Consider the following 72,089-nt stretch of genomic DNA (forward strand, 5'->3'; position numbering starts at 1 on the left):
GCATGGCCCCTCATTTTTTTCAATAATTCAAAAATTATGAGTGAATGAGTGAATGAAATGAATCATCATATAATTATATATATATATATATATAAGAGTGGTTTTTGATTTTTTTGATTTAAATTTTTTTATAGCTCCCATTTATTACGGTAGGTTGCATCCTAACTGAATTTGTCACTATTTACTTCTATTCATAAATGGTTTGCCTAATAACAACACTCCTAGATCTAACTATAGTTTAATTCAACTCTGGATCCCACCAAAACTTGATAATTCTTACTTCTAATTAACTTCATTTAAAAGGCTTTTTCTTTTTTCTCTCTCTTTTTTCTTTAAGATTTTTTTTCATAATTACAACATGTCGCGGTCTGGTAGGCCTAGCTGACTTGCGTGTCTTCATGAGCTCCATAGTATCTACTAATAAGTTGAAAAATTAAAGGCTTTTGTTTGGTAACATTTTCGTTTTATATTTTTCGTTTTTTGTTTTTTAATTTTAGATATTAAGAATAAAAAATTGGCTATATTGTTTTTGTTTTTGATAAAAATGCAATCGGTTTCAAAATTTCCAAAACTTTTGAAATAAAGAAGGTGTATTTTGTTATTTTCAAAAATAACTTTTCATTCCAATGAAATTTTTTATTTTTATTTTTTATTATCGCCTCTTTCAACCACAAACCACCACCTCTAGCCACCTTACCACTAATGACCTCTAGCCACCTTTGGAGATCTCTATCCATGTTTTCATAAACTACGGCCACCTCCCGTCATTGGTCACTATCTTCGGCCACCCTTTACCGCTAGCCATGCCCTTAATAACTCACCAAATATATCTTTATTTATTTTTATTTTTATGTTTTCAAAACATTTATGTGTATCAAACAAGTTTTATATTTTTGTTTCTACCAAAACAATAAAAACATGTTTCTTATTTTCTGTAAATGGAAATTAGAAAATTGACAACACTATAATCACAATTATTTAGGAATCATTTGATAATGTTGTTTTTTTTTCCTTATAAAAAAATAAAATAAAACTTGTTTGTAGGTAGGAATGGCAATGGGGGGCAATGGGGTGGATATTAATTCCCCATCCCCATTCCCCTATAATAAATTTTCCCCATTCCCCATTCCCCATTCCCCATGGGTATCACCCTCCCCATGTTTTAATGGGTATGGATTTTCCCCAACCCACTTTAATCCACATTTTTATTTTTTATATTTAATGTTAACAACCACTTTTTTTTTTTTTTTTTTTTTTTTTTTTTTTTTTTTTTTTTAAGATTCACAACAAAAACTAAATATACCTTCAATCTTTTTTCTTTCTTTTTAAATATATTTAATGTTAACAATTTATTTATTTATTTATTTTTTTAAGGTTCACAACAAAAGTTAAATATACCTTCAATCTTTTCTCTTTTTTTTTAAATATATTTAATGTTAACAATTTTTATTTATTTATTTATTTATTTTTTATTTATTTATTTATTTTTTTAATGTTCACAACAAAAGTTAAATATACCTTCAATCTTTTTTCTTTCTTTTTTAATATATTTAATGTTAACAATTTTTTTTATTTTTATTTTTATTTTTTTATTTAAGGTTCACAACAAAAGTTAAATATACCTTCAATCTTTTTTCTTTCTTTTTTAATATATTTAATGTTAACAACCTTTTTGTTTTTCTTTTGTCTTTTTTTTATAAAGGTTTTAGCTAAATATACCTTCAATCTTTTTTCTTTCTTTTTTAATATATTTAATGTTAACAACTTATTTTTTTATTTTATTTTTTATTTTTTTAAGGTTCACAACAAAAGCTAAATATACATTCAATCTTATTTTATTTTGTTTGGTTCAACAACAAAATCAAATACACATTAATTAATTAATTAAAAAGTTTGTTTTATAATAATCAAATATATAATTTTGAGAAAATCAAAAAGCTTGTTTGAAGAAAGTGTTATAAGACTCATATTAAATTGCATCAGGGCATAAACAAGGAATTGTTAGCCACGGACAATTTAGACATTAAACCATCTTTCTCTTAACAAATTTGAACAATTCATTTTAATTTATCCAAAATCTAATTATACCTTTAACAAATCTGAACCACTCATTTTAAGATATTTATGCATTACCACACCCAATCCATCCTCCATCTTCTTCCTTTAGTCCCCCACGAATTTTGTTGTTTGTTACTTTTAAAAAACAAAAAATATTTTTTCAATTAAATTTTTACTAATTTCACAACACCATCACCACTATTCTTACTTTCACTGTCACACTACCATCACCATAGCCACTACTATCATCACTGCCGCCATCACCCCACCACTATGTAACAATTTCTACTTTCACCTTCGTTCCATCACCACCACCACCAAATATAAAAAAATATATTTTGAATTCTTTTTATAAAAAATATTTTTCATTAAAAAATATTTTCTATCTAAATAAATGAAGCATAACATTGGGAAACAAACTGATTTCAGTTAAATCTGTTCATAACTAAGAAAAATTCTTTTAATTTAAAAAAAAATTATTTAGTATGACTTTGTATCCCCTTTTTGTTTTTCTAGCAAATAAATCTATGTACCCATCATTTCTAACCAATCACAACTCATGCTTGTTTTGATTCTCTACAATTTCCTTATTTTCAAATACATTCATATATATATATATATATATATGTTGTATAAATTATGTGATAACATAAAACAAATAGATTCATACTCGTTAATTGAAATTTCAGAACAAGCAAACCATTCTGAAAATTACAATACACAACAAAATAAAATAACATAGAAAAGCAAACCGAAACCTACACTAGACAATGTCCTTAATTTTTTTTAAATAAATTTAAAAAATTCTAGATATGCATAAAATTTGACAAGAATAATGTGACAATGTTAATTAATGTGTATTTGATTTTATTGTTGAGCCAAATAAAATAAAATAAGATTGAATGTATAGCTTTGGTTGTGAATCTTAAAAAAAAAAAAAAAAAAAAAAATGGTTGTGAACCTTAAAAAAAAAAATTTAAAAAAAGAAAAAAAAAATTAAATATATATTTAGCTTTGGTTGTGAATCTTAAAAAAAAAAAAGAAAATGGTTGTGAACCTTAAAAAAAATTAAAAAAAGGAAAAAAATTAAATGTATATTTAGCTTTTGTTGTGAATCTTAAAATTTTAAAAAAAAATGGTTGTGAACCTTAAAAATAAAATAAAAAAAGATTGGAGGTATATTTAGCTTTGGTTGTGGATCTTAAAAAAAAAAAAAAAAAAAAATGGTTGTGAACCTTAAAAAAAAAAAATTAAAAAAAGAAAAAAAAAATTAAATATATATTTAGCTTTGGTTGTGAATCTTAAAAAAAAAAAAGAAAATGGTTGTGAACCTTAAAAAAAATTAAAAAAAGGAAAAAAATTAAATGTATATTTAGCTTTTGTTGTGAATCTTAAAATTTTAAAAAAAAATGGTTGTGAACCTTAAAAATAAAATAAAAAAAGATTGGAGGTATATTTAGCTTTGGTTGTGGATCTTAAAAAAAAAAAAAAAAAAAAAAAAAAAAAAAAAATTGGTTGTGAACCTGAAAAAATAAATAAATAAAAAAAAGAAAAAAGATTGAATGTATATTTAGTTTTAGTTGTGAATCTTAAAAAAAAAAAAAAAAAAAAAAAAAAAAAAAAAAAAAAAAAAAGACATATGGGGAAATTAGTGGGTACCCATCCCCAACCCATCCCCTGTGGATATTTAAAGAATATCATCTACCCTACCCAATGGATAAGAAAAAGAGGAGAAAACCCATGTATTTGGGTTGGGTCTCCATGGATACCCACAGGGTAGGGTATCCATTGCCATCCCTATTTGTAGGAATGGCAATGGGGGGCAATGGGGTGGATATTAATTCCCCATCCCCATTCCCCTATAATAAATTTTCCCCATTCCCCATTCCCCATTCCCCATGGGTACCACCCTCCCCATTTTTTAATGGGTATGGATTTTCCCCAACCCACTTTAATCCCCATTTTTATTTTTTATATTTAATGTTAACAACCACTTTTTTTTTTTTTTTTTTTTTTTTTTTTTTTTTTTTTTTAAGGTTCACAACAAAAACTAAATATACCTTCAATCTTTTTTCTTTCTTTTTAAATATATTTAATGTTAACAATTTTTTTTTTATTTTTTTTTATTTTTTTATTTTTTTATTTTTTAAGGTTCACAACAAAAGTTAAATATACCTTCAATCTTTTTTCTTTCTTTTTTAATATATTTAATGTTAACATTTTTTATTTATTTATTTATTTATTTATTATTTATTTATTTATTTTTTTAAGGTTCACAACAAAAGTTAAATATACCTTCAATCTTTTTTCTTTCTTTTTTAATATATTTAATGTTAACAATTTTTTTTTTTTTTTTTTTTATTTAAGGTTCACAACAAAAGTTAAATATACCTTCAATCTTTTTTCTTTCTTTTTAAATATATTTAATGTTAACAACCTTCTTGTTTTTCTTTTGTCTTTTTTTTATAAAGGTTTTAGCTAAATATACCTTCAATCTTTTTTCTTTCTTTTTTAATATATTTAATGTTAACAACTTATTTTTTTATTTTATTTTTTATTTTTTTAAGGTTCACAACAAAAGCTAAATATACATTCAATCTTATTTTATTTTATTTGGTTCAACAACAAAATCAAATGCACATTAATTAATTAATTAAAAAGTTTGTTTTATAATAATCAAATATATAATTTTGAGAAAATCAAAAAGTTTGTTTGAAGAAAGTGTTATAAGACTCATATTAAATTGCATCAGGGCATAAACAAGGAATTGTTAGCCACGGACAATTTAGACATTAAACCATCTTTCTCTTAGCAAATTTGAACAATTCATTTTAATTTATCGAAAATCTAATTATACCTTTAACAAATCTGAACCACTCATTTTAAGATATCTATGCATTACCACACCCAATCCATCCTCCATCTTTTTCCTTTAGTCCCCCCACGAATTTTGTTATGAATCTTAAAAATTAAAAAAAAAAATGGTTGTGAACCTTAAAAATAAAATAAAAAAAGATTAGAGGTATATTTAGCTTTGGTTGTGAATCTAAAAAAAAAAAAAAATGGTTGTGAACCTGAAAAAATAAATAAATAAAAAAAAGAAAAAAGATTGAATGTATATTTAGTTTTAGTTGTGAATCTTAAAAAAAAAAAAAAAAAAATGGTTGTGAACCTGAAAAAATAAATAAATAAAAAAAGAAAAAAGATTGAATGTATATTTAGTTTTAGTTGTGAATCTTAAAAAAAAAAAAAAAAAAAAAAAAAAAAAAAAAAAAAAACATATGGGGAAATTAGTGGGTACCCATCCCCAACCCATCCCCTGTGGGTATTTAAAGAATATCACCTACCCTACCCAATGGATAAGAAAAAGAGGGGAAAACCCATGTATTTGGGTTGGGTCTCCATGGATACCCACAGGGTAGGTTATCCATTGCCATCCCTACTTGTTTGGTGTATTGAAAAAATGTTGTGTGAGTTATTGAGGTGGTGGGTGGTGGTGGAGAGTGAACGGATGTAGCTAATTGAAAGGTCACAGAAAGGTGGTCAGGAGTCATGGATGGTGACCAAATTGGTCATCGTGGTGGCCAAAGCTCATTTGAGCTCGGCAATGATAGGCTAGAAGGTGGTTGTAATTGGTTCAAGGTTGTGATTGATTGGCTGGAGGTTGGTGGTGGGTAGTGGTGATAGGTGGTAGAGGGGAGAGAAAAAAATTGAAAATTTATTTTGAAAATAAGAAAAGAATTATCATTTTCCATTTCTAATTTTTTAAAAAAAATTTAGAATCAATTTCAATTTTTCAAAATAGAAAATAATATACTGAATAAGTTTACATTATATATTTAAAAAAAAATAAAAATAAAAAAGAAAACAATAAACAAAAAAATAAAAGCGTTACCAGACAATGTCCTAATTTTTGAGCCAATGTATTTTGAAAAAGGGTAAAACAACCATTAAAAAAAAAAAAAAAATAGAAAAGGAAATCACACCCCAATGGAATTTTTAAAAAATAATTATTATTTTATGAAAAAATTTATAAAAATTTTCATTAACCTGAAATTACTTTTACAAGTCTCTATTGATTTGTTACTTCCTCCCCCCCCCCCCCCCAAAAAAAAAAAAAAAAAACTCCACTGCAGATCAAAGATCAGCTGATGATCTGATAAAAAAATCAGAGAGGTAAAGCTTTTTAATGATGAAAGGTCAATGGGTGGAAAACATGTTAGGGGCTAAGAAAGTCATTTAGCCTTCGTTTGAGAAGTGGGTTGGCTTTTTGACTATATTAGCCTGGGATTAAAAAGTCTGATTTAAAAAAGATTTTTTGACTTTTTTGACTTTTTTTGTGAGAGAGGAGTAATAGTTATGGGTTGGATTTGATGTTTTGTCTTTTTGTAGCTATTTTAGCCCCTAACCCACCAAAACTAACTTTCCAATATATATAAATGAATAATGTTAGAAATTTTAAAAATTTTATCAAAATTTTTATTAAATGTCTCATATGAATGTGTGATTTACATCATGTAAATCTCATACCTATGTAAAATATTTAATAAAACTTTTTAAATCTCTAATATTTTTGTATACAAATACAATAAATCTAACTCCACCACCCCCTCTCACACACACACAAATACATGAGTAATTATTCAGTAATCTCATAGTATGAATACGTGATATTTTATAATATTATAATTGATAGAGAAAATAAATAAATGAGAAATCATATTTAGTAATTAAAAAATATAAAGAGGCATATTAAATAATAATTAATTAAAAAATACAAACGTAATATTTGGAAAATATTGAATAATTTTCCCAAACACACAAGGTGTAGGCAGGCAACAAGAGCCTCCCACTGAAATCCAAAACTCTCAAAAAGCAAAGCTGACCTACATGGGCCGACTTTTAACTATATTTAGCTGGACAGACAAAAACCAACTTATTATCACCATCGTCGCTATCTGCACCTGTTCCTCCCCCTCCTACTGATCATTTTCCCATTACTCTCTCTCTCTATACCCCTCTCTCTGTCTACACCAAATTTTCTTTTTCCTTTTTTTTTTATTATATATATTTATTTATATGTTTTTTATCTTTCCGATCAGTTTTTATTCTTTACTGAGACAACCCAAGTGATCCTTCTGGTGTTCTTTAAAAAAGAGAGAGAGAGAGAGACAGAGAAAAATAAAAAAGAAAAAAAAAGGAGAGACTGGAGATTCCACAGCTATAAAAAGAAAAGAATTGTTTGTTTTTCTTTTGAATTTTTATTTTGAGGAGAGGAGGTGAGATTGACAGGCAGATCCCACCGAAATAAATAAATAATTTCACCACACACCCATCTCCATAAAACCCCCAGAATTCACCATCATTTCCATATATTTATTTTATTTTATTTTATTTTATTTTTCGGCTGTAAGTAATTGCACAGAGAGAGATACAGAGAGACGCGCGCGATGCTGGGCGTTTCAGGAATCTTGGGAAACTCCGGTGGTGATGCTCCCCAACCTCACGAAAGTTCCGCCGCCACCACCAGCGGCGGTGAAGTGGGTGTTGCTGGGTCAAGCACGGCAGGTTTGAGTGAAGAAGAAAAGTTGAGAATTGAAGAAGGAGATCGGAATTCGGGTGGAAATCGGTGGCCTCGTCAGGAAACGTTGGCTCTGTTGAAGATAAGGTCCGATATGGACGTTGCGTTTCGTGACTCCAGTCTTAAAGGCCCATTATGGGAACAAGTTTCCAGGTGATTTGATTAATTTTATATAGATTCGGTTTGATTTAATATTTCTATTTCAATCACTACTTATTAATTCAAGTTGGGTTTTCGATTTAGATACATCTTTGAGATCTGCAGATCGAATTTGCAACTCAGTTTTGATTTTCAGTTCAAAGTTCTTCACAGAATTCTAAAGTTTTGTGGTGTTTGGTGTTCGGGTTTACTTTCTTTTCTCTCATTTTCTTCCCAATTCTAGCAGGAAAATTTATGATTTTTCGCTTTCACAATTCACGATTTTTTTTTTTCAATTTGTGTCCGTCTTTTAATCTCCTCACTTATAATTCAGTACAATTCAGCTCAGACGAGAACAAGATGTTGAGAGGACGAAGAAAATAATTTTTGAATCTTAAATTTTATGTTTGTTTCCGTAGAAAAAAATGTGATTGAAGCTGCTTGATATTTCTCACCCATCTTTTTCTGGGTATTTTACCTTTCCTTTTCTACTTTTTTTCACCCAATTTTTTCTTGTTTTAATTATTGTTTTGATTATCATGCTTATTTCATGTGGAAATCCTATTAGATTTTGTTTTAATGATAGATTTTAAGATTTATTGAATAATTAAGAACAGAAATGGAGTTTTCGTTTTGTACTGTTTGTTTTCAGGAAACTAGCCGACCTTGGTTTTCACCGAAGCGCCAAGAAATGCAAAGAAAAATTCGAGAACGTTTACAAGTACCACAAGAGAACCAAAGAAGGCCGATCAACAAAACCCGATGGCAAGACCTATCGGTTTTTCGATCAACTAGAGGCCCTCGAAAGCCAGCCACCACTTTCGTTGCTTCCACCACCGCCAAGATCTCAAACCCATCAGGCAGCACAATCACCGAATCCGGTGGCGGTCGCAATGCCAATGTCAATGGCAATGCCGGCGAGTGCTAATCTTCCAATCGTCTCACAAGTCACTGTTCCATCAACAGCAAACCCTATTAGTGTATCACTCAATATAAACCCTACAAATCCTTTTCCATCAAACCCATTTCCACCACCACCACCACCACAGCCGGTGCCCGCAACAACCACCACAATTCCAAACCCTATAAATCTTTCTCAAAGTACTCCAATTCCATCGTCTCATCCGAATATGTCTTCAAGTTTTGCATCTATTTCGTCGTCTTCTTCAACTTCATCAGACGAAGAGCCCGAGAGGCGGGGCAAGAGGAAGAGGAAATGGGAGAGCTTTTTCCAGAGGCTAATGCAGGAGGTGATTGAGAAGCAAGAGGAGATGCAGAAGCAATTTCTGGAGACATTGGAAAGCCGCGAACGAGATCGATTGGCGAGAGAAGAGGCTTGGAAGGTACAAGAAATGGCTAGAATGAATAGAGAGCATGATCTTTTAGTCCAAGAAAGATCCATTGCGGCTGCGAAAGAAGCTGCTGTGATTGCATTCTTGCAGAAAGTGTCTGAACAACAAATCCCGAATGTGCCCCAAATTCAAATGCAGATGCAAGTACACACCCAAGAAAATCCCATCCCACCACCAGCAGCAGCAGTACAACAACCACCACCACAACCACAACCACAACAACCAGCAGCAGTACAACCACCTCCACCAATAGTACAACCAACACCACAGCCGCCACTCCAACTACAACCACCAATACAATCGTCTGCAAAAAGTCTTGTTAATCCCAAAACTGATAATGGAGGTGAGAATTTAGCCTCGCCGAGCTCTTCTAGATGGCCAAAAGCAGAAGTTGAAGCTTTGATTAGTCTTCGAACAAATCTGGATCTCAAGTACCAAGAAAACGGACCCAAAGGGCCTCTGTGGGAAGAAATATCAAATGCAATGTGCAAAATCGGATACAACAGGAACCCAAAGAGATGCAAAGAGAAATGGGAGAACATAAACAAGTACTTCAAGAAGGTAAAAGAGAGCAACAAGAAGAGACCCGAGGACTCAAAGACTTGTCCATATTTTCACCAGCTTGATGCTCTATACAAAGAGAAAGCAAAGATTGATAATAGTACGAATTGTTTCAATCCTGGTGGTGGGTTTGCTGGTATAAAGCCTGAAAATCCAATGGTGCCAATAATGGTTCAACCAGAACAACAATGGCCACTTCAACAAGAACAACAACACCGGCCCGAGGAAGATCGCGATAGCGAAAATATTGATCAAAACAATGACGATGATGATGATGGAGACGAAGATGATGATGAAGATGAAGCGAGTGGTTATGAGATTGTAACAAACAAGCCATCTTCGGTGGGGATGGTTGAGTGAGTAAGTGAGTGAGTGAATGAGAAAGAGAAGAGAAATGAGAAGGTCTCTCAATCGCAAGAGTTTCAAAAATGTGGGAGTGTGTGGGGGTGGGGGTTGGGAAAGTGATCTGAGCTGAGCTTATCTGTGGGTCAGATTGCAGAAGTTGTCGGCGGGAGGGGCGGGTATGTGGGTCAGATTCCGGATGCAAGGAGATGCGAGGGTGAGGGGGTGAGGATGGGGGTGGTGAAAATTTGACATACATACGCGGAAGAAACACATGGGGGTTGTAACTTGTAAGCTATTTTATGTTTATTTTTATAATTTATTTATTATTTTGCTAAGTAAATAAATTGAGGGAGAGAAAAATAGAAGAGAGTAGAGAGCAGGGTTAATTTCAAAGAATAAAATAAAGATAGTGTTGTATTTTTTTTTTTTTTCTTGGTTGTAAATTTGATAAATGGTCACTAAAAGTGTTTGTTTCTTGATGAGCATAGTTTGAGTCTTTTATAATTAGATTCTTTGACACTAGTTTCGTATCAATATATATGTTTTTTTTTTTTTTTTTTTTTTTTTTTTTTTTTTTTTTTGTGTGTGTACTAGCATTTTAAAGGTATGTGTTCACAAAATTTAAATTATATATATATATATATATATTTTATATAAATATTTTAACAAATGTTCACAAAACATATATAGAGAGATGCGCATTTATTGGGTTGAAGATATGGGATGAGTCCTTTATTATTATATGAATCTATCAATTTGTATTATAAATCTAAAAAAAATTATTTAAAATTTTATTTAGAATTAAAATATATGAATAAAATTCATTCTATATAACTTATAACACCTAAACTTTGAATCTCAACTCATTTTCTTGATAAAATTATGGTTATATTTTCATAGTATATAAAATTTTTATGGAACTAAATATAATTTTGTTGTGCTTGAAAGGCTAAAATGAGGGGACATACTAAGACAACTGATCCATAGGAAAGGGGCAGCCCCACCCCTACAAACTTCACATGGAAACCCTTCTTCTTAAGGGTCCTACCACAACAAGAGTACCATCTCAATTTCGAATTAAGGAGAGTAATGTTATACAATCCACAAATTGTATAGGAGAATTGATGTATATTATTAGATATAATATATATATATATATATATATATTCCTATAAAAATTCATAAAAATTAGTTTGTGTAATTGTTGGATTCGTTGCATAAGAAAATAATGGTATTTTTGGATATGATAAATCCGCAAGATATATATATATATATTTTAAATTTATTTTTAGTGTGTAAATCGGTCTATGAGGTGAATTTTGTTTTGTTTTGTTTTGTTTTTATCTTTATTTTTCGAGAAACATGTAAAACTTGTTGACCAAATTATTTATGAAAATTATTTAGGGGATCTTTTTGAAAACCATCCCCTCTATAGAAAGCATGAAGAAGTTATTTTTGAATTTTTTTCAAATCTATTTTAACTCCAAATAAGGATGATGTATATTTTTAAATTTTCATTATTTTTTGTTTATAAAAGATTGAAGAATGAAAACAATACAAAACATAAACTTTGTTGATGACACATGATTTTTTTTTCAAATACATTTAAAACAAGGTTACTTTTTTTTTTTGTTGTGATTTTTCATTTCAAATAAAAACACTATTGGGGATGATAATTTCATTTCATTACGAAAAGTAAATTTCGGGTGACAATTATTTTTGGTATTGTGAAAAGTTGTTGCAAAATTACATTTTCTTGTACTAACGAGAATATTTCCTTCCAAAGTTGTTGGCTTCATCTTTTCTTTTCTTTTCTTTTTTTTTTCCCTTCTTTTTTTTGATGATTTGTTTTTATGATTTCTACGCTTTACCTTAGTTATAGAGAGTGAGAGAGACAAAATAAGTTTAGGAATCAAATTAAAACATTTATTATGCATTACAAATCAAATTAATACAATTTAAATATTAAGAAACAAAATAATATAGATCACATACTTTGGAGATTAAAAATGTAACTTTTAATTGAATTTTGATTTTTTTTTTGGTCAATCGATAGGAATTACAATTATGAGAATATTTATATCATACTAGTATCCATCACCTCCATAATATGGGAGAAATAAATACCATCACAAAGGGTATCTCAAACTTCTCTCTATAAGAATTTAACGCACCATCTCATACCACAGTATGTGTTATAAAATCACTACACCAAATGTCCTAATTGAATTTCCACTTTTATATTGACTATAACACCTATAAAATAGAGTTAGGTTAAGAGAATCAATGGAAATACTTTTCATATATTGAGAATTAAATTGACAAAATTTAAATACTACGGAGCAGCATGAGACAACATATTTTGACAACTAAAATATAATTAATCTTAATTTAAAACAATGTAATTCTTTTCATTTGAAATATATATATATATATATAAAACTTATTGCTATCATGCATAATTTAAAAATACCATTACTACACACCATTAATATTAAGTTCTTTATAAATAAATAAAAAAATTATTCATATATCATTTCCAATGGAAAAATAACTCAAATGTCCAATATGCCCTAATAATAAGTGTTGACTTTTAACTGAACCACAACTTTGATCATATAGCAGTTGATCAAGCAATGATTGAATGCATATTTAACAATTCTCCTATTCCCAAAATTTTGATGAATTTCCCACTCTTCAATTCATCACACACCATGGTGTCATTCATGGTCCATCTACCTTTGACCTTGTGAGTTATATTGCATTTGATTTTTGTCCACTTTGTTGGAAGACTTTAAAATGCTGTCCATTCATTTTTTGTAGGCCCACAAATTGAGTGGTCAAGATCTATAAACAAATTAAAAATAAAAAAAACGTAGATATATATAAATATATAATATTCCGTTACACAGTAACAGTGTGGATGTGTGGTGTAGTAGGGTATGACATGCAAAAGAAGCTCAAGTTGCTTTCACGCAACACGCACAAAAGAGTCTTATCTTCTTGAATTCTTCACTCTCTTCTGTCTCTCTTGTGTGTGTGTATGTGTGTGAGCTCGTGTTTGTGTTCCAAACTTATCACCATTTTTTGGAGGGAGAAATTCTTACGTCACTGCCACTTTTGCTGGGTGGCAGTTATTAATAACTCCATGTATCTGTAATATTATGATTTTAGAAATTTTATCTTCAATTTTATTTTAAAATATCAATTTATAATTTAGATTCATTTTATATTTAGACTTTACATTATTATATTAATTCAATTTCCATCACACAAGTCTGTTACCCAGAAAAATCTGGATGATTTTGCACTCAAACACATAAATTCAATTTATTTTTAAGTGTTTTATGTATTTTTTTTCAATAATTCTAGTTATTAATTAGAATTATTACCTCCAAAATGATAGGGAAGGCGATAAATTTAAAGTTAGTGTGTTGTGAGTCACATTTAAAATAAATTTATCTATGTATTTTAATTATGGATACGATTCTCGATAGTTTTTTTGGGTAGATAGTAAAATTTTTTTTTTTATGTATCTTTTTGAAATTATTGAACCAATAAATGGTCTGAAATTTGGTGATAATGAACAAGTGGGGACAGGATGACTGTATTGTTCGTATATATAATAGATATGTATGTATGTATCAGTTATTAGGCTGGTTGATTGCTTGTTGTGTATATCTACTTTGTACAAGTTTGAACTACAATTATATAATTAAAGTTATCTTCAATTCCTATGGTGATTGAGATGCAATTATTTATATATAATTAACATTATCTTCCCCTTTCTGTATGGTTTTTGTTTGAGGAATTAAGATGTTCATAAAGCTCAGTGAGCTAGAGGATATGGGCTTTGTGTGCTTTTTCCTTTTTTAAATCTTTATTTTCACATTTGGCTAAGAAACAATTGGAAAGAGCAGAGAGAATTTGAACTTGGTAACCAATCTTTTCTTTGCATGTTCTTAATTGATTTCATATTAAGCTTGTTGTTCATCAATAAAACTCCTTTTGTATTTCTCAAAGTTGGGGAGACGTGAACTTGAAGTTGAACCTAGTCCAGAGAAAAGAGTCCAACAACACTCACACACAAAGGGTCATTCAGGATTGGCTTGATGTGTTGGGTATACTGTAGTGGAGTATGGATCCAATTGATTTATTAAAAGAATTTTAATTTAATTTGATATTGATTATAATATATTTTTATATAATATATATGACTTTTAGAAGCTCAATGGATATTTAATAATCTGTCTAGTAATAACTAGTGCTTTAATAAGAAGTCTAAAAATCAATAAAATTTTTTTAAGTATTCTTTTTCCCGTGTGTGCAGCGTGTCTTGTGAGATAAGCTTGCTGCGAAGGACCAATTCGATGGTTCAATTTGTCAAGTAATGTCAGTGTATTTTGGCTGGGAGAAAAGAACTTGGTGCAGTCTTATTTGTTTAGTGCTCACTTTCAGTGCAACTTCAAAGGTTCTGTTGTGGAGATTGATTTTGGTCTATTATTTTAAGTTTATTTTAATTTTGTTTTGAAGATAATTTATTTATTTATTTGGTGAGACCTTTCATCTTATTTATTTGTGATTGTTTGGAATTTAGCTAAGAGTGGTTTGTGAGACCATTTGTGTCTTATTTGTAATCATTTAAAAACTTTTGGTTGGTAGTAGAATCAGATTTTGGTAACGTGAATGTACCTTACATTGAGGGAGCCACGTAAAAATTCTTATATCGCTGTTGATTTAATTTTTTTCGCATTATTTTTATTTCGATTGATCGATTCACTTGTGAGAAATAATCTATTTTCCCTAACAAGTGATATTAGAGTTTACGGTTTTTTGGGTTTATTTATTTGTATAAATCATGGAGGAGAATGTGGGTCGTATGTCTATCTTCAATGAAAGTAATTGGGTAACTTGGAAAACTAAAATAGAAGATCTATTATTTTGTAAAGATTTGTATAGACCTATTGAGGGTGAGATAGTGGCAAACTCGAGAGTATGAAAGATAATGAATGGAAGAAGTTTAATCAAAAAGCCGTTGGTGTTATCCGTCAATTAATGGATTGATCATAGTGTGCTTCATTATGTTATACTGAAATTTCGGTACATGATTTATGGAAAAAATTAGAAGGTCTTTGTCATAGAAAAACAGCTACAAATAAAACTTTTCTATTTCGAAAATTGGTTAATTTAAAATATAAAGAGGACAGTCCCATTCCAGAACATTTGAATGAAATGAAGAGTATTGTTAATCAACTTACTTCTATGAAAATTGTTTTTGATAAGGAGTTGCAGGCTTTGATTTTGATGTTACTTAGTTCCTTACCCAAAAATTTGGAGACGGTTAGTGATTCGGCGCCCGATGGAATTGTCACAATGAGCCAAGTTACTAGTAGTTTGTTGAATGAAGAAACTAGAAGAAAATCAACGAGTTCTTCTCATTCGGAGGCATTTGTTGTGAGAGACCGAAGCAAAACAAAGGGGAGGAGTAAGACTCCTCATGGTCGTGATTAAAGCCGTGACAAATGAAGAGATAATTATTTTTCAAATAAAGATATTGATTGCCATTATTGTCATGAAAAAGGGCACATGAAGCGGGAATGACGAAAGCTCAAGAACAAGGAGAAAATGCATGACAAAAGTGTAGATACGAAGTAAGAAGACACAACTGCGATTACTGCTGATGGTGATCTCATGGTTATTTGTGAAGATGATTGCGTTAATTTTGTGGGTCAAGAGAGCAATTGGGCGATTGATTCTAGTGCTTCTTTTCATGTGACTTCTCAAGTTAATTTCTTCACTTTCTACACCAAAAGAGATTATGGTTGTATTCGAATAGGTAATGAAGGTTTATCCAAGATTGTTGCCATGGGTGATATTTGCTTAGAAACAAATTTGGACTGCAAGTTGTTACTTAAAAATGTGAGGCATGTTCCCGACATTTACCTCAATTTGATCTTTACCGGGAAGCTAGATGATGAAGGCTACAACAATAAATGTGGTGATAGAAAATGGAAGCTCACAAAGGGTTCTTTGATGGTGGCTAAGTGTAAGAAGATTCGCACACTTTATTCAATGTAAGAAAAAAATTGTAAATGTGTTATCAATGTATTTGAGGATGATACTTCTACCGAATTGTGGCACAAGTGGCGTGGGCACATGAGTGAAAATGGGCTTCAAGTTTTGTTCAAGAAAGTCTTCTACTCGGTTTGAAAGGTACGCATATTAAGACTTGTGTTCATTGCTTGGCGGGTAAACAATATAAAGTTTCTTTTCATAAAAATGTTACTTTTAGAAAAAAAAAAATGTTTTGGAGTTAGTACATTCAGATGTGTGTAGTCATTTGAAAGTTAGAACACATAGTGGTATATTTTATTTTATTACTTTCATTTATGATTATTCAAGGAAAGTTTGGGCTTTTGTACTAAAAACAAAAGATCAAGTTCTAAATGTGTTTAAGTATTTTTTGACCATAGTTGAAAGAGAAACGAGGCTGAAATTGAAGTGCATCCGAACGAACAATTGTGATAAATACATTGGGCCATTTGATAAGTATTGTCACAGCCAAGGTTTTCGACATCAAAAGACAGTTAAGAAAACTCCTCATCAAAGTGGTGTTGCCGAGAGGATTTAAGATCCTTTTATGGTAAAACAATGAGGATATCGGTTGACATGATCAATTTGTCTCCCCCTTATTCTTTGAATGGTGATGTTTTCGAAAGAATTTGGACTAACAAAGATGTGTCTTATGAACACTTGAGAGTGTTTGATTGCTAGGCATTTGTTCACATTCCAAAGAATGAAAGGTCCAAACTTGATAGTAAATCAAGGTATTTTTTTTTTTTTTGGCTATGGCCATGATGAATTTGGTTATAAATTGTGGGATCTGGTCGACAAAAAAGTTATTTGAAGCCGTGATGTTGTGTTTCTTGAAGACCAAACAATTGAAAATTTTGGCAAAAATGATCAACTGGGGCCAAAAAACTAATGATCTCATTGACATGGATCCATCTTCTTTAATGGATAATAAAAATTGCGGAGATATGTAGTCCGCTCTTGAGGATATAGATGATGATGCTATGCCAAATGAAGTTGAGCTCGAAATTGAGGAAGAATATCCAACTCAAGAATCGCCATCACAACTTGAGTTGAGAAAATCTATAAGGGATCGACAATCTTTGAAAAAGTATTCTCTCAAAAAATTTGTGTTGATTTTCGATCAAGGGGAGCCTAAGAGCTACTAAGAAGTAATTGAGCACGCAAAGAAAGGTGATTGAAAAAAAGTCATGGAAGAGGAAATGAATTCCTTACTTGAAAATCACACTTATGATTTGATGGAATTGCCTAAGGGAAGGAAAATTCTAAAAAATAAGTAGGTCTTCAAATTAAATAATAATGGCAAGAATCTAAGGTACAAGGCACGTCTTGTTGTTAAAGACTTTGGGCAAAAGAAAAATGTTGACTTTGATGAGATTTTCTCGCCGATTGTAAAGATGTCTTCAATTCGGGTTATACTTGGCATGGCAGCAAGTATGAATCTTGAAGTTGAGCAACTTGATGTGAAGACCACATTTCTTCATGGGGACCTTGAGGAAGAAATTTACATGGAGTAATTAGAGAGTTTTGTAGAGAAAGGGAAAGAGGAATTTGTTTGCAAATTGAAGAAAGTTTGTACGACCTAAAACAAGCACTACGGCAATGGTATAAAAAATTTGACTCTTTCATGATGAATAATGATTTTTCTAAAACCACTTCGGATCATTGTGTGTCTGTGAAAAAAATTTCGGATGGTAAATTTATTATTCTTTTGCTTTGTATTGATGACATGTTAATTCTAGGTCAAGATTCTACCATGATTAACAAGTTAAAGTTAGAGTTGAGCAAGTATTTTGCTATGAAAGATTTGGGATCGACAAAGCAAATTTTTGGTATGAAGATTGCTCGTGATTGAAAGAAGAGACTGATTTGTTTATCTCAAGAAAGCTACATTGAGAAGGTTATTGAGAGATTCAACATGGATAAAGCAAAATCGGTTGGTTGTCCACTTGCGAGTCACTTCAAGCTTAGTTCGAATCAATGTCCAACAAGTGAGAAAAATAAGGAAGAGATGTTGAAAATTTCTTATTCTTCAGCGGTTGGTTCTTTGATATACGCCATGGTTTATATAAGCCTAGATATTGCTCACGCCGTTGGTGTGATGAGTCATTTTCTCTCTAATCCGGGTAAAGAACATTTGGTAGCGGTGAAATGGATTCTAAGGTATATTCGAGGGACTTCAAAAATATGTTTATATTTTGGGAATGATAAGCCGATACTTGATGGGTTCACAGATTCTGACATGGCCGGTGATGTTGATTCTAGGAAATCTACTTCGAGGTATTTGATGACATTTGCAAGTGGAGCTGTGGTATAGCAATCTAAATTGCAAAAATGTGTTGCTTTCTTAACTACCGAAGTTGAGTTTTTCGCCACTACGGAAGCTTGCAAAGAAGAGTTATGGTTGAAGGAATTTTTACAAGAGTTAGGTTTGAAGCAATAAAAGTATGTGTTTTATTGTGACAGTTAAAGTGCTATTTATTTGAGTAAAAATTCTACTTTGTATTCGAGATCGAAACACATTGATGTGAGATATCATTAGGTTCGTGATGTGTTAGATTCAAAATTGTTGTAACTCAAGAAGGTTCACACATGTGATAATATTTCAGATATATTGACTAAGATTTTGTTGATGGACAAAAATTTAAAGTGTCGAACTTTGGCGGGCATGGTTGATGTCTCCACCCAAGTCGATAGGGAGAGAATTGTTGGGTATTCCTCCTTAGTGGAGTATAGGACCCAATTGATTTATTAAAAGAATTTTAATTTAGGTTGGTGTTGATTATAATATATTTTTATATATTATATTTGACTTTGAGAGGTTCAATGAATATTTAATAATAGGTCTGGTAACAACTAAGACTTTGATAAAAAAAATTCAAGAATCAATAATATTTTTTCAGTATTGTTTTCCCTTGTGTGCTGCGGCTGCTAGGATTGATGATTATTTGGAATTCACCTAAGAATGACTTGTGAAATTTTTAGTGAAAGTCACCTAGGATTGATGAATTAGTGAAATTTTATCTTTTATTTATTTGTGATTAATTGAAATTCACCTAAGAATGACTTGTGAAACCATTCGTGTCTCGTTTGTAATTATTTGGAACTTTTAGCCGATAGTGGAATCAGATTTCAGTCACGTGGATATACCTCAGATTGATGGAACCACGTAAAAATTCTTGTATTGTTATTGATTTAATTTTTCCACATTATTTTTATTTTTATCGATTGATTTACTTGTGAGAAATAATCTATTTTCCTTAACATGATGGTTGAGACTTGGGGCTTGAGTGTGTTCTGTGGGTGTTGATTTCTGACCACACAACCAAACAGGGAACTTAACTGGAGAGCACCGGCAGAATAGATTAAGCTTGAACACCTGCCAACAAGAATATGTGAATACCGCGGTGGTTCGTCCACCCGGGGGCACTCCGATGATCAAGTCAGTAATCTTATCTCTCACAGATATCAATACAAATACTTAAACTTCAACAATGAAAGCATAAAAACATCTCAAATAAAGTATACCTTAGACCCACGAGGGTGCCTTACTTTTATAATGATTAGTGTCCAACTTCTTCTAGAAGTCTTACTTCATGGGACTTTATCCTTTACAAGGATAACATTTATCACAACTCACACTATTTAGATTAAGATGAACTCCCTCAAGAGTCCCATCTCTATCCAAATAGGTAGCTTGATGTCATCTAGGACTCTAGTCCTCTATCCAAATATCTCGAATTCCGGTATTATCGTACCATATCTCGGCACCATGGTCCGCCTACGTGGCACCTCGGCTAACAACCTCGGTCACATGGACTACCTAAAAATATGTCCCCACGATTGTCCCCAAGGTTCTATTACCTCGGCAAACTGAGGTAATGGAACCTATACATGTAATTCCCTGACCGAGATTGTGACTCGTTGGCACCAAGAAACAAGGACTCAAATGTCCACTCATCAAGAATCAAGAATCAAGAACCAAGAACCATCATGTTCCATTTCATCTAGGTTCAACATCTCGACAGAGATCGCACTACTAGCAGAGATCATGACTTGCTAGTTCAAGAACATCAAGATCCTAGTATTAACTCATCAGAAACCAAGAATAAACAAGTTCTGCCCCCATTCAAATTCAACATCTCAAGCAAGATCAACATCTCAACTAAAATCATCATGTTAACCAAGATCACCATCTCAACCGAGATCATCATTTCTACTGAGATCAATATATCAACTGAGGTCATCACGTCAACCAAGATCACCATCTCAGCCGAGATCGTCATCTCAACCGAGATCATCATCTCTACCGAGATCGCACTTCTCAATCAAGATCATCATGAGATTTGAGCGTACCAATCACGTCCCTATCATGTCGTATCAGCTTCTAACGTCAACACGGGCACATCAGGACTCGAAATCATAACTTTTTGCCATATTTTTCTAATTCTAGCAAAATCATTTCATCTTCCTATTTTGTCTTTATTTGTGTCCCTAGACTCTCTTTCTCTTGGCCTCTGCAAACCATCATCGCTGTTCATGAAGCATTCATTACTATGAAGACTCATTTTGTGCCCAAGGTTCAAAACTCTACCAGCTGAACCAGACTAATAACCAAGCAATTCATCAGTTGCTCCACACATCAACCCACCATCTCAATGGCAGTGAAAACACCGACATAGTGACAATCTTGCAGCTAGAACCAGGAACAGGAAACACCGAGGTCTTAAGCTCCTAGCCTTAGACCTTGATAATTTTCCAATCGCCCTATCTGTGAGTAACCATCACCGTAATCAATGACGACATGTCTCGCTGAACTCTTTTCATAGAAGACCTTCTTGTTGACATCCCTAATGTCATAACTGTGTAATCCACTCCATCTCTTTATAGTCAATCCAACATGTTCATGCCTCCAAACTTAGAATATTTTTGCATTTCTTCAACGTGTACCTTAACTATATAATAATTCCGGGATACAATACCTCGGATAAACCTTGACTGTTTGCCTTGGCCAACCATTTTCATACCTCGGCTAACACTTTAAAAATAAAAATATCTTTACAAGTGTTATTGTTTTTTTACCTCCATACGCTATCTTTTATTAAGACTTCACCCCTTCCAAGTTTTAACAACCTGGTTGGTCACCTCAGGTAACATGTGCCTCAGATACTTTATTCATCATTGCATCGGCTAACTCCAACTTGTAAATTTCTCCAAAATTTCAACAAGTGTTAAGCCTATTTCTGAAAATTTCAATAAGTGTCAAACTCTTAAGTTTGTTCATCACTCCAGCTCCCTGCCCGCCCAATGTGAACCTAAGTTCCACTTAAGTTCACATTAAGCATGTGACTATGGTCTTTTGCCGAAGTCAAATTCAAACAAAGGCTTCCCGAGGTGTTTCAACCCTGGTTTCTTTGTTTAATGAACTTAGTTCCATTCTGAGTTTGACTCTGCCAATATGGCAAGTCCAGGTTAATTCAACTTAGTTCAACTCCATTATATGCAAGTATAATTCAACTCTGCCATATAATGAGTCTAAGTTATTCGTCATGTTTCATTCAGAAACATCGCCAACTTAGTTCAACTATATTATATGCAAGTATAATTCGACTATATCATATAATAAGTCTAAGTTATTCGTCATGTTTCATTCAGAAATATCGCCAACTTAGTTCAACTCTATTATATGCAAGTATAATTCAACTCTGTCATATAATAAGTCTAAGTTATTCGTCATGTTTCATTCAGAAACATCGCCAACTTAGTTCAACTCTATTATATGCAAGTATAATACAACTCTGCCATATAATAAGTCTAAGTTATTCGTCATGTTTCATTTAAAAACATCGCCAACTTAGTTCAACTCTATTATATGCAAGTATAATTCAACTTTGCCATATAATAAGTCTAAGTTATTCGTTATGTTTCATTCAGAAACATCGCCAACTTAGTTCAACTCTATCATATGCAAGTATAATTCGACTCTGCCATCTAATAAGTCTAAATTATTCGTCACGTTTCATTCAGAAACATCGCCAACTTAGTTCAACTCTATCATATGTAAGTATAATTCGACTCTGCCATATAATAAGTCTAAGTTATTCGTCATGTTTCATTCAGAAATATCGCCAACTTAGTTCAACTCTATCATATGCAAGTATATTTCGACTCTGCCATATAATAAGTTTAAGTTATTCGTTATGTTTCATTCAGAAATATCGGCAACTTAGTTCATCTCTATCATATGCAAGTATAATTCAACTCTACCATATGATAAGTCTAAGTTACTTGTCATATTCACCATGGGAACATCGCTATAAGACATTTCGGTCTTATCGCACAATCGTGGATTCCAACAACATTTTTACGCCTTTTTACATAGGTTTCGGCATCCTTTTACATGTAGGGTCACCGGAATCCCTATGATATAGCTATGTGGGCAAGGGATCTGGCCCCTGCATGGATCTCGTGTAAAAAGTCTTCAACTTGGGAATGATATACACATCGCAATAGAGGTCCAGTAAAAGTCCTTTTGTATAGATGGCCTTCTACCAACAGGCAGAACCTGGCCAACTTCAGTTTGATCTTGTGTGCTTTTGTCTTCTGGGATCTGCTCATTTAGGCTGAGTTCTTTTTTTCTCGAACCTACTCATCTAGGAGGAGATCTTGTCTTCTGGGATTTGGGATCCGAGATCTAAAATTCGGGATTTGCTCACTTAGGCTGAGCTCTTGTCTTCTCGGACCTAATCATCTAGGCCGAGATCTTGTCTTCTAGGATCTGGAATCCTGGATCTGCTCACTTAGGCTAAGCTCTTGTCTTCTCGGACTTACTCATCTACGCCAAGATCTTGTCTTTTGGGATCTGTGATCCGGGATCTAGAATCTAGGATCTGCTCACTTAGGCTGAGCTTTTGTCTTCTCGGACTTACTCATCTAAGCCGAGATCTTGTCTTCTAGGATCTGGAATCCGAGATCTGTAATCCGGGATCTGCTTTACTTAGGCTGAGCTCTTGTTTTCTCTAACCTAATCATTTAGGAATAGATCTTGTATTCTAGGATCTGGGATCTGCTTGCTTAGGCTAGGTTCTTGTCTTCTCGGATCTAATCATATAGGTCGAGATCTTGTCTTCTAGGATCTGAGATCTGGGATTCGAGATCTGGAATCCGGGATCTGTTTATTTAGGCTGAGCTCTTGTCTTCTCAAACCTAATCATCTAGGCCGAGATTTTGTCTTCTAAGATCTGGGATCTGGGATCTGCTCACTTAGGCTGAGCTCTTGTCTTCTCGGACCTACTCATCTAGACCGAGATCTTGTCTTCTAGGTTCTGGGATCCGGAATTCGGGATCTGCTCACTTAGGCTGAGCTCTTGTCTTCTCGGACCTAATAATCTTGGCCGAGATCTTGTCTTCTAAGATCTGGGATTCAGGATCTGGGATCCGAGATCTGCTCACTTAGGTTAATCATTTTATACTTGAAAGTCATCTCCTTCGGAGCGCTCATGTCCCCTGTCTTTGCATCCCTTCTGAAAGGGTCTTTATTCCATTAATGTCGACATATTCTCCATCTTCGCTAAAGTAGTCGTTGCCGACATGTTGATCTTGTACGATGATGGCCATTTATTCTAACTAAGTTCCCACAGACGGCACCAAATTGTGGGTGTTGATTTCCGACCACACAACCAGACAGGAACTCAACTGGAGAGCACCAACAGAATAGATTAAGCCCGAACACCTGCCAACAAGAATATGAGAATACCGTGGTGGTTCGTCCACCCGGGGCCACTTCGATGATCAAGTCAGTAATCTTGTCTCTCACAGATATCAATATAAGTACTTAAACTACAACAATGAAAGCATAAAAACATCTCAAATAAAGCATACCTTAGACCTACAATGGTGCTTACTTTTATAATGATCAGTGTCCAACTTCCCCTAGAAGTCTTACTTTATAGGACTTTATCCTTTACAAGGATAACATTTATCACAACTCACATTGTTTAGATTAAGATGAACTCCCTCAAGAGTCCCATCTCTATCCAAATAGATAGCTTGATGTCATCTAGGACTCTAGTCCTCTATCCAAATATCTCAAATTCCGGTATTATCCACTACAAAAAAATTGACTTTTTGCGACGGTAAAATACCGTCGCTAATACTCCTAATGCCGTCGCTAATACTTTTTGCGACGGCAAGAGGGGGGTCGCAACTGCAGGGGTTGCAAAAGAGTTTTTGCGACGGTAAGTGCCGTCGCTAATGTTTTGCGACGGCATTTTTTGCTTTTTTGCGACGGCACCATACAGTCGCTAAAACGTTTGAAATTTCTTGACTTTTTTGCGACGGCCCTATTTTACCGTCGCTAAAAATGTTATTTGAGACGGCAATAAATACCGTCGCCAATAGTCTTTTTTTTTAAAAAAAAAACACTACTTTTTGCGATGGTGTAGTGCCGTCGCAAAAAATATAAAAAATATGAAATTTTCTATTTTTTGCGACAGTGTAATACCGTCACAAAAAATATTAAAAAATAATAAATTTTCTATTTTAAATAATAAAATTTCTATTTTTTGCGACAGTATAATGTCGTCGCAAAAAGTAAAACCTGTAACAAAATAAAAATATTAAAATTTTCTATTTTTTCCTGTCGCAAAAAGTAAAACCTGTAACAAAATAAAAATATTAAAATTTTCTATTTTTTCCGACGGCGGTGCCGTCTCTCTCTAAGAGCTGATTATTTACATTCTATTCACAAAAACATCATAACAGAAAATAAAAATAAAAATTTAAATTGATCAAACCATCAAATTCAATATTTTACAAAGAACAATTAAACTGTACATGTTCATAAAAGCATATTTAAATTATAAAATTCACCCAAATCCTAAAAAAAATAAAATAAAAAAATAAAATCTAAAATTCACCAATCAGCACATTGGATATTTAAATGCTCTTACAAAAATTAAAAAATTTCCAACAAGTTCTCAATTTTGAGCCTATTTCAAAAATCAAGCTCCAAATTCCTTACTTCTATAATCAGATCTTCCCCTCGGCAAAATTTATCCTTTTGACCTACAAATAAATAGATAACAGTTGCAAATTATAATCTTTTGGAGAAATCAACTATTTAAACACCAGTAATGAAGACAATGAAGACTGTGGAAAGAACACTTACGTTGTCATCAGGAACAATTGCATATCTCTCAATTGGAGAAACCAAAGCTTTCCCTGCTCACAAAATATAATAATAATAATAATAATAATAATAATAATAATGGAATTCAATGTAGTCCAAAATAGTGTAATAAACTCTTATTGTAATATACCTAGGGAATTTTTTCATGTCTGATGGGAGTGGGAAGGGTTGGACTTAAAGGGTTCCTACCTGTCTTGGATTGTAGAATAGACAAATTTATTTTGTAGGAACTCACATGCAGAGGGTCCATCATAAAGAATTGTGAGAAGAATACTAATATGTGATTACAATTAACTCTATATATGGTAGTTAATCAGGTGTAACGAAAAAAAATTTACGAAAAAATAAAAAAAAACAGGGTGTCCACTAAAAATTAAATTTTTTTTTGGTTGTAGGATTAGGATTGTAATAAAATCGGGATCGTAATGCGATTCTACAGGATTTTATGCCTAGGATTATAGTCACTTTAAGATCCTACTACGATCCAAATTGGAATTCTGATAACCATGCTACAGCCATGGTTTGTGGCTTGGAAATTTAAAACGTATTATGGTGTCAGTCTTTTCTCAAAAAGCTTTTTACTTCTCATTAGCAATATAACATTCATATCCTCCCCAATAGACATTATAAATTATTTATCAGAAATAAGGTTCTCATTCATTACAATAAACTATCAACTATCTATTTTAAATTCAGCTTTGGCACATCTTAAATAAAACACCTGTCTGTTGGAGCATATCAACAATAAAACATGAGTCAAACAAAGCATATACATAACATTTCCCAGTTGTTGGTTCCTATCTCATGAATTTTCCTCTTACCCAAAAAAGGAAGTAAGAAGTAAAAATAAAAACAGGAACAGAAAAAATCAAACAGCAATAACAAACGATCGGCGGCAATCAAAAGGTTTATGACAAAACTACAAAGAACTCACACATTATTGAAAAGATATGCTTTTCCCCTGCGGCAATGAAAAGCCTGATCAAATCACAAAACAACTAGTGAGTAACAAAGTTGAAAATCCACATAAAATTTGAACAGATGGATCTATGCATCTCAAAATGTAGCAAGAAATTAGAAACCTATGATCTAATAACAAAATTAAATTGGTTAAATCCTTGCTTTTCTTCCTGAAAGTGAAAGAGTTACGATATGATTGACGAAATTGACACCTCCCCAGAGAGTAAAAGAGTACTATTAGTCAAATAATAAATAAACAATCAAAGAACACTTTAAGCACTCTGGTACAAAATAGATGATATTTAACATCTCAAGCTACCAACCAAAAAAAAATCATCAATATTCTTGGGAAGTTATTGTACAACCCAATGATGTGACGGATATGATTGGACACACCAAAAACCAATCTTTTCCTTTTGTAGCACCACAATCAAATACCCTAAAATACATAACAAGGGAGACTGACATCACTGCATGAAAGAAAATCCACCTACTCAAATATCTGTCAGGTACACTTTCATTCTTCAAATTATGTTATTTGCTTAATAATAAAATGTCAAGAGATGTTCATATTGCACATACATCCAAATTTTATGATGTGAAAATACACTCCCACCATCTTCACAATGCTTGGGTGGACACATCATTTCAACAACAAACAAACAAACTTTTGTAAACAAATAACTTTCAAGCTAGAGTGTTCCTAGTTCATGGCAAAGTTGAGAGCACTAATGAAATTCAGTGTCTTATTAAATATTATCTTTCTTGGAGGTACTGAACATTTTATTTGTAGTAAATTATGCCAAAAGTTCTTGAATTTTTCATCTTTTTTAGATTATAAGTCCCTAAACTTTCTTCTTTTCTTTTTTTTTTTGGTCATTAAATAGGTTATGTGGGACCTAAATAAACAGTAAATTGGTAAATTAATCATAAATATATTTTTTAATTTTAAAACAAAAATAATCCTACAACCAAACACCCTTCTCTACAATAACAGGTTTATGAAGTTGTTAATGGAAAAAAAATTTTAGGGGGAGGGATTTTAGGGTTATTTTCACCAATTTATCACGTTAGGTTAGTCTGATGTCATCAACTTAATTGCCAAGAGTGAATGAAATGTAATAGAAGGACTAAATTGCTGTGTGACGTAGTTCCATGGTGTTACTGAAACCCTTCAAATAGTGATGGATTGGGATGTACAACTTTGCCATTGTTTCTTTGGGAGTGCATGTTTATGTTGTGAAACATTTTGAATTGAATTTCATTAAAGGAGGGAGAGAAAAAGAGTATATATATCTCGAGAGTAATGCTAGGAATCCCAAATAATCTATCAAATTTTCTATCAAATCTCTTACATTGGTGTGAGACCCACACACATGTGGGTTTGTGTAAGTTCACACCCATACGAAAGATTTGGTAAAAAATTTGATAAATTATTTGGGATCTTAGCATTTTCCATATCACAGTAGTGACTGATAGGAATTGAAGGGACCACTCTTCCTTCCTTGATATGAAATGAAGGGCATCAAATGTCTAGGGGGTGGGTTGGGGTGAGAGTGGAGCCCCACTAAAGGAGAAGTTATTTAGTGCCGTTGGACATGATCACTTGGTGTTCCAACTTGAACATGCTTGGTCGAAACGATAAGGTCCACTAATTTATGTTGGTGATGGATGCCCATCATAGAGGGTTTAGCATGGCCATGTGGGGCCCATGAGGCACCAAATAATTTCGTCACCTAAAGAGATACGATAGAGTTGAAACTTTATTTCCTCTCAAATGAGTCTTATTCCCTTTTTTTGGGGGGGTCTCTCCCACTTTAGGAATTTATGTAATTGTAACTTATGCTATATTTAGTTCTCATTGCAATTGATGATTCATTATCCTTCATTGTTTTGCTATACATTATTGGGGCACTTAAGCATCCAATTGAGCCTTTAAAGGTGTATTTACATTTGAAGAGTGAGTTTGTTCCACATTATACCAGTTATACCTCAAGCTAGAAGGTTCTCTCCAATGTTCCGATTCATAATTAGCCCACACCAAGCAAAGCTTCCAACAACCCTTTTTTCTTTTTTAAATCCACGCCATCTATTCAAAATCTGGGCTTTTTTTTTCTAGATACAAGACATTTCTTCTTCTTTCTTTTTTTTTAATCTCATCCAAGAACCAAATTCTTACAGCTATTATTGTCAATGCCCTCAAATAACATTTCAAGAACCAAAAGTTCCAAAACTTGCATAGAGTGATGCTATACAAACTAACAAATCTTACAATTTTTTCTTATTTACTGACTTGACTCATGTTCCAAATTCCAAAGCTTCATTGTTGCATAGGAAAAATCTTGTTAATTTGTGTAACTTTTTTTCTAATTGTTTAGTTTGCTCATAACCACAATTATAATAACCAACCAACAAGAATAAAATTATACCACAAACATATACATATATAGGCAACACATAAAACATATAGATATAAATACATATAAGAAGTTACCTTGGAGACAAGGTCATCTGCAAGGGCCAAGTGGGTTTTGCAGAACTTGCATCTGTAAGTCCTACCCTCCAGCTCCACCACAAATATCATCCCCATCTCTCTCTCTCTCTCTCTCTCTCTACAAAATCACTGAAGTTACCTTCTGATTCATTCAACACCAAGCCCCAATTCATGTATCAATCCAAAACTCACAAAAAAGCAACAAAAAAAAAAAAATTAGCAGTACATTTCATGAGTACCTCTCACGCGAATCCACCAAGCTTCGTCCCCTCCAGAAGTGGCCCATTCCCAACGCCATGTGTCGAGGGAAACGTCTCTTTTCACTGATGATGCTGAGTCCTCAAATTTGTCGCAACTCTGTTATCCATCGAAAACTATACATTCTCAACTCAACATTGAAGAGTCATATTAGATCAGAGATATATCTATAAAACAACCATCGGGCTGAGAGAGAGAGAGACAGAGATTGAGAGAGAGAGTTTACCTGTGAGTAGATCGGCGGTGCGATGATCGGTGCGAATCGATGAGATGAACAACGAGAGAGTGAGAGAGTGATCGGTGCAGAGATGAACGAGATCGGTGCAGAGATAAACGAGAGGGTGAGAGAGAGAGAGAGAGGCGACTGAGAGCGTCATGTGAGGGAGACGATTAGATTTAGGGTTTTTTTTTGGTTCTAAAGAGATTGGGGATTTTGGGGCGCGGGAATGGAAAAAATGGGGAAAAAAAAAAAATTCATCATAAATAAATATTTTAATAATAAAAATAAATAAATAATAATTTTTATTTTCTTTCCGTTATTAAGGTTGATTTGTTTCATATATATTTTAATGAAAAATATTTTTACTAAAATAAAAGTTAATTTTCTGTAGTCAATGAAAAATATTTTTCTGCGGCCTATTTTTTTTATTACTAAAAATTATGAACTAATTTTTTGTGGTAGAGGAAAATGAACGGCAGCAGTAGTGAAGGTGGTGGATAAGAGATGGTGGTGGTGGTGGTGGTGGTGGTGATGGTGATGGCAAAAGAGATTAGTGGTGAAGTTGTGGTAGTGGTAGTGTAAATGGAGTGGCAGGGGTGAAAGAGAGGTAATGGTAGTAGTAGTGGTAGTGGTGGTAGTGGAGTGGTGGCGATAGTAGTAGTAATGGTAGTGGTAGAGGTGAAGTGGCTACAGTAGAAGTAATGGTGGTGGTGGAATGGTGTTTGCAGTAGTGGTGAAGGTGGTAAAGGAGATGAGTGGTGGAGAGAGATATGAGTGAGAGACAGATAGAGGAGAGAGAAAGACAGAGTGATGAGCGAGAGAGAGATAAAGAGAGAAAGAGATATAGAGAGAGACAGAGAGAGAAATAGATAGAGAGAGACATATAGAAAAATAGAGATAAACAAGAGATGAGAGAGACACATAGAAAGAGAGCGAAGAGAGATGAACGATAGAGAGAATAGAAAAATAGAGAGATAGAGAGAAGAGAGATGAGCGAGAGAGACAGAGAGAGAAAAGAGATGAGAGAGATAGAGAGAAGAGAGATGAGCGAGGGAGACATAGAGAGAAGACAAATGAGAGAGATAGAGAGAATAAAGATGAACGAAAGATACACAGACAAACAGACAAACAGATAGATAGACAAACAGACAGAGAAATAAGAGTGATGAGTGAAAGAGAGAAAGAGAAGAGTGGTGGTAGTTGAATGGCATTTGCAGTAGTGGTAAATGTGGTAGAGAAGATGGGTAGTGAGAGAGAAAGATGAGTGAGAGACGAATAGAGAAAAGAGATAGAGAGACAGAGTGATGAGCGAGAAGGAGACAAAGTGGTCGCTAAAAGTGCATTTTCTTGTAGTGGATCGATAAATCGATAGGGAGCTCAATAAATAAAGAAGACAGATAATTCAAAACTCTGTTCAAAACTTAATTCAAATCAATTTTTTAAATATTTTAAATATTTAAATATTTTAAAAATATTTTAATTTTGTGAGAGACAGATAAAGAAGAGAGATAGAGAGAGAGAGACATAGAGATAGAGTGATGAGCGAGAGAGAGAGATAGACAAAGTGGTTGCTAAAAGTGTATTTTCTTATAGTGGATCGATAAATCGAGAAGGAGCTCGATAAATAGAGAAGATAGGAGTAAGAGAGTGAGCAAGGCGAACATAGTGAGGGAGAAATAGACAAATAGACACAGAGAGAGAGAAGAGTGATGAGTGAGAGAGAGACAGGGAGAGAGAGATAGACATAAAAAGAGATAGAGAGAGAAAGAAAGAGAGAGATGGAAAGATAGAAAAAGAGAGAGAAACAAGAGATGAGCGAGAGATAGACAAAAAAAGAGAGAAATAGAGTGAAAAGAGATGAGCGAGAGAGAGACACAGAAAAAGAGAGAGACAGAAAGAGAAGAGAAATGAGCGAGAGAGATAGAAAGATAAGAGAGAGAGAAAGAGAGAGAAAAAAAAAAGAAATGAAAGAGATAGAGATAAGAGAGATGAGCGAGAGAGACAGAGAGAGAAAACAGATGAGAGAGATAGAGAGAAGAGAGATAGACGAGAGACACAGAGAGAAAATGAGAGAGAGAGAAACATGCAGACATAGAAAGAGAGAGAGATAGAGATAGAGAGAAATGAATGAAAAGAGATAAAGAGAAAAGAGAGAGATAAAGACAGAGAGACAGGAAGATGAAAAAATGAATGAAAAGAGAAATGTTATATCAAAAGAGTAAGACGACATTGTTTTTTTTAATTTTTTTTGCGACAGAAAAATACCGTTGAATTTATTCAAACCATTTTGTGACTGTATATATATGAAGCTATCTCAAAACCACAATCACCAAAATCTTTTAAAAATTCACTAAATACCAAAAATACAAAAAAAATACCATAATTCAATACATTTTTTTTTTGTATTTTTATGTATTTATTAATTTTTAAAAATATTTTTTCATAAATTTTTTATTTTTTAGATACATCTAAGTAAGGTACATCTAAAAAAAATATTTAAAATTTTAAAAATATTCACTAAAAAAAAAAACACGAAAGCCACTTTTTGTGACGGCAGAAAATGCCGTCTCAAAAAAGCAGAGTATTTGCGACGGCACTATTTGCCGTCTCAAAAAATGAGAGTATTTGCGACGGCAGAAAATACCATCGCAAATACTCCCATTTTTTGAGACGGCAAATAGTGCCGTCGCAAATGCTCTGATTTTTTGAGACGGCAAATGGTGCCGTCGCAAATACTCTGCTTTTTTGAGACGGCATTTTCTGCCGTCACAAAAATTGACTTTTTGAGACGGCAAGTGTGCCGTCGCAAATAGTTCCGTCTCATATACCCAGTTTTCTTGTAGTGATCGTACCATATCTCGGTACCATGGTCCGTCCACGTGGTATCTCGGCTAACAACCTCGGTCACGTGAACTACCTAAAAATATGTCTCCACGTATTCCTTCCAAAATCTCAAGTTTGAAATTTCTTGCATACAAACAATTTTTTGGAATCATTCGATATAAGATTTTAACTTTGTTTTAATTGAACCTGCTGCTAGTGAGCGATAGTATTAGTCTGTGAATTAGTTAGTCCGGTGGACCAAATAGAAAATTATAAAAACAAGAAAAGAAGGGTCATTAGAAACACATGACCCAGCAAGACCTATATGTGTGCAAGTCACTGTGTAATGTAATAATAAAAAAGGAGAAAAGCATGAATTAAACAAACAAACATATACAGCATTCACAACACGTAAAGCTATCCTTTGATTAGAGGTAGCTTTTGGGGATGAGATGGAGCCGCATTTCAATTGGATTGACTCAGAAATTTAATTTGACATACCAACCGAATTTATCTCATTATTTTGAGTTGAAGCCTTTCATTCTTTTGACTTGACTGAAGGCTCCACTTCAAAAAAATAAAAAAATAATAATAATAAATGAAAATGATTACCGCCACGTTTGCTTCATTTTATCAGAATGTATGGTTTGTTAAAAAAATTATAATAAATGCATTGTAAATATACAAAGAGACTAAAGAATGATCATTTTATTTCAATTTATATTCATTTCAATGAACAAAATACTACCTATGAGTTTTATAATTTACAAACCCGTCTTACATATTTTGAATGTAAAAAATTAAAATGTCAAATTAATACTATTGAAATTATAGGAATCAAAACAAAAGTATTGCAGAAAAATACAAATAAAAAAGGATTGTAATTGATAATTTTAACCATAATGACATGATAAGTTATGTGTCAAATTTTAGTTTGTTACAAACTCAATTATATAAAACTGATATCTTTAATTATGTCATTTAAATTAATTATGATATTTAAAAAATGAGTTTATAAAATTTCTCAATACAAACAGACCTGACTTGGGCTTTGACATGAAGCAGTAGTTGGTAGGGTTTACAATAAAGTCTAATGAGTACGAAATTGGTAGGAGCCTTGCATCCTATGACAAAATTTGATGTCATTCAAATGTTGCCCAAACATGTCCTACATATTTTTCCTTTTTCTTTTACATATGGTGCTTGCTTTCAAATTTCCTGATTAAAACTCAGCCTATTAATTTTGAGATTGTGAACTTTTTATTTATTTATTTATTTATTAGCATACAGTGCAAAAACTTTAATTTGATAACAGCCACTTTATATGATGTTTAACTTTTTTTGAATTTAAATTTAAATTTGACCTTCATGTTCGGATTCGGGAGCTCACCATCAGTTTCGTTTTGATAATTTAAACAATTTATTTTGTAACGCCTCCGTGAATATTATTTATTTGAAAAAAATAATTAGATGATTTCGGTAATCGTAATATTTTCATTTTATTGTGTTATTTCTGAAAAAATAGACAAAAATTGTATTTTTAAAAATAGACAATTTATGTTTTTTTTAGAGACAAATACCATAAAATAAATAAGGTAATCCATTGTAAACTATTTGATAACAGCCTATTAGTTTTTTTTAAAATTTTTTGTGACAATTAATTACGTGTCAGTCTATTTTCCATGATGGAATTCAAAGATAAAACTACCGAAAGTGTAACGGGCCCCTTCTGAAACCCAACCCATGTTTGGAATTTGGTACTGTTTGGAGAAAAAACACAATAATTAGATTTTGAAATTGTAATGTGTGCTTGGATGGTTGGTGTGTGTTCTGGGCCATACCTAGGCAAATGGTCCAGTTTTTATTATGGGCTCCAGTTTGTGGGCTTAAAACCCACCATAAGTGATATCATTTCCCATGATTAAAAAAACCCAAAAAAAGAAAGAAAAAGGAATAAGCTTCATATACAAAGTTCAAAATTTATTTAATCCTAAAACAAAATATTTATATCAATTAGTCTTATATATTTTTAATTGTTATCAAAAAAATTTATTTTCTTTTTAATAAAAATTTAAATATGCTCCTACATCCTACCACCATCGGACTTCCGTCATACGGTTTTCGGAGACTTGCCTGAATATTCAACATCACCAGGAAGTCGTCGAAATATCATTGGAAATCGTCAAAATGTTCTGAATGTCATCGGAAGTCGTCAGAATGTCTAGAATATTCGCTAGACATCAAGAATATCGTCAAAGACTCATCAGAATGTCTAAAATATTGCCCAAAAAAGAAGAAGAAGAATAAACTAAGAAATTAAAGTGAAAAAATATAGCAAAATGTACTAAATATTGATAAACTGAAAGAAGAAGAAAAACCTAAGAACAACAAACAGTAACAACAAAAAAAAAAAACATATGTTATTTTCAATTTTTGTAGGGTTTAAACAAATAATTTTTAATATTGATCAAACTGAAAAGAAAGCTTTGAAACTGTAAAATATTATACTTTCAAAGTATGATTCTATTAAGTATTTATCCTTATTAATCTAATTGAAAAACATATTATGAAATTGCAAAATTGTACAATTTCAAAGAAAGTTATGAAACTACAAAATTTTACAATTCTAAATAATGATTCAATTCAGCACCAAAAAAACTAAAACTGTAAAATTTTATAATTTTTACCGCTTGTAATTAAAACTTGAAAACAAATTATTCAGAATTTAAAAATTTTCTCCATTATAATAGAAAAATAGAAGTGTATAGTATAAAAAAAATATTAAAATTGAGAGATCGAAGAAAAGAGACAGATATATAGAGAGACGCTTGTACTCAGACAATTATTTTTTAGTGTAACCAAAAAAAAGAGAGAATACACATTTTTCAAAAAGGGCTTGTGCGTAATTTGCCTTAAAAAAAAGAAAAGAAAAAAGAGAGAGAGGTTAATATATGGGGAAATTATTAAAAAAAAAAAATCTTAAAATTTGACCTTATAATAAAATAAATTTAAAATTTTATTTATTTAAATCTTACATTTTGTATTTGTTTTCAATTTAAATTATTTACCTATTTATGTTAAGTAAAATCGATGAAAAAAATGAATATTTTAGTCATTAAATTAAATAAAAAAAAAAGGTAGTTTAGACATTTGATATATATGTACATTGAGTTTAATTAGAATATGTGAATGATTTAAATTGAAAATAAATCAAAATATTAGGATTTAAATTGACAAAATTAAAAATTCAGGATTTATTTTGTTAGAAAGGTTAAACCTTAGAGTTTTTTTTTTTTTTTTTTTAATTGTCCTTTAGTATATTTATTTTTTGAGTAAATTATAAATACACCTCTTGAGATTTGCTTAAAATACAGATTGTCCTTGTAATTTGAAAAATTACAAATACCCTCAGAATTTTTTATTTTAAAAAATTAATTGAAAAAATAAAATTTTTAATTACTCTAATAAAATTATTTAAATTATTAATTAATCTGACATTATTAAATTTTGTTAATTAACTTGATAATTATTGATAAAAGAAGTTATTTGTTATGAAATTAGAAATTTCAAAGGATAGGATGTAATTTTCAGAATCATAAAGAACAATTTATATTTTAAGCAAATATCAGAAAGTATAATTGTAATTTACCCATGTTTTTTTATTTAAAAAAATTATAATTAATATAATTAACACTCACAACCACAACAAATTATTAGGTGGGTCGGGAGTTTTTTTTTTTTTAGGTGAATAAGACATAAAATAAAACAGAAAAATTACAAATTTACAAGGGGCATGCCTCAAGTCCTACCACAACTATACAAACCACCAACACAAACAAAACAAATGAAAAACAAAACTAATACACAGACTAAGGCTAAGAAACCAGCTCTATGTAGCCAACAATAAGAAGCAACCACCAGCCATCCATATCAAAACAGGACAGCCACGTAACAGCACCTGCACCAAAAACAGTTGTACAAACACCATGTCCATCTATAGTGGATAAGGGACCTGAACAGGATTCAACAACCAACTACCAACACCACACATACATCAAAATATAACACAAAAACACTGCACCAGCAGCCTTATTCACCCTACCAACCCAAGCAAAACGAAAATAAAACCCCCTACACAGCCTGTAGAAGAAGGAAATAGAGCAAAAAACTAAAGTAACAATGACATCATAAAACGGAAAGAAAGGAAGACAACTAGGAAAACCCATACAAGTTACTTGATAAGGCGCAAGTTGTAGCCACCACCAAGCAACATGTTCAAACCCATGTGAATCAGTTGAAATAAACCTCCTGGAAGGGCGCAACTTGCAGCCACCACCACTCCACCAGACCCGAATCAAGTAACCATGACCAATAGTTGTCCATAGATAAGCAACACCAAATAGTCCATGTTAAAAATCAACAGAAAAAGCAAGCAAACTATATACAAGCTCTCAACACTCAACCTAGATATAATGATATCACACCACTCCAGTATTGTCCTCACTTCACTTAACCCACATCTCACAAGCTCTGTATTAACATAGCAAACACCGTTAACTTGCACATAAAATATTTAGTATATAGTAAAGGTTAGAAAAACATTCATTGTAGACCTCACATCCCTCAACCCACAGATTAGAGAATTAATTTTTGAGCTCTCTTCACTCAACCCACAATTTAGAAAGGGAATTACATGGCTCACATCACTCAACCCACAAGAAAACATATCCAAACTTAATGAGAAATAGCTGTCAGCCCTCATAGCAATCTGCAAGAAAAAACCCAATTAGTCAAGCCCTCATTTTGCGCACACCTTCACTCAACCCTCATTATTAAGTGAACTCACATCACTCACATCATTAACTCTCATCCCACCATTGTTAACCTGGGGCCATTTCAATATAGAAGATGGAAGGTTCCATTTTGCCAAGTACCAACTATCACCTGCAGAATTATTCATATTATTCATAGAAAGAATCCTACCTCTAACCATAAGGATGATAGATTTAATGACAATCTCTTCAGGTTTAAACTCCTTACTAAAGATTCTATTATTTCTTTCAATCCAAATATGGTACACAGTGCAAAAGAAGGACAATTTCATGATAATGGACTACAAAGCTTTGCCCTTGATGGTCTTGGTAGCATAATCAATAGTCTCCAGCCAAGACAAGTGAGGCCAAATCATGTTACACTTAGCCTGAATAGCAACCCAAATCCTGCAAGGGTAAACACACTTAGGAGCATTACAAAAAGGACATCTGGGAGTAGGGACAAGACCAAATAGCTTCAATCTACCCCCAGTATTCACTCTCTCGTGAATAGCTATCCACACAATAAAACTAACTCTAGGAATGATGGGAGGCCCCCAAACCAACTTAGACCAGGGGACTTTCACACCTTTAACCCTCCAATAGTCCCAAGTAGATTAAATAGAAAACTTACCATCAAAATTCAAACTCCATAAAGGCCTATCCTGAGAATCATTACTAGGCTTCGGAGGATTAGAAAAAAACCCACTCATTGATCCCCCTAGAGTTAGAGAAAGGCCATTTCCAAGCATTATTAGAAATTATGGCACGGACTTTGGTCTCATAAGATAGACACGTGTCATGCAAAATCCTCTGCCTATACTTATCTCATAACGAACCAAGGGGGTGCCAATTGTCGAACCATAAGAACACATTTTCCCCATTTCCTATTTTAAACTTGATCAGAGGGAAGATGATATTCCTAAGAGATAAAATTTTCCTCCACACCCAAGAAGGGTCACTAGGCATTTTAACCTGCCAAAAGCTCTTGCTTTTGAGTAAGTATGACTTAACCCATTGGCACCACGAGTCAGGAGTTTTATTGTGGTTGTGCGTTTGTTTAATGACATGCGGCCATGTAGTCATTTTTTTTGTTCATAAAAAATGTTAGAGATTCTAAAAATTCTACTAAATATCTCAAATGAGTGTGAGACCCACATGAGACTCACATTGTGTGGGTCCACACCTATGTGAGACCTTTAGTAAAAATTTGGATAGAATTTTTAGAGTTTCTAGCATTACTCTTTTCTCAATTTTTTTTATTTTTTTTAAATTTTATTTAAAATTGTCACATACTGGCTATTAACCAGATGGTGTTTATGAAACACGAGATAACTTCTCCACAACAACACTTGGGCCAACAAATTACCTAGTGACCCAACATGGTTCTAATAAATAACAGTTGACTCCCAACATCTTCATGTCTGATAAATAATGAGCATCTCAATATAATGAGACTAATTTTCTGGTTTAAACACTTGGGGGTATATGGCATGAATGGACTGGGGGGCATGCCCCCTCTCAATTATTATTATTATTATTATTATTTTATAACAAATAAGAAAAATAATTAACAAATAAAAAGAGTACATAGAAATAACATTTAAAATGATTTTTTAATGACATTTTTCAAATTATAAAAATAATGATGGTTATTTTGATTAAAAACAAGCCACATTATTATGTATGAAAAATTTATAAAAAAAATTCAGTATAACAGTCATATCAAATCATCACTTACATGTAGACATAGTTAACCCTACTATGAAAATGAGAAATTATTGAATTGTTAATTATATTTAACAAGTGGGATTGAACTTTTATGCATTATTTTACTATTGGTTAGTAATACCATATATCGATGATGATGTGGTATCACTATTATTTATATGTTATTATATAATGTATTATAAGACATACAAGATTCTTTTGTATTGCCTATAATACACTAGTTATAAGCAACACTATATATTTTCAATTCTGACTTTTTACAAGGTTAATTGTAAAAACAAAAATTTAAAAACTTTTATATTAAACATTAAAATTTTTGTGCTTAATACTAATTAAAAAAATATTATTTATTGTTATTGATTATGAGAAAAAAAATTCAAAATTTTAATTAATAAGTGCCCCTTCTAAATTATTTTTCTATCCCTGTCACTGGATATATTGCTGAGGCGCATTTTGGGAAGTGAGTTATAATCCACTTCCCAGCTTATAACCGACTTTTCCTCTCACAAAAAAGCTGCTTATATTATAACCATCTTTCCAAAATAGCCCTGAGTCTTTTATTTTATTCAAGAGATAAGTTCGTTACGTGTATTTTAATATTTTTATGTCTGATTTTATTTGTAACAATTATTAAAATATCAATTGAACATATTCACATGAGACTCTTAAAATTAATCTCACGAAATAAGTAAAGTCGACTTAATCAACTCATCAGTTTTGCTGGGAGAAAAAGGTCAGTCCCACTCATTTCATTTTACTCAATTTTGGCACGAGCAAATTAGGTCATGTTGTTATTTTTTGGGCAGCAAAGCATGAGCAACCAATCATTTATTTTGAATTTAATTGGTGTCATGTCCTTGTATAAGTACTGTTCCCACAACAATATAAGATAGAGATGGATCATATCAAACATTATATATACGTGTTTTCCACTCTTCACTCTTCGACAACACATTTTTAGCTCGTAATTTCTTTAAAATCGTCTCACATATTATTAAAGGGAAGATAACAATTTAGTGTAAATTTGACAAATAAAATAAAAATAAATTCAAATCAGTAGTAAATTTTATAAATTTTAATAATTAAAGTTATGGAACTTTTTTTTTTAAATAAGGCCTCGTTTGGCAAGTTAACATTTTAGTCAAAAAGTCAAAAAGTTAGGCAAGTGGGTTTGCAGGTTTTTTTGGCTATTTTAGCCACAAAAAACAAAATAGGCTATTTTAGCCATAACAAACAAAACATCACATCCAACCCATAATCATTACATTCTTCTCTCACAAAAAACTCAAAAAAGCCAAAAAGCCAAAAAGCCCTTCCCAAACCAAGCTTTTAAACCCAGGCTAAAATAGCCAAAAAAGCCAAAAAGCCAAAAAGCCAACCCACTTCCCAAACGGAGATAAAAAAGTTAAAGATTTACTTTTCTCTTTACTTTTTGCACATCTTTTCGTAAAAAGTCAAAAAATCACCCCAAACATACTAGTTTTTTTTACCTCATATTTTAGCCAAAAAGTCAAAAAGTTACTAAAATAGTCTGTTCTCAAACGAGGCCTAAATCATAATTATTTTTTGAGAGGGAGATTTATAATTTGGCTTTGGGCCATGGAGGAAGCCGGACTGAATAGGGCCGAACATGTTTGGGCCGAGCTAATTTGGGCCTGTTCCGAGTGGGTTTCACTCAGTCGTGGCTCAGGCCCCCTGTTTAGGCCGAACTAACTGGGGCCTCCTTGGAGTTGATCTTGCTCGGTCGAGGCTCAGACCCGAGGTCCAGGTCCCATGTTTGGACCGAGCTTACTTGGCCGAGATGACCGCTTGCCAACCCAGGTTCCATGGGTCGCACGCGTAGCTCGGCGGGAAATGTCTTTTGTTCACCGGCTGACCTGTCTTGAACTCGGCTCTGCCGGAATGCTACTGAGCTCGGCTGTTTTGGAGCTCGGTGAGTGGAGCACTCAAGCACGTTACGCAGCATTGTCGTGGAAGGCCAAGGTAATGCCGCTGGGCTGCCGAGTTCCCGCTAATGTTGTCTGACGGTTTGGTTAGGTGGTGTTCGATGGATTTGTGCTGACAGATGGGAGAGCAGCTCCACGTGTCAAGAGACTAATGGGTGCAGAATTGAGTGTAGAAAGTATATAAGCATGACTGCGCCCCCCATACTGGATGGAACATCATTTGGTGAGAAACACTCATTGCGATATATCTCTCTCTTCCTCTCTCTCTCCCTGAGTGTGTGTGCTAACTTGACCGTCGGAGGGGTTTTCCGGCCACACACCGCCGGGTAGCTCACCGCTGTTGTGCTCGCAGGTCGATTGGATAGACAAAGAGCTTGGACGAAAGGAGTACGGGCTCCGTGGAATATTTGCTTCCCGTTCAATTGGCATTGTCTGTGGGTAGCTTGATAGACAAAACCTTGTCTTCCAAGCTTATCTGATCGCCTTTCATGGCGAACAACGACGAAATACCGTTGTCCGCCATCGACGGTGTTACCCCGGAGTCAACCAGACGGAGAGATGGACTCCCCGCCATTTCAAACATGGCGGACCTGGAGACTTCCCCAGGTGAACATTCAAGAGATGTGCGTGATAAGTGCACTAGAAGTTTTGGTCACTCGCGGAGCCCAGGTGGCGAAGAGAATCGCACGCTAGACGTCTGGAGCACAAGTTAAGGGACCAAGACGCCGTCATCTGGAGAATGGCGGCGGAAATGAAGCTCTCAAACGGCATGTCAAAAGGAAGGGTGTTGCTGGAGTGGGAGACCACAGTGAGCGCACCCAACCACGCCGTTCAGGCAGTCAGAGCCAGTGACACACTCCGTCCCTTTCTATCACCAGAAGTTACAAAGTTGGAGATTCTGACGCCCCTGTAGAGAAGTCTAGCATGCAAGATAGTACCTATCAATCCTCACGTTCGGCGACGACGTCGGGACATTCTTACTCCGCTCACTCAGAGGACTTGCGGGTAGTCTCGAAAGAGCGGGCTCGCCGGCAAGAGACTCAAAAGGTGCCGGCGCTCCAGCGGCTATCTTACGGGGGTCATGCCAGTGAAGAGGTCATAATGCCACCACCCCGCCCAGCCGTGCCTCTCCTTCTAGACATAGATTTGGCGAGGCTGAATGCCATCCCCTTCTCCCTTCAGATAGAAACCACATCGCTCCCCGCGGGCTTTCACCAGCCCAAGTTTACGCTCTACAACGGAAAGACCGACCATACATACATGTAAGCCACTTCCGGCAGGTCATGGCCAGACATAGGCGCAATGACGCTCTTATGTGCCTTTTTTTCCCGTCGAGTTTGGGTGAGCTAGGCTTGAAATGGTTTGAGAGGCTGCTAGAGGGAAGCATCGAAAGGTGGTAGCAGTTGGTGGAAGCCTTTGTGACTCGTTTCAAGACCAACACTAAAACGCCAAAGGAGGTGGACCACCTTTTCAGTGTCAAAATGGAGTCGAGCGACACACTTAAGGCATAACACTCTAGATACTGGGAAACCTTCAATGAGATTTTAGATTGCCCGATCAACCTGGCAATCACCCAATATAAGCGCGGTCTCCCGGTCGGACATAGGCTACGGGACTCGCTTACCATGAACCAGCCGACATCTATGGGCCAACTAATGCAGCGCATCAATGAGCACATCCGAGTAGAGGATGATGCGGCGGTGTCCACCGCGAAGACAACTCTGGTGGTAACAGAAAAGTGGTTGGTTGGCAAGGTACACGCGGTCGGACAGGAGACTAACCGTCCAAATGATCACGCCGAGGAATCTGACTGGGGGTCAAATCATCGAAACCGGGGAAGGGGTCGTCGGAATGATCGAGCTGAATACCTCTGCGATGACATAGCTGATGCTGACAGAAGGTTGAAAGCTCGGACGAGCATCACCACGGTCTTTAAAATTTCAATCTATCGCATACTTAGTGAAATCCGTGATGAGGATTACGTCCTGTTTCCTGCTAAGTTAGGCGACACATAAAAGGGCTTCAATTCGCGGTACCGCTGCACATATCACCGGGAGCAAATGTCATGACCCAAACCCGCCCCTATGGGTTTAGTACCGTAACCGGCCAGTAATTCGAGATTACCGAAGGCCTGCTTAACAGTAATACAGTAATACAGAGTATAGGAGCTGACGGAAGCCAAAACAGTAATTAAAAGATGTCTAATGAGCTGTGACAGTCTGTATGCAAAAAAGACTTTTCAATACACATGTACAATCAGTACCAAAACAGTATGTACAATATATACAATCATTTAGGACAGGGACTTAATCCCTATTAGAACAGTACAGTACAACATCATTCAATCTATACAGAACATAAACAAAGAGGGGGAAAACTAAAACACCCCAAGCAGCCTCAGCTTGAATAGTTCTAGAACCTCAAAGTAAGGCACAAAGGTTGGCTTGACAAAATAGGAGTTAAGCTTGACGCCCCTAGCAACGGTTCGGTGCCTGAACACCTACATATATATATAAGCAGTGAGCTAAAACCCAGTGAATAACATATGCGTAAAGAGGTTAAGAATGAATGTCCTTTCAGTATTAAAAACAATTATTTAAACAGTATATCAGTCATTCGGTTTGTGGCTCATAATTCATGCCATAACAGTCATTCAGAAACTATAATAGTCATATGTGGTACATCCAATAGCAAAGCAGTACAGTAGGTCTTAACAGACCGAGCAGTCAATGATGGCCATCATATCAGTAAACAGTAGTGGTTTCAAACATGGGAACCGACCGAGATCTCTGTAACAATAGTAGTAACAGTTCAGTAACAGTGTATTACTGTGGATGCCACGAATACAGTTCACAAAAAGGACAAACATTCATTCAGTAAATAGTGTCATTTCATAAAGTAGTACAGTCATTTGTTCAGAAAATAATCTTAATTGAACATATCTTTACAACATTGTTACTTACAGAGTTCTAGGTTACAGATAAGCTAGTACGCGTCCTCGGATGCCAACCCTACCCAGTTACAGAGTGAACACATACTAAGCTACATAGTTGGGAAATAATAACTTAATCCCTATCTTGACTCGGTGTGGTTCTACATCAATATCCTCATTAAGATGCCTTAAACTAGGCCTAAGAATGCCTAGAATGGAATGAGGATGCAAAGATGCACTTTAAAAATATTTTCAGAATTTTTAGAAAACAGAGGTGTCCGCTCGAGCGTGTCACGACCCAAACCCGCCCCTATGGGTTTAGTACCGTAACCAGCCAGTAATCCGAGATTACCGAATGCCTGCTTAACAGTAATACAATAATACAGAGTACAGGGGCTGGTGGAAGCCAAAACAGTAATTAAAAGATGTCCAATGAGCTGTGACAGTCTGTAGGCTTTGCCAAAATCTCGATGTAAACTTCGAGTCCCTATCAGAAACAATGGACACAGGCACTCCATGCAATCTAACAATCTCATTGATATAGATTACAGCCAATTTGTCCGCATTATAAATTGTTTTGACAGGTAAGAAATGAGCAGATTTAGTCAATCTATCAACAATAACCCAAATTGAATCCATACCTTTACTGGAGCGAGGTAACCTAACAATAAAATCCATAGTGATATGTTCCCATTTCCACTCCGGTATCGGTAAGGGTTGCAGTAAGCCTGCAGATCATTGATGTTCGGCTTTAACTTGTTGGCAATGAAGACATTTTGACACAAAATCAGCAATTTCTTTCTTCATTCCCGGCCACCAGAAATTCAATTTCAAGTCTTGATACATTTTCGTATTTCCTAGATGGATAGACAATTTTGAATTGTGGCCCTCTTACAGAATTCTTCTTTTTAGTTTAGGATCATTCAGTACACACAATCTTCCCTGAAATTTCAACACATTTGTAGACACCCCATTTTTGACCGACCTTAAGACTCAGACGTCACCGATTGAGCGCTCGGTGATGTTGCATATTGTGCTCGTTCAGAAGTTTCAGAGTCTCGGTTGCGAGCCTTGCCTTCGGACTTCCGGACTCTTTCATACCTTGCCTCGGTTTATGAACCAGGCTCGGTTTTCTCTGTTTCTCTTCCCGAAGGGAGGGAGAGGTCCTGTAGATCATCTCTCAGTGGCCGTAGGCTACGTTTCGCGATCGTAGGCCATTTTGCCCGTTCGGAGTCTGGTTTCCGATTTTTCGGAGCCGTTGGCCGTGTGCCTCGGTTCGGGACCGCTTAACCACCTCCATTTGCTTCGATTTTTGGCATACTTCTTATTTGCTCCCTTTTGAGGGACACTGTGGCCCAAGAAACCGACTTCGTGGTCGAACATCACTCCCGGTGCCTAACAGTCAGTTTTCGGGGCCTCGGGCTGCGCGTTTCGGCCCCCGAACCTTCGTTCTGCATTGGTTTTGGTTCATTTTTCGCAGGGACCTCTATTTCATTGGTAAGAAGGCCGTAGAAGGGTGGGAGGCCAGTAATTTTTCTGTCAGCCAACTTTATCCCTTCATCGCCCTCCGTCGCCCGATTTTCCTCACTTCAAAGCCAATGTTGACCATCCTTGGGCCATTTTCTTGCACCCTAAACCCCATATTTGTGATGTACACATCTGGGAGGCCACCAATATTTGGTGGCCGGCCAGAAATCCTTTCTGACCCTTTTGAACCCCTCCTAAAAGTGGGTTGTTCTCTCTCTTGGTTCACTTTCTCCAATTTTTGACCACAGGGTTGTGTTGTGCACACATGGGAGGCCCTCTTTCTGTGGTGGCCGACCACTAATGCTTCTTGACCCTTTTGACCCCTAGCCGGCCGGCCATGGAAGGTAGCCGGCCGGCCACCTAAACCCTAGATAGCTGGCCGGTCATGATCCTTGCACCCTGTTCCTTACAGCTGTATATTCTGTTTCCCCCCAGATTGTGTATCCGGGGGGGTGCATTTTTGAGGGGAAACTTGATTGTTTTCCCTCAATTTCCCCCCCTTTTTCCCCCTTCTCTTGCCTATATAACCAGCCTCCCAGCTCTGGTTTAGGGGTTGGAAAAATGACCTAAGAGCTTTGCATACATACACCTTCCTCTCCCTCACTTCCAAACTTCAAACCTCTCAAACCTTACACCATTTCTTCACCAACCCATAGCCCCACCCTTCCATCCTTCATTCCAGCAGCTTGAGGTTGTTCTCCAAAGCTAAAGAGCCACCAAACTCAAGCCAAGAGTTGCCAAAAGATTGGTCTACAAGGGTAAGCTCCATTTCCCCCTTTTTGGTCCATATTTTGCATGCTTTCTTAGCCATACTTGCTTGCTGTTTTGGGCTCCGACCCTAACTGGAACTAGGCTTATTTTGAGCTATTTTTCATGTTTGTTTAAGGGTATTTACCTGTTTGAGGTCTCCTTGTTGCACTTGCTTCATTATCTCCCTTGTATGCCATCTTCTTGTATAGTATTTTTGGCCTATGTATAAACTGTTTTGAGCTCTGTGATGAACTGAAAAGTGGCTTATTTTGAGCCTTTCTTCAACGTTGTTGAAGGGCTCATTGCTGTTTTAGGCTTTCATTTATCACTTGCCTTTTTATCTCTCTTTTGGCCATATTTTTGCATGATTTGTTAGCCTCTTTTGCTTCTGTTTTTGGGTCCTGGTTCGAACTATGAGTGGCCTTATTTTGACCCCCTATTCATGTTTCATTAAGAGTCTTCCACTGTTTGAGGCATCCTTTATATACTTTGTGTTATATCTCTCTTTTTGGCCTTATTTTGCATAGTATTTTAGGCTTTCATGCATACTGTTTTGGGTCTGGCCATCAACTGTAAAGTGCAATATTTTGGGCCCCTCTTCAACATTGTTGAAGGGCCCCTTTGTGTTTGAGGCCAGAAACCACCGCTTGCTTCTTTGTCTCTCTTTTGGCCCATTTCTTGCATGAGAGCTTAGCCATACCTGTGTTGGTTTTTGTGGTTCATTGTAAACTGTAAAATATCATATTTTGGGCCCCTCTTCAACATTGTTGAAGGGCCCTCATCTGTTTGGGGTCAGCAGCTGTGACTTGCTTCTTTATCTCACATTTAGGGCCATTTTTGCATGCTAATTTTGCCCTATTTTTGTTCATTGATTGACCTTGCTTAGAACTGTAAATGTGCTTATTTTTGGGCTGTCTTGACTCTGTCTTTACATTCCATGTTCAAATAATGCATGTTTTGCATAGCTATAGGCCAATGCATAGGCCTAGTTTTGTATTTCGGTTTCATTTCATGCATTGGGAGCCATGTTTCCATTGATTCGGGACTGTTTCGGGTCATATTTTAGCGCTTAAATTTGCATGTTTGCATACCATGTTCCATGCCTTGCCATGCTTTGGTAGAGTGGCATTCGTGCCTTAGGTTCGGTCCTCGGTTTGCGTGCATGTGTGCACGCATTCCGAGTTGTCTCATTTTCATCTTATGGCCTCTTATGTGAGTGTGGCTAAGGTCCACTCATGTTAGTGTAAGCCCATATTGCATTGTGTATGCCATTTCATTTCATAGCATTGTGTATGCTAGGTTGTATGTTAGCGCATTGTGTATGCCATGTTACCTCGTGCATTGTGTATGCCATTTCATAGCATTGTGTATGCTAGGTTGTATATTAGTTGCATTCATGCATGTCATGCATATTGCATTGTGTTTGGGATAGGAGTTAGCCCAGGCACGGGAAACGAGGTACATTTCGTACTCCGAGTGACGGAACGTGTCTCAATTCCCAGTCGCCGACACTCCGGATTATCCATGATGGAGTCTAGGTTTTGTTTTGTTTTCATGTGCATTCATTCTATATTGAGTTGCACAATTCGACTCCTCGGCCATCATGCATCGAGATGCGTGATTGGTGGCATGAGGATCGAGGCATGCATACATTTGTGAAAATACATTGCCATGCCCTTTTCCTGCTCTCTGTTGCAGCAAATCAAGAATCGGCAGTCTTCCGGGGCTTGGCGCGCTTTCCAAGAAATCAGTCGCAAACAGAGGCTAATTAGGGCATCGCAGTGGATTTTCGCGCAAGGCAACCCGAACATGCATCATTCATCATCCGGAGTGGAGTCGAGGCAGTCCCTAGCTTGCATGCTAGTTTACAACTTTCTTAGTTAAATCTGTAAATTTAATTAGGATTTTTGTACATATTTGGACTGTAATATTCATTTGGGACTGTATATTATTTTATTCGGACCCTCTGCGCGAGGGCAATGTTGTAATAAGTGTGCGTGCGTGTGATGTATGTCTTCCAACCCCACGTCTTTCTCCCTTTTATTTATCCGCTTATGATAGTTAGATTAGGGCATGTTTCAATTAGCATACAGTATGATAGCATGTTTGCATTTATTCATCTGTATTGCATGCACCGAGCTCGGCGCATCATACTAACTGCATTGTATTTTCAATTCCAAATTGAATACATGTTAGCTGTAGCATTTCATATGCCATGTTTAGGATAGCCGAGCCTGCTATAGTTGCATTTTTGCATGTGTTGCATTAGGCACTTCTGTATAATTAGGATCATGCATGGATTTCTAATTAGCTTCTTTTTTGGCTTGGAGTACTCGGTAAGTTTTACGCTTTAGCATCCTTGCATGCGTGTGAGTGACTGCCATGAATAACATGCTTACCATGAGGCTATGTGCTTATGTGATATAACTGCCTGAATGCCTGAGGGTGAAGGTTGGGTTATTTGAATTGGAACAATTCATCAAATGTGTGTTTTAAGCCCACTAGATAGTGGCAAAATCATGTTTTCTAAGCCCACCTGAGGGTGGCAAATCCACGTCTTAGCCTACTCGCGGGTAGCACCATCAAACCATTTTCAAACAAACAAACATGAAATGTTTTGTTCCAATTTAGGCGATCCAGTCTATACTTGTATGCTGTGCGCATCACATAGTAAATCTAGGCTAATAACCAGAATAAGAACGCATAATGTTTTCAAAAATAGATAGCATGGTTAGTAGAGGCCGATCTTTGATCGGGCGAGCGAGGGTGCTCACGAAGTGACCTTCCCCAATCGTACCCAAGTTCCCGAGTCGAGGCAACTTTGGTGATGACGGACACGTGGCCTTAGGCAAACGAGTCAGGGTTTCCTAAATTTTCCAAAATAAAATATTTAGGTGGCGACTCTGTATCTGGCAAAGCAGTCCATGTTTGGCACTTCTTTTCTAAAAATCTGTTTTCTCAAAACGATTTTCCGGATTTGGACTCTTTGGTTCAGACTTAGAATCGTGACAAATTGAGAGTCCTGAGCTGTAGTGAGCCCAATATCGAACGGAACGGGGGAGCTCGTTTCTCCCCGGGGCGTTCGGGGACGTCTACAACATTATTCTCAAATTTGAAATCCGGCCTCGGTTTAGATTCTCGTTCTTCGATGATCTTCTTCAAGAAGTCATCATGTTACTGTTTCTCTTTAATCTCATCAATCAGTGCCGGTTGAGCAGAAATAGCAGCTATTGTTCCACCTTATTCATGCAAAACAATCTCAACTTCAAATTTTTCAAGGTCACATAGCAACTCTTTCTGTCCGGTGAGTAAACAGGCTAAATTTCCAATCGATTTCCGACTTAATGCATTGGCAATGGTATTAGCTTTCCCGGGATGGTACAAAATTTGCAAAGCATAGTCTTTTATCAGTTCTAACCATCTTCGCTGCCTCATGTTCAGTTCTTTTTGTGTGAAGAAGCACTTCAAACTCTTATGATTGGTATACACTTCACATGTCGCCCCATAAAGATAGTGACGCCAGATTTTCAATGCAAACACCACTATGACAAGTTCTAAGTCATGGGTCGGGTAGTTCTTCTCATGTGGTCTCAGTTGTCGGGAAGCATACGCAATCACTTTCCCATTCTGCATTAAAACACACCCCAAACCCTTATGAGAAGCATCACTAAATACAGTATAACCATCCGTACCTGAGGGTAAGGTGAGAATCAGTGCAGTCACTAGTCGAGTTTTCAACTTTGAAAAGCTGATTCCCTCTGATCGGCCCAGCCAAATGATATCCCCTTCTGAGTCAACTGTGTCAGTGGTAGGGCAATTTTAGAAAAGTCTTTGACAAACCTTCTGTAATACCCGGCTAAGCCTAGAAAACTTCAGACTTTGGTAACATTTGTCGGTCTAGGCCAGTTCACTACTGCTTCAATTTTCTGTGGATCAACTGAAATTCCATCTTTACTGATTACATGCCCCAAAAACATAACATTGTCAAGCCAAAATTCACATTTAGTTAGTTTTGCATAAAGTTTCTGTTCTCTTAGGGTCTGTAGGGCAATTCTCAAATGATGTTCATGTTCCTCCATGCTTTGGGAGTAAATTAAAATGTCGTTTATAAATACAACAATAAAGTCATCGAGGAACGATTTAAAAATTCGGTTCATAAGGTCCATAAATGCAGCTGGTGCATTGGTAACTCCGAAAGGCATAACTAAGCATTCATAATGTCCATACCTCGTTCGAAATGCAGTCTTTTCAATGTCCCCTGTCTTGACTTTCAACTGGTGGTATCCAGATCTAAGGTCAATTTTGAAGAACACTTTGGCACCCTGTAACTGGTCAAATAAATCATCAACGCGAGGCAATGGATATTTATTTTTTACTGTTACCTTGTTCAATTCACGATAGTCAATGTAGAGTCTCAGTGAGCCGTCTTTCTTTTTCACAAATAAGACTGGCGCGTCCCATGGTGAAGTATTGGGCCTGATGAACTTCTTATCTAACAGTTCTTGCAACTGAACATTCAACTCCTTCAATTCAGTTGGTGTCATTCTGTAAGGAGCTTTAGATACAGGCTGTGTACCCGGAATCACATCAATGGTGAATTCAATCTCCCTATCAATCAAATCCCCTGGCAGATCATCTGGGAAAACATCTGAGAATTCTCTGACTATAGGAATACTGTTCACATCAGTTTTATCATCAGTAGGTACAGTCAATACAGAACACAGATACCCTTTATATCCTTTTCTAATCAATTTAAAAGCTTTCATGGATGAAATTAGGTATGGGGGAGGTACTACTCTAACTCCGTTAAACACAAATTTAGGTAAACTAGGTAGACGAAAAACAACTTATTTTGTTACACAATCTATGGTAGCATGGTATTTTGTTAACCAATCCATTCCCAATATCACATCAAAATGATCTATATTCAATGGCAGTAAATCAATATACAGATGCGAATCTTCAACAATAATCTCACATGCAGGATACATATAAGTACAAGTCATGGATCCCCCAACAGGTGAAGATACAGCTAACAGATAGTTCATGGGTTCCAATGGTCTATTCAATTTTCGCGAAAAAGCATACGATACATATGAATGTGTAGACCCCGAATCAATAAAAACATACGCATTTTGAGCACAAATTGAGAGTATACCTGACACAACGGTCTCGGTATTCTGTACGTCTCCCGGTACGAGTGTGAACACTCGGCCTTGCCTCATAGGCTCTTTCCCAGTAGCTTTGGGGTTGGATTTTGGTGGAGCAGTTGATGCTGCTGCACTTGGTGCAACTTTACTATTGCCTTGAGGAGTGGAAGGGCAATCTTTGACCATGTGGCCCACCTTGCCACACCTGTAACAAGCACCTGAAAGTTTATAACAAACCCCCTTATGATTCTTACCACAATCAGAGCAGGGCGGTATAGAACGGTTTCCTTGACTGGAACTGGTTGTTGACCCTGTATTCTGCTTTTTGTTCGATGAATTGTTCCGGCCTTTCTTAAATTTAAAACCCCGTCTCTTGCCACGCCACTCGGTTCCCGGTGTTTCAGTCTGTTTCAGTGCCTCAATGTTCGACTCAACCATGATTGCTCGGTCAAGAACATCCACATACTTCAACAGTTTCAAAACATTAATTCTGTCAAGAATTTCTACATTAAGGCTGCCTTCAAACTTCCTGGCCTTCTTGTAGTTAGTGTCCACCATGTGTGGTGCATACCGGGCAAGTTCAGTAAACTTTGACTCATACTCAGCCACGGACATGGTACATTGTTTCAGTTGTTCAAATTCAGTCACCTTCTTGTCCCTGACACACTGTGGGAAATATTTCTCAAAGAAGGCTCCCTTAAACTAAGCCCAAGTCATAACGGTGTCAGTGTCACGGACTAGCATCCATCACCTTCTGGCCTCTTCTTGTAAGGTGAAGGTAGCCAGTAGCACTTTGTGTGCTTCAGAATACGGAAAGACTTCAAATAACTTTTCTGTTTCACGCACCCACGCTTCGGCCTTTAAGGGTTCAAGGCTTCCCTGAAAGGATGGCGGTTTCATCTTACTAAACTTCTATGTCAGAGCTATTATATCATCATTAACAGGTGGCTTTGGCTGTACTGGAGGAGGTGGGGGCTGTTGGTTCTGTTGTTGCAGCCTTAAGGCCTCAGTCAACATTTCCACTGTTCTCTCTAGCCTTGCCATTCTGGCCTCAGATGATTCAGATTCATCAGTAGTTCTTGCGTTATCCATTTCACTATAAAAAATTATGGTAATTATAAACATAGGCAGTTGCATACTTAAACACATTAGCACATTAGCACAGATGGTCATGTCTTGGCCACACACACTTATCAATGTTCATGCAATGCCCTATTTACTTTTCTAGGACTTCCTATAGCTCATTTGGACATGTGTGTGCAGTATAACTCGTGGTTTAGTATCGCTCTGATACCACTCTATCACGACCCAAACCCGCCCCTATGGGTTTAGTACTATAACCGGCTAGTAATCTGAGATTACCGAAGGCCTGCTTAACAGTAATACAGTAATACAGAGTACAGGGGCTGGCGGAAACCAAAACAGTAATTAAAAGATGTCCAATGAGCTGTGACAGTCTGTATGCAAAAAAGACTTTTCAATACACATGTACAATCAGTACCAAAACAGTATGTACAATATATACAATCATTCAGGACAGGGGCTTAATCCCTATTAGAACAGTACGGTTCAACATCATTCAGTCTATACAGAACATAAACAAAGAGGGGGAAAACTAAAACACCCCAAGTAGCCTCAGCTTGAACAATTTTGAAACCTTAAAGTGAGGCACAAAGGTTGGCTTGACAAAACAGCAGTTAAGCTTGACGCCCTTAGCAACGGTCCGGTGCCTGAACACCTACATATATATATGAGCAGTGAGCTAAAGCCCAGTCAATAACATATGCGTAAAGAGGTTAAGAATGAATGTTTTTTCAGTATTGAAAACAGTCATTTAAACAGTATATCAGTCATTCGGTTTGTGGCTTATAATTCATGCCATAATAGTCATTCCAAAACTATAATAGTCATACGTGGTACATCCAATAGCAAAGCAGTACAGTAGGTCTTAACAGACCGAGCAGTCAATGATGGCCATCATATCAGTAAACAGTAGTGGTTCCAAACATGGGAACTGACAGAGATCTCTGTAACAGTAGTAGTAACAGTTCAGTAACAGTGTATTACTATGGATGCCACGAATACAGTTCACAAATAGGACAAATATTCATTCAGTAAATAGTGTCATTTCATAAAGTAGTACAGTCATTTGTTCAGAAAATAATCTCAATTAAACATATCTTTACAACATTGTTACTCACAGAGTTCTGGGCTACAGATAAGCAAGTACGCGTCCTCGGATGCCAACCCTATACAGTTACAGAGTGAACACACACTATGCTACACAGTTGGGAAATAATAACTTAATCCCTATCTTGACTCGGTGTGGTTCTATATCAATATCCTCATTAAGATGCCTTAAACTAGGTCTAAGAATGCCTAGAATGGAATGAGGATGCAAAGATGTACTTTAAAATTTTTTTCAGAATTTTCAGAAAATAGAGGTCCCGCTCAAGCGTGGGTTTCCCCGCTCGAGCGGACACTGCTCGAGCGTAAACTTTCCCACTCGAGCGGACTGCAAAAGTACTAGATGTGTGAAAATCACGCTCGATGGGCGCTCGACACCTGCTCGAGGGTGTGACAGAAGTCCTCGCTCGAGCGTGCAAAACCCTGCTCGAGCGGACTGTAAACACAACAAAAGTGCTGGATACACGAATTTCCCGCTAGAGCGAGAGTCCAAAATCTGGAATTTTCAGATTTGAACCTCAAGCTCAAAATCAAGTTTCAATATACCAAATTCGATCCTTTGGGGCTAATTTTCTGGAAAACACTTTAAAACTCATAATATAACATGATTCAAAGCTCAATTTGTAAAATCAAGGCCCAAAGGTGAGTCAATTAAACACAATTTCAACAATAATTCAAGAACATACTTCAAATGTAACATGCATGTGTTCAATCAAATCCAAAGCTTCAATTACTTGCTCAAATGAGCTCAATTGCCTCAAAAACAAGATGAATTCATGGACTAAGCTCAAGATATGAACATGCATGTGGAATTTCATGAAGAACAACCTCAAAATGGAAGACCATGCACATGCATGCATGGATTAAGCCTCTATTCAACAATCTACAACCAATTTATGATCTTAAGCTCCTATTCACCATGAACCATGCAACAATTAACTTGAATTCACAAAAAAGAAGGTAAATGTCCTACCTTAGGTCTTGAATGCAAGATATGGGAGCTCAATTATGCAAATTATCCTTTAATTCCTATAATTTCCAAGCAAAACCTCTAAGTTGAACTCAATTTCTCTCACTCTCTCACTCTAGTCGGCTAAGGAAAAGGGTGCTCAAACAATGTAAGGGTGAGAAGAGGAGTGGTCTAGCATAACCCACTAAGTGGCAAAGATGTAAATAAGGCCAACTCTTGTAATTTATCAATATTTAATCTAATTTAATCATACCAAATCACATTTCAATTAAATATACCATAAAATCATATAAATTTTAATTAGCACAAAACATTAATCAATTTCAGATTCGGCCGCTGATAAGGCCTTCAATTTGCAGTTTAAAGCATAAAACATGAACAGATAATTTAACAGTCAACAGATAGAATTGCATTCAAACTAGCACAATCAATCAATCAGTTTAATAATTCAGTCAGTCAGTCAATTAACATGCTTAATCATAGATTAGCACTAATCAGTAGTGTTATCAGTAAGTAGTGGTGGGGGTTGTCATAGGGAGGACACCGGACAGAGGATTGTTTGCCTCTGAAGCAACACTTGGAGGAGTTAGTCGCAGCCGGACACTTAGATCTTTACATTGATGGGGGTATTAAGGCCGCACATCCCGCCCCGGTTGATCCGCATGGACCGGATGACTTGGAGGCGCCCCTTTAAGGAGTGGTTAATGTGACCCACGACATAGTGGAGCCGGCGTGTGTATGTGAGCTCCGAAGAATGATAAAAAAGACGGAACACACGAGGGCAGTTTTGTCAGTCCAGCCCGCGATCAAAAGGGGGAAGACCGAGGAAAAAGACGTGATTAGTTTCTCCACAAGGGACCTAGAGTGCATTCAAACGCCACACAACGTCCCCTAATGGTCATCCTCCGCGTCAAAGAGTTCGATGTCAAGCGTATCTTGATTGACCAGGGAAGCTCGGTTGAAATTATGTACTATGACGCACTCAAACAACTCAAACTCCGAGATACAGACTTGGCTCCGGCAACTTCGTCACTGGTAGGTTTCAACTCGCAACTGGAGTGGCCTTTGGGAAAAATAATTTTACCAGTCAAAGCCGGATCTGTGGTCAAGCAGGTGGAGTTCTGGGTATTGCAAGTGCCGTCTACATACAATCTGATCCTCAGTAGGGGCTGGCTTCACGCTATGCAGGCTGTAGCGTCGACTTACCACAAGGTTATGAGATTTCCCTCGGCTATGGGGAAAATTGAGAAAATTTGGGGCGATCAAGTCACGTTGAAGCAATGCTTCGTGGCAGTGAATGGGAGCCGAGCTGCCAAAGGCTTCGTGCAAATGATTGAAGGCCCAGAAGACCAGTGTGTCCTTGATGACGTGGGCACTAGGGCCGAGGACAGAGCTGTTGAAGAATTGGTAGAAGTACGGATCGACACGGAAAGTCCAAACAAGTTCTTTTCGCTCGGATCAAGCCTGACCACTCAAGAAAGGACCGAGATGGTAGAGTTTTTGATGAAAAATATCGACGTCTTCTCATGGTCGCCCTACGACATTCCTGGCATCGATCGAAGTTTTATTTGCCACCAACTCAATGTTTTCCCTGATGCATGGCCAGTCATTCAGAGAACAAGGAGATCGGCTCTTCATCACGCCGAGGTAGTCGCAGAGGAGGTAAGGAACTTGCTTGAAGCATGGGCTATCCAGGAAGTGCACTACCCTCGGTGGATTTCAAACACGGTCGTAGTACCCAAGAAGAATGGGAAGTGGCAAGTTTGCGTCGACTACAAGACCGTCAACCGAGCTTGCCCTAAAGACAGCTTTCCTCTGCCCAGAATAGACCAGCTGGTGGATTTAACGGCCGGACATAAAAGGCTCAGTTTCTTGGATGCCTGCCGCGGTTATTATCAGATTTCCATACATGGCCCCGACCGTGAGATAACCTCTTTCACTACTCCAAGGGGACTCTTCTGCTATCGAGTCATGCCTTTTGGTTTGAAGAACGCCGGGGCAACTTTCCAAAGGATGGTGGCCAAAATGTTCACCCCTCTGCTAGGCCGGACGATGGAGGCTTACATCGATGACATGGTGGTCAAAAGTAGGCATCAGGCAGACCACTTGTCCGACCTAGCCGAGATGTTCGCCATTCTCAAATAGCACAAGCTACGCCTGAATGCGTCCAAGTGTGCCTTCGACGTGGGATCCGGGAAATTCCTAGGCTTCCTAGTCACAAACCGAGGCATCGAGACAGACCCTACACAAATCAAAGCCATATAAGAATTAAAGCAGCCTAACTCGGCGAAGGACGTGCAACATCTGGCCGAAATGACCGCCGCGCTTAATCGATTCATAAGCCGGTTATTAGATCGCTGCCGCCCTTTCTTTCGAGCCTTGAAATCCAAGTTTTCGTGGGACGAGGAATGTGATAGGGCTTTGGCTGAGCTAAAGGCGTATCTGTCTTCTGCTCCATTATTGGTGACACCAAAGCCCGACGAAGAACTCTACCTTTATCTAGCCGTTTCTCAGCATGCAGTTAGCTCAGTGCTTGTCCGGTCAGAAGGAATCCAACATTTCCCCATCTTCTACATGAGCAAAACCTTGCTACCGGTAGAGTCGAGATACTTGTCGCTGGAAAAACTTGCCTTGGCATTGATGATGGCCTCCAGGAAATTGGCGCACTATTTTCATGCTCACACAATCATAGTTTTGACCGAGTTCCCACTCAAAGCCTTGTTCGAGCGGGTGGATTTCTCCGATCGAATCCTCAAGTGGGCGGTCGAACTGGGACAATTCGATGTCAAGTTCCAACCTCGAACTGCCATAAAAGCACAGACATTGGCCGATTTCGTTGCTGAATTCTCGCCTAGAATTCATCCAGTATACCCAGTGGATCTTGCCACGGCAGCCAAGGAGGTGAATGCAGGCTCGCCATAAATTGCACAGTAGGGCGATGTTGGCAATGCGGAACTCGCGCGCCTCGCCATAGAACCTCCAGCAGGCATAGTACTGTAGCCCGGCGATACGACGTCGGACTTGGGCATAGCAGATCAACCTGTTGGGTCCAGTGCTGCATCGCCGAAGGGGGATGAAATGGAATCGAACAATAGCGAGCCAGAAACCGAACAGCCGAGCGACCGTGATCCCATCAACCTTCAAGCCTCCCAGGACCCCTCAGAGTGTTGGAAGCTCTTTGTCGGTGAAATGTGGAAACTTTTTGTAGATGGAGCCTCAAATCGTCACGGTGCCGGGCTGGGCATAGTTTTGATCTCCCCAGATGGTCTGACCATCAAACACTCTATCACACTCGCATTCCCTGCGTCAAACAATGAGGCTGAGTACGAGGCGTTGCTGGCCGGACTTAAGAGCGTGCTCTAGTTGCGCGCATCTGAGCTGATGGATACAGTAATTCTTAACTTGTTGTCAACTAAGTGTCTGGGGTCTACGAAGCTAAAAATGACAGAATGACAAAGTACCAAGCTCTGGTAAGAGACCACATCAAGCGATTCCAGGCGATAAGGGTCCAACAAACTGGACGGGAAGAAAACGACCGCGCGGATGAGTTAGCCGGTCTGACTTCCATGGTCGATAGAACATCTCCCAGTCCTCTCCTGATTGAGTTTCTTCCAAGGCCTAGTATTGAGAAACCCGAGCAGATAGAAGTATTCTGCACCGAGCTTGGCCCTTCTTGGATAGACCCTATTATCCTATTCCTAAAAGAGCGGACCCTTTCGGCTGATAAAAAAGAAGCGCATAAAGTTCGGGTGAAGTCAGAGCGGTTTTGGCTCTCTCCATCTGGCGCTTTATACAAGAAATCTTTCACCGGTCCTTACCTCAAGTGTGTACACCCGAACAGTGTGGAAGCTTTCCTGTATGAGATTCATGAAGGCATATGCGGCAGTCATATCGGGGGAAGATCTTTGGCCTATCGTGCTATTTTGCAAGGATATTGGTGGCCGTGCATGCAAGCGGACGCTCAGAAATATGTTCGCAAATGTGAGAAGTGCTAGAAGTTCGCCCATCAAATTCACCAGCCGGCCAGAGAACTTCTTCCCCTCATAAGCCCTTGGCTTTTTGCGATGTGGGGGCTGGACGTGGTTCTTCCACTCCCAATGGCACCAGGCAACCAGAAGTTCTTCATCGCGGCTACGGACTACTTCACCAAATGGGTTGAAGCTGAGCCCTTAGCAACTATCAAGGAGAAAGACATCAAACGCTTTGTCTGGCAGAATACGGTAACGCAGTTTGGCGTCCCCAAGATTCTGATTTCTGATAATGGCACCCAATTTAATGGGCGCTTATTCAGAGGATTTTGTGAGGAATTGAAAATTGAATTCTATAACTCCACCCAGGCTTACCCGCAGTCTAACGGCCAAGCCGAAGCATCAAACAAGACCATTCTTGATGGGTTGAAGAAAAGACTTGAGAAAGCCAAAGGAAAATGGGCCGAGGAACTCCCAAGTGTCCTTTGGGCATATCGAACGACCTCGAGGCGATCTACCAGTAAAACTCCTTTTGCCCTGGCGTACGACATGGAGGCGGTTATCTCATTGGAAATCGGCATGCTCACCATCCGCAGTGAAAATTTTGAGCCCGAGTTGAATTCTGAAGCAGTCACCCCTGGAATTGGACCTAGCTGAAGAGTGCCGAGGAAAAGCTTTGATCCATGTGGCCGCATACTAACAAGAATTGTCTAGGAAATACAACAAAACCGTGCACCCCAGATCGTTCAAAGTGGGCGACTGGGTTCTAAGGAAGGTTATGGGTAACACACTAGTGCCGGGCGAAGGCAAGCTAGGGGCAAACTGGGAAGGGCCTTACAAGATAACCGGTCTGGCGGCAAGGGGGCATACCACTTAGAAGATTTGGAAGGAAAGGGTATACCCCGGCTATGGAATGCGGTTAACCTCAAACTGTACTATTTTTAGTTTTCATAGTTTTTATGTGATTCTTTTGAGGAAGGACCTATTTGCCTTACACTTTTGAATGTAATACTCTTTTTGTCAATATAATAGAAGTGACTTATCTTCGCTGAAGCATTTTGTTATTTTCGATGCTTACTTTGAGGTGATAACCGAGATGTTTTATTCTGGTTAAACGAGTTGATTTACTCAACTGTGTTTAAAACTGAGATATTTTATTCCGGTTCAATGAGTTGATGATTTACTCAACTTTGTAATTTCAACCGAGATGTTTTATTCCGGTTGAACGAGTTGATGATTTACTCAACTTTGAGATTCCAACCGAGATGTTTTACTTCGGTTAAATGAGTTGATGATTTGCTTAACTCTGTGGTTTCAACCGAGATGTTTTACTCCGGTTAAATGAGTTGATGATTTGCTCAACTCTATGATTTAAACTGAGATGTTTTACTCTGGTTAGATGAGTTGATGATTTCCTCAGGGCTTTGGCTGAGATGTTTTGTCCCGGCTAATGGGGTTGATGATTTGCACAACTCAAAAGGTTTAGCCGAGGTGCTTTACCCCGGCTAAAATAGTTGACGTTTTGTTAAAGGTTTTTGCCGAGATGATGAAACACAATGCAACATGTAGTACAACAGTTAACGAAATCAGAACTTTTGATTGATGTCAAATAGAATTACATACGGTGGGACTGGCAGCCCAGTTACATTCTTAAAAACAAAAAAGAAGAAAAAGAAAACTAAACTAAGGAAGATAGGTCGGCGAAGTTATCTCCGGTTGCAGTTGCCACCAGGTCGACCGTGGTTGTAGTTTCTTGGACGCCGGTCTCAACTTGGCCGGCCTGCTTTGGGCGGTTATCTCCCTTAGCATTTTCGTCGGCTTCCTCTACGCCTTCTTCCTCGGCCTCAGCCTGTAATGCGCTGAAGACATCGTTGGCGTATGGCACCGTGTACGTCGGCAGGAAGGTAGTTGGGGAAGAGGCAAACACGTCGGTTCCAGATCCTTAGCCGAGCTGTTCGCAAGCAGCCTTCCAGCCGGCCTTGAAGAAAATGTCCTGGGTGGCATGAACTTGCTTGGTGTAGTTTTCCTCGGCCTCCTTGAAACCTTCGTTGTTCGCCTTATCCATCTCATCCTTCCTTGCTTGTTTCTACGCTTCTAGCTCGGCCCAGAGAGCGTCTCTTTTCTGCTCGGCAGCTTCAAGTTGGTCGAGCAATTTGGAGTTGTCTGAGTTCGCAATCTCCAAAGAAGATTTCGACCTCCCCAGCTCGGTCTGAAGGTGCTCAACTTGGCTGGCAGCGTCCGTCGCCTTCTGCCGGAGTCTATGAATCCACTTCATCACCAGATGTTGTTTCTGGATGGCCTGGAAGAAGAGAGTTTGATTAGAGAAAGGAAACTGAGCAAACACTTGGAAAAATTTGAATAAAGCATGCGAAATTCTTACCCGGGTCATAGACTTGACCAAGGACTTCACGAGCTGGGTGTCCGGTACGTGGTCGCTGCCGGTCATGTCGCTCGGCAGAAGCAGGGCTTTGGTTAGATCGAAGGCGAGGAGGTGCTCTTTGTCCCCTTTGACCGAAGCATTGGCCGGGATCTCTTTTCCCTGGTGTTTCAGTTGGGGCTTCCATGGAGGTGTTGGGTCAGTTGTGACCGCTGGTTGCTCGGTGTTTAGCTTCGCTACGAGCTCGGCTGAGGGATCGACGGTGCGAGCCCTTTTACCAACGCGGTGGCTTTTCTTTCTTGTCTGCAACGCGACCACGGCCCCACTTGATTGACCGGCAACGACTGTGCGGGAGGGGATGCTCGGTAGCTCAGTGGATGTGGCGGTGATGAGATTTTTGATATGGCTTCGTTTCGTCATCTCCTCTGCTTCGGTCAACCGAATAAGGGGTACGTCCGGTAGTATTGGGTCAGGAGGTGGGGACGGCGCTCGGAGGAAGTTTGTCACTCTACTCCAGTGGGGAGCGGAGTATCTGTAGGTCGGTATGTAACCAAGAAGTTTGTGGCAATCCCGGTTACTTTACCGAAGCACGGTTCTGATGGCTGATTCGTTGGGGTTGTAGTAGTGGGCTTGCAAAGCTTCAATGGCTGCAAAGAGAAAAGAAGAAAAGATATTAAGTATAGAATAGTGAAGGAAAGTAATTTGACCGAGCAGTTAGCACGGCTTACATGTTGAACCGAAGTTCTTGCTAATATACCAGCCCGGCACGTCGGCTGTTTCATAATTACCGGACACCCAGAAAAAATCATCGTCGTGTATGTCTTTATCTGGGGTGCCGGTTACTATCTTCTCCTTGCCCAATCTGATTTTTAAATAGTAGTTGAGACCATCGCCGGTATGCCCTAGGGTGTACCGACGAAGTATCTCGGCTAGTCCTAGGCTCAGGCCTAGCCGGTTGTTCAGCTCGGCTATCCCATTAATTATCCTATAAGTGTTGGTTGAAACTTGGGTTGGTGCTAGCCCGATGCGCCTCAAGAACTCGCATATTAAAGGGTTGACCGGGAAGCGAAAGCCGCATTCGATAATGGAAAGCACGGTAAAAGGGCACTGGTCTAGTCTGTCCCAAGGGGTTGTGTCCTCGGCACCGAGCTCTAGATGTACGTCGGCGGGGACACCGTATTCTTCCCGGAACGCGGCTAGTGTGACCGGCGTGTCAACCAGGAAGCGGTAGCGCCCCATGTGTAGCCGGCTAGTTTTAGCACGGCTGTGTTGGTTTGGCAAATTTCTCGGTTGATGGCTGCTCGGCCTTAGAGAGCCTCAGTATTGGTGCGTGGTCCCCTTGGACTCTGCAGTAAAAGGAAGTTTAAGTGTAAGCGGGAGCGCGGTCGAATAAAACGAGCTTGGCTTTAGCTCGGTCAGATGGAGTGCCTAACCATCTCGGTCACAAGGGTAAACCCATAAGATCGGTCGCTCAAGCGGGCCAGGTTTTAGCCCGGTCGAGCGGTCCAGCACTTTGTTACCTCGGTTCATACGCGAGTTTTGCAAACCTACAACTTGCTCGGTGTTGGTGTTTCTTGGGATCAAACGAAGACTTGGAGCCCGGTTCGCCCCAGATCCTCGTGTGTTCATCACTGAGGTTGAAGAATAGTAAAGAGAGTAGGGGCGAAGGAGGATTTTGGGGGGTTATATCCTAAAACCAATGGTTTTTCGTGCCCTAAAATGTGAAATCCCAAATGAAAAAGCAATAAAGGGGTTCGAAAAACTTACCAGAATGGGGCAGAAGTCGAGTCTTCAAGCACAAATGCAGTAGAAAGCAAGAAAGGAGCTTGAAAAAGCAATGGAGGGCACGACAGGTCATCTGGAATAAAAGAGAGACAGTATGAAGGAAATGAAGGGGGATATGACGTGTTTATAGGAGAAAAGAACCGCCTAAATTTAAATCTGAAGAGACGGCTGGGTTGGCTGCTCGAGGCCAATAAATGATTGGCGTGTGTCCCCATTGACGGCGGCGTCAATATTGAAGAGACAAGAAGGCGAGTTGAGACGTCAACCGAGCAAATCAAGAAACCGAGCTTAGGGATTAGCGCGGCTAACGTTTTGCGAACTAAGAACCGAGGGAGAATCTACCCCGGTCTGAATAGGTAATCCCAGTCACGCTTGCGCGGACGAAATTAAGGGCAATTGAGAGGGAGATTTATCATCTGGCTTTGGGCCATGGAGGAAGCCGGACTGGATAGGGCCGAGCATGTTTGGGCCAAGCTAATTTGGGTCTGTTCCGAGTGGGTTTCACTCGGTCATGGCTCAGGCCCCCTGTTTAGGCCGAGCTAACTGGGGCCACCCTGGAGTTGATCTTGCTCGGTCGAGGCCCATGCCCGAGGTCTAGGTCCCATGTTTGGACCGAGCTTACTTGGCCAAGATGACCGCCTGCCAACCCGGGTTTTATGGGTCGCACGCGTAGCTCGGCGAGAAATGTCTTCTGTTCACCGGCCGACCTATCTTGAACTCGGCTCTGCCGGAATGCTACCGAGCTCGGCCGTTATGGAGCTCGGCAAGTGGAGCACTCAGGCACGTTACGCAGCACGGTCCTGGAAGGCCGAGGTAATGCCGCCGCGCTGCCGAGTTCCTGCTAATGTTGTTTGACGGTTTGGTTAGGTGGTGTTTGCTAGATTTGTGCTGACTGATGGGAGAGCAGCTCCACGTGTCAAGAGACTAATGGGTGCAGAATTGAGCGCAGAAAGTATATAAGCGTGACTGCGCCCCCCATGCTGGATGGAACATCATTTGGTAAGAAATACTCATTGTGATACATCTCTCTCTTCCTCTCTCTCTCCCTGAGTGTGTGTGCTAACTTGGCCGTCGGAGGGATTTTCCGGCCACACACTGCCGGGTAGCTCACCACCGTTGTGCTTGCAGGTCGATCGGATAGATAAAGAGCTTAGACGAAAGGAGTAGGGGCTCCGCGGACTATTTGCTCATCGTTCATTTTTAAAAGAGACTATTTATTTGTAATTTTCCCATTATTAAATAGTCTACGTTGTTGTTTTTTTTTTGTTTTTTGTTTCTTTTCAATCAATCGTTCAAAAAGAAAAAAAAAATGGCGCTAGATGAATCCTGGGTTTGAAAATTGTTCAAGTTTGAGAAGGTTTGTTTCATAGAGCATGGTATATTAGCACCTGTAATCTGAGAAAAGTTTGTATCTGACCATAAACTAAGAGGAGTTTAATATTCTTTATGGTTTATTATTTTTATCTGATTATAAGATTATCTATGTAGTTAACAGTGATTGTTGGGCTTAAGTTTGGTGGGCTTGATGGGCATGATGTATTAGTTGTGTTAGGCTTCATTAACTTTATCCAACTAATAGTATGTTTGGTAATATAAATATTTTTTATATTTGTAATTACTCTTTAATCGATTGACCAAAAAAAACAAAACAAAAAAAAAAAAAATCCCCACAAAAGCAAGTATCCTTTTTTATATTGTACTCAATTTTTTAAAAAATACTTTTTAGATGCATCTAGAAAATAATGAAAAAATCTAAAAAGAGTTCACTTAAGGGTTGTTTGGGATAGTCTAAATAAGTGTATTTTTTGACTTTTTATAAAAAAGATGTGTAAAAAAGTAGAGAGTAGATGTTAATTGATATGACCCCAAAAAGATAAAAAAATAAAAAATATGGACTTATTTAGTCTTCCCAAACAAGGCCTACAAGTGAAAAAACAAGAAAATGTGTGTTGGTTTTTTTTTTTTTTTAATTGAATTTTTTTGAGGAATTTTTACAAATATATATATATATATATATATATTTTAATTGGAACATCTAAAAAATAAAAAATTATAATAAATTGAATAAAATATGAAAAGACCAAAAAAAAAAAAAAAGCAAAAACAAAAACAAAAAACCAAAAAGCAAAAAGTAATATTTAAAAACTAAATCAAATAAGATGTTAACTCAACTTCGAACCAAAGATTATCCAAAACAAAAATTACACATAACCTTAAGTCCGGGATCATAACAACTATATACAACTCTCTCATGGACATAGTTTTGAAGATTTGTTTCCTCTTTTGAATGGGTGAAAGTAGGTGGCAGTTACAATCTATAGCTTTTAAAAGGAAACGTTTTGAAAGTTAGAAAGCAAATTCTGATTTTTCTTGTTCTCAAAACAGTTGATGATCCATCATAAAAGCCCCTGTGTCGGGCAATAGCCCTTAAATCTATATGTCAACCAATGATGAGAATTTTAAAATAAACCAACCATTATCACCATGTATATAAATGTCTCAAATGTGCGTGTTAGTAGCAACCAACAGTGTTTCTTGGAAGTCGATTTGTTTCAATTATTGGACATTTTTGGAAGTGGTAGGGTTAGTTTGAACAGGCTTGCATGCTGCTGTTATCAACCAACAACAGTAAACACATGCTTATTTCAAATAAATGGATGTTCAACCAGATACACTTTTTTTTTTTTTTAAATATAAATAAAAACAAATCACAGTGACAACAAAACCCACATGTATTTGTTGAAAAATGTTATACAAAATAATGAAATTTAAGCTCCATTTGGCAATAACTAAAAAAACATATTTTTAATTTTTTTTTTGTCTTTTGTCTTTTGTGATTTTTTATTTTAAAATCTGTCAAACATTTTTTTACTTTTCATACCCACCTAGATTAGAACGATTTGAAAAGTTAAAAAAAATTAAAAATTCTAAAAATGTTCACTAAAAATTAAAAAAAAAAACTCAACTTTTTAAACTTTTAAAAAAATATTTTTTTTTTAGTGAACTTATAAACCTTTTTCTAAAAATAACTTTTCAGGTCAATCTAGTCTAGTAAGACCTAAAAGTGAAATTTTTTTGACTTAAAAATAAAATCACTAAAGAAAATAAAAATAACGAAAAAGCTACTAAAAAAACCAACTGTCACTATGGCCCCGTTTGGTAGAGTTGTGAAAAAGTGATTATAGATTATAACTTAACAGATTATGACTTATAGCTGTGAACATAAGCTGTTAACCTGTTTGGTGTAGCTGTGGGATTATGAATTTAAGCAGCAGAGTAGTGTTTGGTTAATAAGTTGTAAAATAATTTTTTACTGTATAATTGTCCTTTTTGCCCTTATATGATATAAAAATGATTATTTTGCCATTTTTTTCAGTTTTAATTTGAAAAAAAAATTATTTCATTAATAAAAGTTAATATAATTAGTATTACAAAAGTTAATATAATTAGTCAATTAATACTGAAATTAATAATAGTATCAATTAATGGTTTAATTACTATCAATATAATTAATACTATCAATGGCTTAATTAATACTTAATTATTTCATTTTTCTTGTAATTAATGGCTTAATTAATACTTAATTACCATCAATTAATAATAGTATCAATATAATTATTTCATTTTTCATTTTTTCATTATAAATGAATTAGGTGTCAATTAATGGCTTAATTACCGTCAATTAATACTAAAATTAATAATAGTATCGATTAGTATAATTTTTTTCATCACAAATTAATTAGTGTCAATTAATGGTTTAATTACCATCAATTAATACTAAAATTATTAATAATATCAGTTAATATAAAATTATTTCATTTTTTCATTATAAATTAATTAGTTGGCAATTAATGGCTTAATTAACATCAATTAATACTAAAATTATTAATTGTATCAATTAGTATAATTTTTTTTTTCATTTTTTCATTACAATTAATAATATAACAATTGTCATTACAATTAGTATTAATTAGTATCAGTTAATACATTTGATAAAATTAATACATTTAAGCTGAAATTGATACATTTTATTAATGTATCAATTGTCATTAAAATTGATACATTTGATAAAATTATTTCATTATAAATTAATTAGTGTCAATTAATGGCTTATTTTCATTTTTTCATTATAAATCAATTAGAATAAAATTATTTCATTATAAATTAATTAGTGGCAATTAATGGCTTTTTGTAATCAATTAATACTAAAATTATTCATTAGTATTAATTAATATAAAAATACTGAAATTAATCCTAAAATAATTAATACTAAAAATACTAAAATTATTACTTTTTGTAATCAACCAATTTTAATAATTAATACTAAAATAATACTAATAATAATGGCTTAATTATTATTATTATTATTATTATTTTATTAAAAAAATACTGAAAACCTCTAGGAAAAGGAGAAAAAAAAAATATGAAAACCCTAGCCGGCAGGGTCACAGCTCTGGTTCACCGGAAAGGGACGATGCCGATCTGCTATACCGGAGAGATAGAGAACTACGGCGATCGAGAAGAGAGAGAGAACTGCCACCTCGATCTTTGGTTCGCGATCGCGAACAGACATGCCCGAGATGAGATCAACGACGAAAAACCCAAGGTGCGGCGCCATGGATGTAACAGAGAGAGAGAGAGAGCGAGGGAGAGAGAATAAAGAGATCGATGGTTCTTGCTCGTGCGAGAGAGAGATCTCTGGTTCGCTCGAAATCGCACGAAGTCGCCAGAAATCGCCAGACAGATTCATGGAAGAGGGAAAAATGAGAGTGTTTTGGTTTATACACATGGCACACATGTAATAATTTGAAATTGTAAGGGGTATTTAAGTCATTTTACACTTCTTATTTTAGCTTCCCGTATAAGCTGAATCAAGAAGCACCCCTTGAGGTGCTTAGAAATTTAAGCTGAAAATAGCTTAATAAAAGCTATAATCTACCCCTTTAAGTTTTACCAAACATACCAAAATAACTTGATTTAAGTTAAAAGCAGCTTAAAGCTGCTATTAAGTGCTACCAAACAGCTCCTATCCACTCTTACTAATTTTTCTTATTCACAAATGTGATATGTAATAATAGAATTTTTGTATTGGTAACAAGATCGAATAAAATAATATCAGGACAAATCTTGTAAATAAAAAAAATTGTTATAGTTAAATAAATTTATATTAAATTTATTGATTTGTACAACACTACTAATATATTGCATATGTTGCAATGGTTGGGCATCTCAAACTTTAAAGCAAAATCTTAGCAGGGGTCTTTGGATGAGCAACTAAAGTAATACCAAAAGTTAAATCTTTGTAGTCAAATTCCAATTAAAAAATAGCTCATATATACTACTAATTCACTAATATTGGTCTTTGGATGAGGAACAAAAGGAAATTACAAGAATATATATGTATGTCAGTGTTTGTTGTGAACATGTCCATCCTGTGCAAGACAAACTTCATATCAAGCTTACAATTGCGAAGGGGATAAGATCAAAGAGAGAAAGCACAAAGAATTCTATTGTTCCAATCCACAAAAAAGTAAAAGAAAAATAAAACAAACACAAAATACAAAATATACATATAATTCAGTAATATGCCTACATCTACAGAGGAGGAGATCAAAATCCAAGGATTTTACAAGCTCAATTGGAACCTCACAACTTTGGGTTTCTACTCTTGGCCCTCTACCCTTCATAAAAGACCTTTTACAATAAATGTACAATAAGAATATAAGGCACCTCACAACATATTTTAACACAGTCCAATTTCACTGGAATCATAGCAACTGCTTAATTTAATCCCGTTAATATGAGTATAATGGTGCTTTTAATTATTGATCAACATATTGCACCATAGAAAGTGGAAAAAAAATTCCAATATAGACTCATTTCCTGCGTTGCTGGACAATTTCAATAGTGGTAGGGTTCTTGTACTGGTTGTTACTGTCAAACTAGATTGTTGCACCAAGAACACATGCTTATATATATTTCCATGGATAAGGATATGGGACTAGTAGCCATCCTTTCATTATCAGCCAAAAACCCTAATTATGAAACATTCATGATTTGTTCATTGACTCTTTGTCTACTATTGCAATGCTGCGACAGTTGGAAAAAAACCCATCAAGCAATTAGCTTTGAAGGCTAGGCATTGTAAATGAGGATAAATAGCATACCCAATTGATGAGATTGTGATGATTGGTCATCCTATATGTTGTTGATATATTTATAGAGATAACACAAAGTTACAAAGCTACAATTAAAGCACTTCAAGGCAAGTTAGGTTATCAATTAGCAGATTAATTCGTTTGGCCAGAATCTGTGTGTAGATTTTATTCCCATGTATTTGTTAGAGTTTTCCTCTCCCACTTTAGGAGATTCATTATATTAAGGTTAAGTTTGACATCTTAAAAAAAAGTCAAAAAGTCACAAAGTCACTATCCTATTTAAGTCACATCATCTTATTTAAGTCACATCACCTCTCTACCACATCACTTCAAACCCAACCCATATTTCATAAAAAGTCATAAAGTACACTTATTTAGAACATTCCAAACAACCCCTAATTATGTATTGTGTTTGATTTTTATTATTGTAATTATAATTTTTATTGAATTTCATCATAATAAGTAATCCCATTATTTTGTAAGTAATCCTAATAAATGATGAAAAGGGCTTGTACCACATGTAGTGAATAATGATGAGCAAAATCACCAGCTTGCACTCTCGCCTATGTTATATGCACTCTTTTGAATTTATAAAGATTCGTGTCAGATGCTAATTGGCACTTAAATTTTTTGTTTCCTGGGGTTTATAATTGGTACTTAATTAAGAATATGAGATTTATCTTCAATAACTTAAGGTTAAGTAATTGTTTTCAAAGATGAAAATGATTAATCTAAATTTGTACAGTATGTGCGTCAAACACTTACGATCAGTGGCAGAGCCACATGCTGACCAAGTTGTCACGTGCCCCTCTTATAATTTTTTTTCTTTTTTTACCTATTTTTTTTTACATATGTATATAAATAAAATTTTAAACAAAAATAATATTTAAAATAAAATGTCAAGGGCATTTTTAAATTTATTGTTTTATTGAAAATGAAGTGACTACAACAAAACAAATTACATTTTTATGTATGAAAATTTTGTGAAAAAATCTCAATATAAATGTAATATCCATCATTACTGATATGCAAATATAATTAATCTCATTATATATATATATATATATATATATTACTAGAGTGTTAGTTATATTTGTATGTAGAGTTCACCTTTCATATGTTGTTTTATTATTGGTTGGGATATCATATGTCAATAATGACTTGATATCACTATTATATGAAATTTTTACTCAAATTTTGTAAAAATTTGATTTATCTTACCATTATATAATTTATTTTAAGACTTAAATGCATGGCTTTTTTTATATTGTCCATGATACACTAGTTACATGCAATACTTTCTTTTTGATTTTACTCGAAGTTAAATGTAAAATTTTATGTGGAATGCTTTTGGAATAATTTATTTAAGTTTTTGTACTTCATATTAATTCAAAAATTATTATTATCTTCTTATTGTTGGTTATGGAAAAAAAAAAAAAAATTTGTAATCAATAAGTGTCCCTTCTAATTTAGTTTCTTAGCTCCGCCACTGCTTACACTAGTTGAGTAAATATATTTTTCATAGGTATATATACTTGAGTAAAGATAAAAGATATTGTGGGGATATATCTTCTGAGTACCAGCACGTGGCCAAGGTGACGCCGACGTGTCAGCCGAGGTGTCACGTGTCCTGGTTGTTATACCGAGGTCATCTCGGATAGGCTGAGGTTACCTCCGAAGATATCGGAATCCGAGATAAGCGGATGAGGGACGAGTCATAGAATGAGAGAAGACTTCAGTTTGTATTAAGATAAGATTCTTAGAGAGTTTATTCTAATCTTATTGGGAGTCCAAGATTAGCAGTAATCCTGAGTCCGTAGAAGTTAGGCTTCTATTGGGACTAGGTTTATGTTGGCTATAAAAAAGAGGCACCCCCATGGGTCTAAGGTATGCTTTTGATACTCAAGCTTGTGAGTTTAGCACTTGATTTATCTTTGAGAGATATACTGACTTGATCGTCGGAGTGCCTTCGGGTGGACGAACCACCGCCGGAATCTTCTCTTTCTGTTGCAGGTTAGCCAAGTGCCATCTATTCTGCCGGTGCTCTCCAGCTGGTTACTAAGCGGACAGAGTGGTCGGAAAATCACTCGCACAATTTGGCGCCGTCTGCGGGAAAGAAAGAAGAATAGATGGCCAATGAAAGAAAGAAGAATTGTAAGAACCTAAATTTTTAGACAACTAATTAGTTTATAAGGCAATCAATAGTGATTGTTAAACCATTAAATTATAATATTAATAGGACCATAATTAATATCAATATTAAATTCTTTTAAATAAAATTATTTATCTTGATGTGATTAAAATTCTGTATCAAAATACAGTTGTGAAAACTAAATGGATTAAATTGATAGTAAATAAGCTAGTTAGAATTTAGTAGGAAGAAAACCATCCAGTTGAAAATAATAATATTAAATAAGTAAACAAATAAATAAATTATGTATACATATTAATATTGTATTGACACCAATTTCAATTCAATTCAATTCCAAAAAAAAAAAAAAAAAAAAAGTGATCAAGTTGCAAGGAAAGTGGCTGACTGCCACTTCCTTTTCTTTTTATCTTGGTTACCTGGCTTGCATGCTTATTTTTTTCCCAAGTCCACACTCAACCTCCCTAAGAGAAGTAAGCATGCAATGGCATTCCAAGCCTTGATTAAGGCAACCACGGCAGGCACAATCTGTAAGCTACCATCTAAGCATTAGATGAGAGTTCCTAAGCAAAAAGGAGAAGTAAAGTAAAAAATAATAATAATAATAATAATAACAAATTAGGCCCTCAAACTCCTATATTAGGAGCACTATTCAGCCTTATTACACACACTTGTAAGAACAAAACAAAGAGAGAAGAAATGGAGAGAAAGCAAGAGAGAAGAGAAGGAAAGAAGGGCCTAACACTTGGGATTTGTTTTACTTCACTAAGGTAATAATACATCACCTCTATCCTCCCTTAGATACCTCTAACTGAATTTATATAATTTATATATGCAAGACTAAGCATGGTTAAGTCATATATAGCAAAATAGTCCATGCATGTTTAAAACTTTGATAGGATGAGGGTTTCATTATGTTATAATTTCATATTCCTTCTTGCAAACATAGATATATGGCTTAGCTACTGTTTTTATGTGTTCAATGTTCTCCATTGTTGAAATAATCTTGCAAGAGAGTAAAATGAGATGAGAATGGCTTCCCTTTACTTGAAGCTTAGATTCTTCTCACTGTTTCACACTTTATCGGGTGAAAAGAGGGCTCTAATAAATTGAAAATAATGGATGTTAAAAATCTGTGTATACTGGAAGTATATTTAGATGATATACACTGTGAAATTTTTTTTATAAAATCATCGGACACCATTTTCTTACCAAAACAAATATTTTCCCTAAGCATCACTTACAACACAGCAGAAGCAGCGACTTCAAACAGGTCCAATTTTCTCTACAAATAGTATTTTTCTGCATGACCACTTGGAAAAGTTATATTTTTAAGTTATATTTCAAACGACGCTGGTTTCATAATTTTTTATTAAGTATTGAGAGAGAAACACCAATTTTTCCAAAATGTGACAGAATCTGTCCAGTTTTCTTATAAAAATTATTTGACCATCTTCAACTGGTTTTCAGTCTTCACACTCTCTGTAAATATGTTCTAAACTAAAAAATTTAGCAAACCTTTCTGACCATTCCTTTTTTCGACACCGTTCGAGGACCCTTTTTATTTTTCGAACA

At 36.1% G+C, this 72,089-nt stretch overlaps 1 protein-coding gene and 1 long non-coding RNA gene across 2 annotated transcripts; one reads left to right on the forward strand and one right to left on the reverse strand.

Annotated features, from left to right (window-relative positions):
• The first annotated feature begins 6,991 nt into the window (after positions 1 to 6,991).
• Positions 6,992 to 10,520, forward strand: LOC114258676 (trihelix transcription factor DF1). The gene is made up of 2 exons (XM_028198658.2): positions 6,992 to 7,792; positions 8,430 to 10,520. Exons 1-2 carry the CDS (start codon positions 7,509 to 7,511, stop codon positions 10,048 to 10,050), a joined length of 1,905 nt encoding a protein of 634 aa, XP_028054459.1. The 5' UTR covers positions 6,992 to 7,508; the 3' UTR covers positions 10,051 to 10,520.
• A 15,215-nt stretch (positions 10,521 to 25,735) lies between these two features.
• LOC145822896 (uncharacterized) lies at positions 25,736 to 29,143 on the reverse strand. Its single transcript, XR_014364737.1, has 3 exons — positions 29,012 to 29,143; positions 28,773 to 28,914; positions 25,736 to 26,296 (listed from the first exon to the last, which is right to left on the reverse strand). It is a non-coding gene; the product is annotated as an uncharacterized LOC145822896 (long non-coding RNA).
• Positions 29,144 to 72,089: the final 42,946 nt, after the last annotated feature.

This window comes from Camellia sinensis, chromosome 3 (assembly GCF_055761805.1).
Source record: "Camellia sinensis isolate YWXY chromosome 3, ASM5576180v1, whole genome shotgun sequence".
Lineage (NCBI taxonomy): Eukaryota > Viridiplantae > Streptophyta > Magnoliopsida > Ericales > Theaceae > Camellia > Camellia sinensis.

Excerpts from the sequence above, each read along its gene's own strand:
- LOC114258676 (XM_028198658.2), top strand. The coding sequence starts at position 7,509 with ATGCTGGGCGTTTCAGGAATCTTGGGAAACTCCGGTGGTGATGCTCCC. Across the intron at positions 7,793-8,429 it reads TTATGGGAACAAGTTTCCAG|GAAACTAGCCGACCTTGGTT; the intron begins GTGATTTGATTA and ends GTTTGTTTTCAG.